The following is a 72,089-nucleotide window of genomic DNA, read 5'->3' as shown; positions in this document are numbered from 1 at the left end:
TGGAATAGGAAATGTGCTATGGAAAAAAAAAAAAAGAAATAAAACATGACAAGAGAGATCAAGAATTTTCAGTTTGAGGAGAGGGTGTCAATTATTGTTAAAAGTGGGGTAGGCAGGGTAGACATACTTGGAAAGGTCAAATTTGAACAGTCTTGGGGACTACTAAGGAATTACTAGAGAGGAGAAGAACATTCTAGGCATTCTGCCTAGCTAGAGCCAAGGTCCTGGGTACAAGCTACTTGCTTTTGATGGGGAGCAAAGTAGCCAGAGTAGGTGGACTGTAGTAAGAGAAAGAGAGGAGAGAGGGTCGGAAGGGTAATGAGAGAACATATAATGCTGGGCTTGTAGACCACTGTGAAGGTTTTATCTTTTATTTTCATAGAATGGAGAATTTCTGTAGGTTTGTCTGAAGAATGACATGATCCAATTTATATTTATTCTTGCTTCAGATATTGGGAATAATGCGTGCATGGTGGTTGGGTGGGATGAGGGAGTGGGTACTGGATGAGGTTGCAGGAAACTGTTGGATTCTTTTTAAAGGTAGAACCAAGAGGATTTTGTTGTGGCTTACATGTGGGTTGTGAGAAAGAGATAGGAGTCAAGGATGACTCTAGGAGTTTTGATCTGAGCAATCAGAAGAATGGAATTACTATCAAATGAGATACAGAAGACTCTTTGTAGAGTTGATTTTGTAGACGGGGTAAGATTAGCTCAGTACTGGACCTTTTGAGTTTGCAATGTCTATTAGCTATCCAAGTAGAGATGTTCAATAGGCATTTGGAGATAGGTGTCTGGAATTCAGAAAGGAGGTCTGGTCTGGAGATAGGCATTTGAGAATCAGTGACAACTGGGTTGTATTTAAAGTTAGATTAGAATCTAGAATCATTAGAATGTGTGAGTCACCAAGCTGGGGAGCATAACTAGAGAAGAGGAGATGACCAACGACTGACCACTGATCTCCAATTTTAAAAGCTATGGGAAAAGGGAAGATAATATGGAATGGCCAGTGAATATGAGACAGGAGGAAAACCAAGAGAGCGGGATATTCTTGTCTCCAAATGAAGAAGGTGAATCATAGGGAAAGAGTAATCAGTGGTGTTAAATGCTGCTGATGGTTCAAGCAAGATGAGGCCTGAAATTTGACGTGGGGTGCTAGGCACTGTGGCTGTGTTAGAGAACTGATGGGTGGGTATTCCGGTGGCTGAAAGGAGAATTCAAGAACAGAAGTTTAAGACAGTGCATAGAAACAACTCTCTGGAGGAGTTTTACTATTAAAGGGGAAAATAAAATAGTGCTGACATGCAAAATGCGGTCAATAAAAATTTTCACAAGTTTCAAATATAACAGCAAGTTCGTGTGCTTATAGGTACGATGCACTTAAGAGTGAAAGTGCAAATATATGGGAGAGAGAGGGCATATTGAAGCAAAGCTCTTGTGTCAGGGTGGACCATGATGTAATACACAAGTAGAGAGTTTGGTATGGATAGTTCATTTATGGTAAAAGAGCTGGAACACAGAGTATTTGGTGGTCCATGCTAGGAGGTGATGACACAGTTAAAATGGAAATTACTCTGATTGTTCCAAATGTTTCAGTGAAAATGAAATCAGAATCATCAATGGACAATAGATATAGCAGTTGGGGAAGAGGGGAAGCTGTGGAAATTAATAGAATGAATGTCCTGGGATAGTATCCTACGACTTCTGGCAATGTAAAGAGCCCAGTTGAGGTTCATGGTTAGAATTTAAAATGGGTCCAATAATGTAGTACTAGCACCAGGCAAGTACAAATTTTCCTGGGCTGTAACAGGTGAAATTGATTTCAATAATAAATCTTATGTAACAAAAACGAGTATTATTTTGACTCATAATCAACTTAAAAAATATGAAGGAGACATTTTCCGTTCTTCTTTTAGTGCTTGGTCTTTGCAATCTGCTGTATGCTTTCCACTCCCATCTCTGTTTGGACCAGCCGCATTTCAAGGGTGGACCACAGGTAGCTAATGGCTCCTGCTCTGGCAATGTGGGTCTGAGTGATTAGTACAGGAGTGACTGGCTGAGAGACACTGGAGTTCAAGGTCCTCTGGGGAGGAGGAGAGTTCAGGGAACTAAATGGCCAGGCTGTTGGTAGGATAATCGTTACATATATTGAAAATTCCAAGAACAAGGAGAACTTTTGAAGAGAATGGCAGACAATAACCAGGTAGGTAAAATCAGAGAGAAACAAGGAGGAGTCAGCAGATAGTAAAGACAGTGATGAGTAATGGAATTTCTAGGGAGAAAAGTAGAAAAGTCTGAAAACAAGTGAGTAGAATTTCTATCCCTCCTCATGTTACAAGGGCTTGAGGGAGAAGAAACAGCTATCACTGGAGAAATCTTTTTTGGGAATCAGTGTCTTCAGAGGTTTTCAGAGGTTTTCTGTTTAGCAAGAAATACCTGTTTGCTTAGGATATGAATGTGTCTTGGCTGAGGTTCAAGAATTGTGTAATAGACATTTTTGTAAATATACTTTTATTTTTCAACAGAAGTAAAGAAAGCTTGGCCTAAAATTATAATATTAAGGACAATTGGGATTCAGCCTGGGTGGCTCAGTCAGTTAAGCCTCTGTCTTCTGCTCAGATCCTGGGATTGAGCCTTGTATGGGTTCCTTGCTCAGTGAGGAGTCTGCTTCTCCCTCTCATTCTGCTCCTCCCCCCAACTCATGCTCACTCTGTCTCACTCAGTCTCCCTCTCAAAAAAAAAATAAATCAAATCTTTAAAAAAAATAAATAAAAACCATTGTTTTTCTGAATGGGAAAATTCAGGAAGCATATGATTCAAGTTAATGATTGGTTATTTCTGGGAAGTAGACCTCCAGTGAATTTTTCCTTTTTGACTTGGTGCACTTTTGTATTAATGTGTTGTTACGATACGTATATTTCTGTTTGATTAAAAAAATTCAAAGACCTATTCTCTCCGTGAGGTCTTTTAATTTGATATATCCTCTCTCCTGAAGAGAGAATGGGGTTTTCAAAAGAATTGCTAAGTGAATAAGATTGGGATGTGTGTGTGTGCATTAAATACCTAGTTAGATAAAAATACAAATAACAGGGGCGCCTGGGTGGCTCAGTGGGTTAAGTATCTACCTTTGGCCCAGTCATGATCTCAGGGTCCTGGGATTGAGCCGTGCATTGGGCTCTCTGCTTAGCCAGAAGCCTGCTTTCCCCCTGTCTGCCTGTTTCTCTGCCTACTTGTGATCTCTCTGTCAAATGAATAAATAAAATCTTTAAAAAGAATACAAAGAACAACCAAAGTGAACAAGCAGTCATTACTGAAGGAAACCAGAATATGTCACCTCAAAATACACTTCTTTGTCTTAAAAGTTATTGTAAGCTGAAGGCAATTAAGTGCAGTAAATGCAGAAAAGGTTTCCTCTTTTCTGCTTAAAGACAAGAAATAAATTCTCATTTTACTGGAAATAGACTCTTACCAGCCTTGAGAAGGCACCAGAATAATCTGCCAACAAATTGTTCAACTATCTACTAGTTATTTCACCATATATAGCCTTTGGTCCAAACCCCTTTGTCTTGTCATTTCATTCTTCCTTCCTTTCCTCCCTTTCTCCCTTCCTTCCTTCCTTCTTTTCTTCCTCAGCCTCTCTCTCTCTTTCTTTCTTTCTGAGGTATAAAAGCCTCCCATACTGGTCAGTTTCGGTCTTCATTCTCTAATGAAGGCTCCCATTTACATGTACAAATTCAATAACATTTGTGCCCTTTTCTCTCATTAATCTTCTTGTCATTTTAATTTTCAGACACGGCCAGAAACCCTAAGAGAGTGGAGGAAAACGTTTTCCTCAATTAGGATGACAATCCGAAGTATTCAGTGTATACAAAGCAAATGCCAACCTTCCCCAGGACAATGTGTTTCTCAGACTAAACACCAAGGCAGGCAGCTAAAAGAAAGCTTGTAATCACTTGGCACAAGTGTCTTTACAGAGCTGCTGAGAAATTGCTATTGATGTGTGAAATGGATTTAACAATCAATGAAATAGCCTGCAGCTGCCCCCCCCCCCACAAACAATCAGTAAGAGAGCAATGGTTCTTCTTCTGTAAATTAACACCTCCCCCGGGGCTCCTGGATGGCTCAGGTGGTTAAGCATCTGACTTTCGTTTTGCCTCAGGTCATGGTCTCAGGGTGGAGAGAGAGAGCCTGGCATTGAGCCCCACATCGGTTCGTGCTCGACATGGAGTCTGCTTAAGATACTTTCTCTCCCCAATCTCTCCATGCCCCCACTTTCTCTAATAAATAAATAAATATTTTTTAAAAATTACACCTATCTTTGGTTGGTGGCAACAGCTGTGGTTTTTAGAGCCCATGGCTCTTCTATAAAACCTTTTTAGACTGAGATGACAGGAAACTTTTGCTTGAAACAAGCCACAATTCTTTCAAGTCAAAATGATAATTTGACAAAAAAAAAGTTTAGAGCTGCCATTATTTTTGTCTGTTTTTTAAGAATTCCTTCCTCTTAACATTTTGTGATTTTCCTACTTGGTATTCTTTTTTTATTAAATTATTTTTATTAACATACAAAGTATTATTTGTCCCAGGGATACAGGTCTGTATAGGCTTACACATTTCACAGTACTCACCATAGCACATACCCTCCCCAGTGTTCATAACCCACCCAACTTATTCTTAACCCCGCACCCCCAGCAACCCATAATTTGATTTGTGAGATTAAGAATACCTTATGGTTTGTCTCCCTCCCGATCCCATCTTGTTTCATTTTTTCCTTCCCTACCACCCACAACCCCCTGCCCTACCTCTAAAATTTCTCATATCAGAGAGATAATTATCAGAAAGATAATTATCTTTCTCTAATTGACTTATTTCGTTCAGCATAATACCCTCTAGTTCCATCCATGTCATCGCAAATGGCAAGATTTCATTTCCTTTGATGGCTCCATAGTATTGCATTCTGTATATACACCACATCTTCTTTATCCATTCATCTGTTGATGGACATCTAGGTTCTTTCCATAGTTTGGCTATTGTGGACATTGCTGCTATACACATTTGGGTGCACATGCCCATTTGGATCACTGCATTTGTATCTTTAGAATAAATACCCAGTAGTGCAATTGCTGGGTCATAGGGTAGCTCTATTTTCAACTTTTTGAGAAACTTCCATGCTGTTTTCCAGAGTGGTTGCACCAGCTTGCATTCCCACCAACAGTGTAGGAGGGTTACCCTTTCTCCACATCCTTGCCAACATCTGTCATTTCCTGACTTGTTAGTTTTAGCCGTTCGGACTGGTGCGAGGTGGTATCTCATTGTGGTTTTGATTTGTATTTCCTTGATGCAAAATAATGTGGAGCAATTTTTCATGTGTCTGTTGGCCATCTGGATGTCTTCTTTGCAGAAATGTTTGTTCATGTCCTCTGCCCATTTCTTGATTGGATTATTTGTTTTTTGGGTATTGAGTTTGATAAGTGCTTTATAGATTTAGGATACTAGCCCTTCATCTAATATGTCATTTGTGAATATCTTCTCCCATTCTGTCAGTTGTCTTTTGGTTTTGTTGACTGTTTCCCTTGCTGTGCAAAAGCTTTTGATCTTTATGAAGTCCCAATCGTTCATTTTTGTCCTTGCTTCCCTTGCCTTTGACAATGTTTCTAGGAAGAAGTTGCTGTAGCTGAGGTTGAAAAGGTTGCTGCCTGTGTTCTCCCTAAGGATTTTGATGGATTCCTGTCTCATATTAAGGTCTTTCATCCATTTTGAGTCTATTTTTGTGTGTGGTGTAAGGAAGTGGTTCAGTTTCATTCTTATGCATGTGGCTGTCCAGTTTTCCCACCACCATTTGTTGAAGAGACTGTCTCTTTTCCATTGTATATTCTTTCCTGCTTTGTCGAAGATTAGTTGACCATAGAGTTGAGAGTCCATTTCTGGGGTTTCTCTTCCTCTCCATTGATCTATGGGAATGGAAATGATGGCTTCCCAGTCTCTGGCCTGGAGGAGCTGAGAGCTCAGGGCCCCACACCTCAGTGTTTCCTCAGAGAAAAGCAGTCAGTCTCTCCCATCTCCCTGGTCTCCAGCGCACTCCATGCTCAACTGGCCTATGACCAAGCATTTTTATCTCTGGTGCATGGCACTGTTTGGAGTCTCCAAACCCAGCAGATTCCTGCCATGTGCTCCCATGCTGCTCCTCCTGGAGGAGGAAGGAGTGGGGTCTCTCTGGATCTGCCACTTGTGGGGGCCCTGCTTGAAGAGCAATGGTCCAACTATGGCTTGGATCATGGTTTAAGGTAACCCCAAGCTGAGAGCTCACTCCTCAGCTCAGTCCCTGTAGTTGGCTTCTCCTCTCTGATACCTGGCAGCTCTGCCACACTGAGACACCCCCGGTCTTTCTGTGACCCTGTGGGTCCTGAGACCACACTGTCCCTGTGAGGGCTCCACCACTGCTTAGCCTCTGGAGTGACATCCCTCAGTGGATCAGACTTCTAAATGTTCTGATTTTGTGCTCTGCTGCTCTACCACTTGCAGGAAGCCGGCCCCTTCCTCCCGCAGTCTATTTTCCTGTCACTTCAGATTCACTTCTTCGCATGTCCTACCTTCCAGAAAGTGGTCGATTTTCTGTTCCTAAAATTGCTGCTCTTCTTCTCTTCAAACTTCTGTTGAGTTTTTAGGTGTTCAGAATGGTTTGATAACTATCTATCTGAACTCCTGCAACCTGATGTCATCTCAGCCTGCTCCTCCTCCACCATCTTGCTTCTTCCTACTTGCTATTATTATAGTTCATTGTAATAGCTATACTTTTCAAGCAGTTTGGATAAATATCAAGATAGATTGATTTAGGTCACAAAGGTACTTCATTATTGACAGCATAACAGAATAGAAAGGGCATAGTGTCTGGAATCGATTCTGTCTCCTCCAAATTCATATGTTGAAATCCTAACCTCCAAAGTGATGATATTGGGACTTGTGCATTTAGGAGGTGATTAGGTCAAAAGTCAGAGCCTCCTGAATGGGATGAGTGCTCTATTAAGGAGATCCAACAAAGCTCCCTATTGCCTTCTGCCATGTGTGGATCAATGAGGAAGCAGGCTCTCATCAGACACTGAAATTGCGAACTCAATGATCTTAGAATTTTTAGCTTCTAGAATTACAAGAAGTAAATGTTTATTGTTTATAAGCTACCCAGTTTATAGTGTTTTTGCTGCAGTAGCCTGAGTGGACTGAGACAGTATTTGAAATCAACCTTGAGATTTGAACACAGACTCTATCATTTGCTGACTATGCAACCATGAGTGGTCACTCAAATTTTCTATGGTATCTTTTCAGTGTCTGTATAATCAACACAGTGACATCTCACAAAGTTTTCACAAGAATTAAATGAGCTAATGTGTCTGCTACATGGTAAACTCGACACATGTTAGTGAAGATTGTTAAGGATTAGCCCATATTGTCAATTAAAAATACTGGTACCAGTTTTTGTTGTTGTTGTTTGTTTGTTAAAAGATTGACAATAATTATAATTATAAGCATATTCCTAATTTTTACATAGAAAACTATCATACCTACTTCAGTCCTCAAAGTCATTTGCAGTCTATAGTTTTTTCTTTGTCTTTTAATATCATTTAAAAAAGCCCTTCTATATACTCAAATCAATCATGTAATATCATTAAATCAAATGCACAAAACTTCATAGTCCTTGTCACAAATAAAAGTTATTGTGCTCTCTGGAGGATATAAATTCTGCTTTTTTTTTTTTAATTTATTTATCCGAGAGAGATTGAGAGGAGAGAGAGAGAGATAGAGAGAGAGAGAGAGGAAGAGAGAATGCATGAGCTTGGGGAGTGAGCGTTGGAGAGGAGACAAGCAGAGGGGCCAGAAGACTCCCTGATGGACATGGAGGAGTGGGGATGGGCCAGCTCTCCATCCCAGGATCCTGAGATCCCCATCTGAGCCAAAGTCAGACACTCAACTGACTGAGCCACCTAGGTGTCCCATAACTCCTGTTCTTAAGATGCAGAGACAGAGCAAATGTTTGTCAGATGAGTTTTATAAATAATAGACTTTCTAAAAATTATAGGAATTCCATTTCACTATAAGAAGACATCATTATAAGGGAAGGATTTCAACCAAACCTTCAAGAAATACAGAAAGCCTTGAGAGATTATCCATTTTATTTTGCACCCAAAACGTCTTGCAAAGTTGTGTTTATTACATGCTGCAGCTCTTGGGACCACACACAATGAACTCAATTTCCCTCTCTGACTAACATAAGAGACTGCTACTTCACCAGTGAAAACTCCAGCCTCACTTTTTACTCTTGCCTCCTGGATAAAACTTACCACACCCAATCACCAATCACTTGTAAAGTCACAGTGCTTCTGGTATTTCATTTATTTTACCACGTTTGACACAAGATAAAGTAAATTCACTAGCTGAGATGTCAAGATTTTGAGAAGAGGGATTAAATATTTAGGATTTTCAGTACAGAATTTTCCAAATTTTGTTCTGTAGGATACTAGGTCTTTGATAAATTTCTGGAGATTTTTAAAGCAGAATCACCTAAATTTTTGATTTACCATGCACTTAGGCAATTTTAAATGTTTTAAGAAGACTTGCCATGCATACACCTGCTTATGCACAGCCAGCATTTGACAACGGAAACCTTTATTTTTATTATTTCTGTGAAATCAATGAGAGAAGTTGATGAGTTAAACTAACAATGTACTAGTAAACCTTCTTGGGCAATTCAGTCACAACATAATCCTCAATAGAATACTACTTTTTTTAAAGATTTTATTTATTTATTTGACAGACAGAGATCACAAGTCGGCAGAGAGGCAGGCGGAGAGAGAGGAGGAAGCAGGTTCCCTGCCGAGCAGAGAGCCGGATTCCGGGGTCGATCCCAGGACCCTGGGATCATGACTTGAGCTGAAGGCAGAGGCTCTAACCCACTGAGCCACCCAGGTGCCCCTCAATAGAATACTATTGATTGAGATTAGTAACATCCATCCAAAACTTTCATTCATATTGTAGGTAATTTCCTTATAATAGAATAACAGAAATTTCCCTTTGTCTCATTACTAGGACTCTGTGAATTTCCTGAATAACTAATTTATCTTTATTGCAATAGGACTGTAAGTCAAGGACGTATATAACTTCCTTCTTTGTATTGGCTGCTAGAAAACTTAGAGCCAGATTTTGGCTTTATAATAGTCTCATTTCTGGCTTAATGGTATCTTCTTACCTTCATTTTCCTTTCGACTTGTTCTCTTTATTTGCCTAGTTTAAGCTGCATTTCTTTCCCATTCTCATTGAATGAATATTATAAATTGACTTGAAGTTTTTTTTTTTTTTTCCTTTTGGAATAAGAGGGCTATAAACAAATACATAACTTTATTTTACCAACTACCAACATTTGTTTTCCTTTGTTTTTCATTTTTTTGGTAGGAGCAGGGAAGAACACACTTCGATTTAATCAATTGTTTTAAAAACAGAGTCACATGATAATTTACCTCAAATATCTGAAGGAGAATGAGTCATTTGAACAAAACTCCAACAAATGACATCTTTGCTCTTCTTTTACCTTTTAAATTCTTCTGAAAATAGAGTATCAAAATGTTGAGGATTTATATATTGAAAATAAGTTATTTACTCCCATTAAACAGAATAGTTTTGCATTATTTACTTTCAGAATTTTAGTTGACACTCTTGCTTTTGCTCATGGCAAGAATGTTCAAGAGCAATAGGTCAGAGCTAATGAGAAGTCTGTCTTCACCCTCCCAGCCTTGAGGATGCTTTCTGTGTAGGCAGGAGGAAACTCTGGTTTTATTTCACCTATGAGAAGAAGAGCTAAGCTTTTTTTTTTTTTTTTTAATTCAAGTCATCACCCATTACCCAGTATGTTTATAACTGCCTGAGGCAAATAAGAATACTGGTGAGCTTAATAGCTATCTGACTTATCTTTTTCACGCTAAGTGAAACCTGGATGTGATCACTGTGTTCTGTTGGAACAGGTATTTCACAATTATAAGAATAGATAAGAGTGCTGGCAGAATTAAGTGTCACATGTCCCTGTCATTATAGGCAAGCAGAACTCAGAAATACCTGCATCAAAACAAGTATAAACAGTCGCCCTGTGGCCAACTTTCAGTTTTGGCTCCGGTCATGATCTCAGAGTCCTGGGATCAAGTCCTGTGTCAGGCTCCATGCTAAGTAAGGAGTCTGCTTGAAGATTCTCTCACTTTCCCTCTATTCCTCCCCAAGCTCACTCTCCCTCTCTTTAAAATAAATAAATAAATCTTAAAAAAACAAATACCTATGACACTATGAAATAAAAAATACTATGTAGAAAATACTAAGCCCTTGTTTCTACATCAAATATATGAGTCTTTGGGTATTCTACTGATATTTTATTTTATTAATTTTGGGTATGTTTTTTCCAATTTGGCTGTTTAAATAAACCCGGCCTGGAAGCCACTTTGGAACTAGTGAGACTTATTCTTTTACAGATGCCTTATTTCCTGGAGAAGCTAGTAAACTTTTCACATAGGTTGGATTCTGGATATTGCAATTTTGTTATGTCATTAAACAAAAGTTTAAATCAAAGTCAAATTAACAAATCACTACCATAAAAAAATGATTTCCTTATTGCACAAGATAATTAAAGGTATTCCTAGATTTCATAGCAATGCAAAACTTGGGACTTGATCCCTGATAAAGAGGAGAATCAGTAAAGTACACAAAAAAGAAAAACTCAGTTTTCTAGGAGTTGTGTGTCCTTTTAAACAGAACACTTTACTTTTTGGTCACCAAATGTGTGGAGGTTTTCCCCCTTCCCAGCAATTCTCTCTTTCTCTCTCTTTGCCCCTAGTTATTACAACCAGTGAAGATTTTAAAATCCCACTTGGAGGGGGGCCTGGGTGGCTCAGTGGGTTAAGGCTTCTGCCTTCTGCTCAGGTCATGATCCCAGGGTCCTGGGATGGAGCCCCTCACTGGGCTCTCCGCTCAGCGGGAAGCCTGCTTCTCCCCACTAAACCCCTCTCCCACCACTGCTCTCTGCCTGCTTCTCTGTCTACTTGTGATCTCTGTCAAATAAATAAATAAAATCTTTTAAGAAAAATTCCACTTGGAGGGACGCCTGGGTGGTTCCATTGCTTAAGCCACTTCCTTTGGCTCAGTTCATGCTCCCAAGGTCCTGGGATCCAGTCTTGGACCAGGCTCCTCGCTCAGCAGGAAGCTTGCTTCTCCTTCTGTCTGTCCTTCCCCCTGCTTGTGCTCTCTCTCATTCATTCTCTCTCTCTCTGACAAATAAATTAATAAAAGTCTTTTACAAAATCCCACTTGTACATGAGGTGAGGGGAGGACAAAAGGTGGACAGCAAACTAAACTGCAGATTGAGTAGTCAGGAGGATGTGGCCACTTATATTTCCACCAGACAATGGCTACAGGAAAGAGAAGTGGCCCTCATAGGCAGGATCTCCATCAGAGTAACAGTGTACAGAGTCCACCATGAGCTCCCAGTTAAACACATGGGAGAGACAAGAACAAAAAACATTTAAAAGGAAGGAAAAATAAAGCTGCATGCCAGCCGGATTTACTACAGTATGACTCAATTCAACACTATCTACCTGGAGATAGTGTCAGATCCAATAGGTTAAAGGCTCAGTCTCACAAAACCCCCAATTGCAAGTGGGTCTCCAGGTTACCCCACAACTTCTGTCCAATGTGGCTCCCATAGGAGGTTCCCATGATGCCCTCCTCAAGTTCAATCCATTTACTAGGGTGGCTCAAAGAAGTCAGTGTATTATTTGCTAAAGCTGACTAGTTTATTAAAGGACATGATAAAGAATACAGGTGAGCAGGCAGATAAAAAGGTACATAGGGCAAAATATTTGGGGAAGAGTGCAGAGCATCTATGCCTTCTCTGACTGTGTCACTCTTCCCACACCACCACCAGTTCACCAACCTGGAACCTCTCTTAACCTCTTACTACTAGAATTTTTACAGAGACTTTATCACATAGGCGTAATTGATCATTAACTACATTTTCAGCCCTTTTACTTTCTCAAGAGAATGAGGGGTGGGGTAAAAAATTCCAGGCTTCTAATCATAGCTTGTTCTTTCTGGGAACCATCTCTCGTTCAGGAACCACCAAGAAGTTTACCCGGAGGAGCCCCGATAGAACAAAAGACTCTCCTCTCACTCTGAAAATGACAAAAGTTTTAGGACTTGTATCAGAAACTAGGGTCAATGACCAAATATTAGAACCAAAAATGTTCCTAGTGCTCTTACCACTTAAGGAATTAAAAAAAAAAAAAAAGATATGAAGTCTAACAGTTCAGAATTACAAGGCAGCAGATGTGGGAGTGGAAGAAAGGGAAAATACTTTAGAATGAGAGTCATCTGCTTATATTTTGGCTCTGTCCATTACCGGCATCTGTGGTCTCAGTTCTCAGAGGACAGAATCCATGAACCTATGGAACAACTCTAGCATAATGCCTGGCATATAGCAGATGTCACAAAAACACAGTTCTTTCTCTTTTCTCCAACCATTTGTGATAATCATTTCACAAATATTGGCCAATTACTTGGAAGGATCAATTTAGTCTCAAACTCATGAGAATTCAAAATGCACAGAAGATCATTAACCCCACCTGAACTTTTACTGAGAAGATACTTGGGAAATTATTGACTCACTGACCTGGCTTTGTGCACAGATTAACTATTACTATACAACACATGGTACCTGAAGTTTCATGGTTTTGTTTTGTTTTCAAAATTATTTATTTGAGAGAGAGAGAGACAACAGAGAGAAACAAAGCAGTGGAGAGGAGCAGAAGGAGAGAGAGAAGCAGACTCCATGTTGAGTGCAGAGCCCAAGGTGGGACTCAATTGAAGCTTCACAATTTTTAAACAAACCTCATTGACTGGTTATCTATGTTTTACCTTCTTCTCTCCATGTTTTACCTTTTCATGTGTCTCAGTATTCTCAATAAGCTACTTCTCTGCTTGATACATGAACTTTTAAATGCATCTTGGACTCTGTGGAACAAAGGGTGATGAAAAGATGAGATTCTGTTCGTTGGGAAATAGTTGTGTCTTTATTTACCTGGCTTGAAGCAAAAGTCAAGAGGAAGAACACACAGTACTACTTGTCTTGAGGAAATACGACCTAATGAGTAAGACAGGCAGAAAACCCAAAGATAACAATGACATGGGATTAAGTCTAAGAATTTAAATACAAAGTGTTGTTGTGTCACTGAAGAGGTGGTAATTATGTTACCTAGGGTACATCATTTTTTAAAACATATATATATTTTTAAGATTTTATTTATTTATTTGACAGAGATCACGAGTAGGCAGAGAGGCAGGCAGAGAGAGAGGATGAAGCAGGCTCCCCTCTGAGCAGAAAGCCCAACTCAGGGCTTGATCCCAGGACCCTGAGATCATGCCCGGAGCTGAAGGCAGAGGCTTTAACCCACTGAACCACCCAGGTGCCCCTACCTAGGGTACATTCAAAAGAGGAAGTGATACTTAAAATGTCTTTTAAAGAATGGGTAAGAGTTCAGTAGGTGGAGGGGCAGAGAGATTACTCTAAGCAAGGAGAATTTAGAAGAGTCCAGAACTTAGTATCTATGCTTTGGATTTATTTCAAGGCATTTGGGTGGGAAGTGATAGAGAATGAAAACTGAAAATTATACAGTCTAAGATTGTGAAGTCTTGGGTTCTTTGCTAATAAATTAAGGCATTATGTATATTTTGTTGAATATTTAAAGATATAAGTTTATTGCAGTAGCATCAGAATTTGCTTCCTCTTCTTTTTCAAAGAACAGACTTGTCTATTTGAGCATTTTGCAAATTTTCCAGAATCAAAACCCCCTTTAATAGTATTTTTATGCATAGTATTAAATATTACTTTAATGATAATAAGATGAACCACATGAAATTGCTGATATCAACCATTTGGACTTAAAAAAGCAGTAATTTCTAATGATTCAAACTATATTATGGCCACTGTACTTAAGCTTTTTCATCATTTCATTGATTTTATTTGGTCAATTGATTATAAAGTATGTTCTAATGCTTTCAAAACTGATGATTATGATGATTTTATCATAGTTTGCTTCTGTACAAGTCATACTAAACAGATAATATTAAAATCATTTCTCATTTATAAATATCACATTCATCTAAAAATTATATTAAATTTGATACTGAAAAACATTACTTTATGACAAATTTAAAATGATAACGTATCTACTTTGACCTGGAGTCAAGAATAAATGTTAAAGTGTCGATTGGAGTTTTACAACACTTAACATCATCAAAGTGGACAAAAAACAGTTTTTATAACCTTGAATTTGAAGCTACTACAATTTACTGGGATGCCTGGGTGGCTCAGTTGGTTAAGCAACTGTCTTCGGCTCCGGTCATGCATGATCTTGGAATCCTGGGATGGAGTCTCCCATGGGCCTGACTGCTCAGTGGGGAATCTATTTCCCCCTCTGGCCTCCCCCTGCTCCTACCCTTTCTCTCTCTCTCTCATTCTCTCTCTCTTAAATAAATAAATAAAATCTTAAAGAAACTATTACAATTCACATTTGAAATATCAATGGAATTATTTTTTTAATGTCCACGGTTTTTAAGAAATAAGGAAAATAAGGAAATAAAATATGAGTTTATCTGTAAACATTTTCCACAAATATCACATTCCATAGTCCAGGATAATAAAAAGGTCACCTGGTGCACAGCTCTTTTCTGATACTTTTGCTTTGTGAGATACACAGTTTTCTCACGCACACAAGGCTTAAGGCCACCCTTACATAAACACATGTCTTAATGTATTCTTTTTTCCCCTTGGAAATTAGTTACCTTAAATCCACGTGAGTAAAGAAATAATCTCTTAATTGATCCAACTAACATTATGAGTACCCCTTCCATCGAAATTAGTGTCCTAATAGTTTCTTGTTTGTCTTTTCTTGGATTTGTCCTAATCATAACAAGCAAATATCACTTATGCATGGCCATACTCAAGTTTATAGGATTGACTTTGAAAAAAATTTCTATTGTATAACTAAATCCCAGTAAAGGGATTTAATTCTCTTCGGGCTGCCATCTTTGAGAATCAAACAAAACAGCATCAACAACAAATGGCTACTTTATACAACAAATGGTAACTCACTATCTCAAACAAATGAATGGCTTCTTGAATGGCTGCTATGTTCACAGAAACTTCTTAGCTGAGAAATTTAAAAATATTTTGAAAAATAAAAAAAGTAACTATTCAGTTCCTAAATGTATTAGATCTCACAGTGAATAAGAGCTGTATGTATTAGTTTGGCTTCTCCAAAGCAATGCCTGAGACAAGGACCTGGGAGACATTCCCGGGAATAATAGCGAGAGAGCAGGGAGCGCGAGACGGGAAAGGGAAGAAGAAAAACCAAAGGATTCCTTAGTGAGGTCAGTGCTGTGAATAACTGGGATTCCTCCAGGATATTTGGAAAAGAGTGCAGAGTGCCTTCACAACTATCTTCTGAAAAATAAGATGCTGGAGCATTTATCCATGAGAACTCCTTTCTTGGCTTACCTTTCTGTGTCCGCCACAACACTTAACTGTTGACTAAGAAAAATTGTTAACAGTTGGGTTATAGGGCAGGGGTGGAAGTTGCAGGAATTCTAAGCTTTGAGAGTTATGGAATAGAATAACATGTAACATTTTATAACTGGTTACATAGAGCCTTTTTTTTTTTTTTGAAACCAATACTGTGATGGTTGAAGGAATAAAGAAAATTCCTATTCACTTTGCAAATTAAGCCCAACACCTGATCCAGCTAATTCTTGTCTTTGTTTCATCTTCCAGGCTCACTTCTCTATATCCTAATCTTAAAAAAACACAAGGAAGAACCAGATATGTCTGTTTTGGTTTTAGTAGTCTTAATTTATTGTTTATATTCTTTTATGAGATAAATTTAAAAAAAAGTTTCTTTCTTGCTTTTTCTTTTTTTGGAGAGGGAGAGAGAGGTGTCATGGAGGGAAGGAGTGGGAAACAAAGATCTTAAGCAGGCTATAAAGAGCCCAGTGTAGAGCTCAATCCCACAACCCTGAGATTATGACCTGAACCAAAATCAAGGGTTGGACACTTAACTGACTGAGACACTCAGGGTGTCTCTCAGGCTTTTACTACTTTTACTTCTAAAACAGATTATGTTGTTCCTAGGCTAAGAACTGGTCATGCTGTGTGTCTTCCAAATAGGCTTTAACACGGTCCTTCTGTAATCAATGTGTACACAGAACTCAATGCATATACAGTGAGTGTAGATCTTACCACAAATGGTTGCCTTTTACCCATACATTCTCCTCTATTTAACTGCTATAAAGCCTGAGGCTCTCATACTTATATTTGATTCTTTGAGTGAGAGTGTGTTTCTAGGAGGTTTGTGTAAAATATGTGTATGCAAAATATCTTGGGGGCAGCAAATACTATATTGGTTAGATGTTTTTCATCTGATCATTAAGGAACAATTTTCTAATCTGAGGTAAAGATCAGATTGAGAAATTGGTTTCCAGGGCCCCTGGGTGGCTCAGTGGGTTAAGCCTCTGCCTTCGGCTCAGGTCATGATCTCAGGGTCCTGGGATCAAGTCCCACATCTGACTCTCTGCTCAGAGGGGAGCCTGCTTCTGCCTCTCTCTGCCTACCTCTCTGCCTACTTGTGATCTCTCTTTCTCTGTCAAATAGATAAATAAAATTGTTTAAAAAAAAAAAGAGAGAGAGAGAGAGAAACTGGTTTCCCAGTGGCAAGATTTAAGTGTTGGTGAGATGCTCACCATATATTTATATATTTATAACCAGTCATAAATCTTATAACACTTTCAAATGCAAAAACTAATGGGAATATATGTATTTGAGGGTACTCCCATTATAGTTACTGTTCCGGCTAAAGACAACAACACTTTCTTAGATTAATTTATAATTGCTCTAATGCATTAAATTTAAGCCTTTGAATAATTGGTTTCCATGTTGCTAACATGAACCGCTGAATGGACACTATTTTGAAAATCCAAGTGGAATCCTATTTCAAAAGAAGAAGAAGACGAAGAAGAACGAGAAGGAGAAGGAGGAGAAAAGGGGAGGAGGAACGTAAACTGCAGCAAACACGGTCATTTATTAAGAATTTCATACAATCAGGATGTTGGGGTGGGTCAGGATCTTTGAAATTGTGATCAGTTTAGAACACTTTCATTTCTTTGGGTGAGGTAGTTGATACTTGGAGAAGTTAAACCACTTTTCCCCAAAGCATATGATTCATCCGTGGCAGAGTAAGGTCTAGAAATAAAGTTTAGAATTTTGGTTTAGAACTGAGACCAATCAATAATGTGTTCGAGGAAAATATACTTTATCACGGACATTGTTCAGAACTGTGGGCCCTTTATTATTGTTCTTAACTTACCTCCAAAGTGCCCCAGTGTGGATGACCCCCAGGGTCCTATAATTGCTGTGCTACAGGTAAACAGTAAATGAATGATGTCCATGTAAGTTCCAATACAATATAGCAGCCCGCAGGGTGCCTGGGTTGCTCAGCAGATTAAGTATCTGCCTTCTGTTCAGGTCATGACCTGGGGTCCTGGAATCGAGTTCCCTGTCGGGCTCCCAACTCAGTGGGGAGTCTGCTTCTCCCTCTTCCTCTGCTCCTCCTCCTGCTTGTGCTTACTCTGCCTCTGTATCTCTCTGAAATGAAAAGATTAAAAAAAATTTTTTTTTTTAATACAGCAGCCCAACTGCTGCTAATTAGTTGAGATTTAGGCCAGACGAACAGTAAAAATGAGATGGAAATGGGATTTGTGCATGAACCCTGCCTCTGTCATGTTCCAGGTTAGCTGTTGGCTTAGCAGTTACAAGAATATCCCAATCTGAAACCGAGAGACTAAATATTTGTTTTTTTACAAGCTCACGATATTATATATGCTAACACTATGCCAAGTGTGTCCTTGGAATAGAGTAACTCAATGCCATTTTAAAAATTTGGCCTCCGTTGATATATTTAATGTTTGTTATTTTGGATATAAAAGCAGAACTTAGCTAGTCTGGCAGAATGCTCACTTCTTTTAGCAAACATACTGTCCCCAACACGGATCCTCTCCAAAGTTTACAGAGTTCAGCTTCTGTCCCAATTGAAACAAGAGCCTATCTAAGAGCACACAGGGAGGGCTGATTGGCTGGTTCCGAGAGAGCAGGAGAGATAAAAGGCAGCTGGAGAACATCTGGGAAGGTCAATGATATCATCGTTCCAGAGTCAAACTTCAGTGCTTCACAGACGGTGCATTTTCACCATGAGTGGGTGCCCATTTTTAGGAAACAACTTTGGGTGAGTATTTACCTCTATTTGAAGGATGGTCAGGATCTTAGAAATGCCAAGTAAGAACACTGCAATTTCTGAATTTCCAAAGCATTCAAAATTGCCATCCTTCTCTTGTTAAAAATCTCCTCCAAAATCAATTAGCGAGAGAATTTTCTTCTCTCATATTATTAGTTATTATGCTTTCTCAAGATCTCCTGTTTTTCTTCTCCCTTATTAAATCTGCAGAGGGGCTTTTAAAAAATTATCCATAGAAGGCAATGAAGAAGACAAATCACAAACCGGTGTGAATAAAGCCAGCAAAGGAGGACTTATTTATGGAAACTACCTGCACGTAAGTGGTAGAGCTTAGCTTTCACGGTTAGGTGCTAAATTCTGCGAAGTGACATTTTCATGTTTTGGATGTTTTCTTTTATTTTTCTCAATCACCAAAAAGTTTTCTGGATGTAAAGACACAGGTGTATGCTTTTCGACTTTTGTTAGCACAATTCAGGTGACTCCTATATGAAAATTCACCTCTCTGACAGAGGTCTGGTCCAAGCAGAGTGCAGAATCTTAAGCAGAAGAGCGTAAATGATAAGATAAAGTGGAGATAACTGGCAGACATTGCACAGCTTGCATAGATAGGACATGGTCTGTATATCCCAGCCTGGATAATTGCAAATGTATCCAAAAAGATGATGTTTTTAAAATCCCTTATTGGAAAGTAGAAATGTTGAAGACACATGTTTTCTTGAAATCATTAGTAAATGCAAGAAGAATATTACAAATGCAGTATTTGGAGATCATAAATGTGGCCTGTTTGTCTTCTATATTTTTTAAAAAGTTAAATGTTTGGAGCCTTTGGTGCTTTCATTGATGGGTTTCTAAGGATGAGCTGATAAAGAATGTTAAAATCTTCTTAGAATAGGTTCTTTGGGGTATAAAACAGTAGAAGATTAAACAGTGAGTTAAGTAAGTTACCAAGCTTTTATCATATTCATTTCAAGAGATAAAAGGGTTATGATTTCTCGTTGAGTACAGTTGTATTTGTTACATAGAATCCTACCCAATACAAGTTGTTCTGAAAAGAATAAAAATCATAAATTTAACTCATTCTTTATGATTAAAACTCATGAATTGTTTAAAAGATAGCTTCTAGAGAATTTGGGAATTTGGAGATTTTTTTTTCGATATTGTATTCTACTTCTTATTAAAATTGATTAAAAATAAGATTTACAATTTCAAAATTAATTTTTCTTTTTTAAAAAATTTTTCAGCTTTATTGAGATATAATGGATGTATAACATTGTGTAAACTTAAGGTATATAACATGTTCATTTGACACACTTATATATGGCAAAATGATTATCAACATAACATTAGCTAACATCTGCATTGTATCACATAATTACCATTTCTTTTTTGTAGTGAAGACGTTTAAGACCTACTCTCTTAGCAAGTTTCAAGAATATAATAAAGTTTATTAACTATAATCACTGTGCTGTACATTAGATCCCTATAACATGTCCATCCTATAACTGGAAGTTTATACAAAATTAGTCTGTCTTTTTTTGTTGTTTGTTTTGTTTAAAGTTAGAAAAGGTTTTGAATGCACAGGAACTTCAAAGTGAAATAAAAGGAAATAAAATCCATGATGAACATCTTTTTATCATAACTCATCAAGGTAAGTTGCACAAAAGATTAGATGGTAACTATTCCACAGGCATTTCCCCACGATAATGAGGAAAGCATGCTGAAAGATCAAGGAATCACTTCCCTTAGAAACGCTTCAGAATATTTTGCTGCCGGGTAAATTCTCATAAGGCATCCCTCTAGAATTTGTAACAATCTTCTTTATGTTACTTCGCTGCTAATTGGATCAGGTAGAACTTTAGCTCTTAAATCCAAGGGAACTTTCTATCTCTTGGAATTCACAAGGAATTTGCAAGATAAGATGGTACTGTTTTTCAGCTTGGAACTTTAAATCAAAGAGTGTGTGGGTGGCTCAGTTGGTTGAGTGACCAACTCTCAGACTCCTGATTTCAGCTTAGATCATGATCTCAGGGTTGTGGGAGGGAGCCCCACATCAGGCTACTTGCTGGGTGGAGAGTCTGCTGGAGATTCTCTCTCTACTCCTTTCTCTGCCCCACCCCCTCCCCAAAAATAAATAAACTATTTTCAAGAATTAGACATTCAAATTTATTGTGACTTTACATAATTATATATAGATCTAGTACTAAACAAAAATATAAAATTTGTCTAAAGTGTGCATTTATTCTCTCCAGTCTTCTTACCTCTGGGCAGTGGTTTTTAATGTAACAATCCATGATTTCAGGAGTTTGGAAAGTACCTGACTCATTGAAATTGTGTGCAGAATTTCATGAATATGTGTCTTAAAGAGGTCTGTGACCCCAGCATATTAAGCTTTACTCTAAGATTGTTGGAGGCATAATAGTGTCCTCTGTCTGACCAGGTCCAAGGATTCATACTAGTCAGTGCTCCATTTCGAGACCTGTTTTCTTTCCCTACCTGTTCTTTGTGTCTTTTCCTCAAATGGTTGCTTGCTTCACTGACTGGTTAAAATGATCAGCCCCTTGGGAGTAAAAAGATGAAGGTGGAAAATAATTGAGTTGATGTATCACCTCTCCTGTTTTCATGTTAACATTTTGATTGGTGATTTAGACTAAGACAAAAATCAATGGAAGAGGACTCATGGCAGGGTAGCACATATTTGGAATCAGAAAATTGTTTAGACTCCTCTCTCTACCACTGTAAATTTATGTGGCCTTGGTCAGGTTTCTTGAGCAATAATTCTTTCTCCATCTGTAAAATGGAGACAATTATTTTATCTTCTTATTCATAGAGTTTTGTGAAGATAAAATGAGCTCATGTGCATTGAGCACTTAGCCCAAGGAGTCTTGCACAAGATAAGCATACAACAAATGGGAGGGCGCCTGGGTGGCTCAGTGGGTTAAGCCGCTGCCTTCGGCTCAGGTCATGATCTCAGGGTCCTGGGATCGAGTCCCGCATCGGGCTCTCTGCTCAGCAGGGAGCCTGCTTCCTCCTCTCTCTCTCTCTGCCTACTTGTGACCTCTCTCTGTCAAATAAATAAATAAAATCTTTAAAAAAAAAAAAAAAAAAAAAAAAAAAAACAAATGGGAACTACCATGATTTGATAAGGAGACTGTCCTCTCACCCTTCAGTTATGGCTCATGGTCAGTGGGTCATGGAACTAGGCACACAAAGTTAAACCTGAATAAAAAGATACAGAAACCGATGAATAAATATTTGATTTTCTCTTGGTCCAGATATGAAAATTAGATTCCTGGAAGACTTCTTAAATATAATTTAAAATTATGATCTGATTCCTCCACTTAGCCATAGCCTTTACCCGTACAATAGCACCAAATAGAATGCACCAGATATCTCTAAGATTTTTGATGTTCTATGCTCATCTAATGACTACACTGGCTATTTAGTTCATTTATTCATAAAATGATCACCCAATGTTTATCTTATGCAAGCACTGTGCTAGGTACTCAGAGTGTTAGATAAATACAATGAAGTTTTAGACTATTCACAAGCTTGTCCTCTCCATAATATTCTAAGCATCCAGAAAACAAAGTTTTGTCATATTCTTCAGGTTAGTGATTATTAATATCTCAGTATGGAATGGAGATGAGTGTCACTTCTGCTTTCCCATAAACCTCCAGCTTCCACACAAGAAATTGGAATTAGATTATGTGCTATATCTTAAAAGACATAGATAATTTATTTGTTGAAAGAAGTCAAAATAATAATAATGAATATGAAGCATATAGAAAACATGGTTGGCATAGTAAAACATTCAATGAAAGAAGACTATCATAACATTAACAGTAGTATTTGTTTTTAGTATAAATATAATATTATATTAGCATTTATTATTTTAAAATTACATTTATTTCTTTTTTGATGTGTTGACTTTGTCTTTTATATAATTATGGTAAAATGCTACCATAACTTTCAACTTGACAATGGTTTTTCTCATTGCAGCTTATGAACTCTGGTTTAAGCAAATCCTCTGGGAATTAGATTCTGTTCGAGAGATCTTTCAGAATGGCCATGTGAGTTCTCATGTTACAATGTTGGATTTATACTTTTTGGGGGGGGGAATGTAGAATACTGTTAATTAGTAAAACTTATGACTAAATGATGGAATGATTACTTAATGGAAACATTTAAAAAACCTTTCTGAGTGGACAAGTGTGTAGTCATACTTTTTCAGTGCCTATTACCCTAGAGCTACACATTGCTTTAAGATTCAAATTTCAGTTTCAGTCCTCTTGTTTAGAACTCGATTTTTTTTTTTTTGGCCCTTAAAGAAAGTTGTTATATATGATGGTAGATTGCCAAAATAGCTAATATAGATCCTTTAAATAATAGGTACCAGAATTATATTTCGTGTGTGTGTGTGTGTGTGTGTGTGTGTGTGACTGTGTGTGTGTGTTTCTTTCAAGATGTTATTTCTAACAAATACTTGCTATGGGGAGATAGGAACAATGATGAGGAAGGTGAAACAAAAAGAAGAAGAGAGTGGTAGAAGAAAGAAAAAGAGGACACCTGAGTGGCACAGTCAGATAAGGGTCTGCTCTCTGCTCAGGTCATGATCCCAGAGTCTTGGGATGGAGCGCTCTCCCCACTTATGTTAATGGCCACTTTGAGGCTCTTGGTAAAAAGCAGGTTTATCCAGGTGTTGTTGGGTCCGTTATCAAAGGAGCGAGACTGACATGAAGTTAAGGTTTAACAAGAGTTTTATTTTATGCCAGGCATCAGGAACCAGACTGACCGGCCAGGGCCGCCTCTGAAGAGAGTGACGACCCCTTGGTCTTACAGGCTAGTTTTATAGGGTACATCCTCAGACCTTTACATATGTGGCTTTGGCTGATTGGATGTTTCCACCTGTCTGGCCTTGTTTTAGGTGTTGTGTTTTAGTAACAGTTGCCTTGTTTTAGGTGTTGTGTTTTAGTAACAGTTACCTTGTTTTAGGTGCTGTGTTTTAGTAACAGTTACCAAGAGCAGTAACTGCTGAGGCTTTATTAAACAACAAAATGTCTACCCAGGCAACATGGAGTCACTACAGCTAAGTAGGTCTAGGCAGGCCCTAGGGGTTTAACAGGTTTTAACGTGGAATCGGCCCCAACAGTGTTGCTTAATCTTCACCCAGAAGTTGTCATGTTTCCTCCACCTTTATTCCTCAAAGCCAACTAAGAGAGAGATTTACTTTGACATCAGTGGCTGTTGTGTTCCAAAATTGGCCTCTCATTTGCTTCCATATAATTTTCTCTTTTTAAAGAAATAGAAATGACTCCTCTTTTGCAGACAATCTTCACACACAACTCAAAGTGGCTATTAATTCCATATATGTTTATGGAAATTTTTTTTCTATTTTTTTAATTAAATTTATTTATTTTCAGCATAACAGTATTCATTTTTTTTCACCACACCCAGTGCTCCATGCAATCCGTGCCCTCTATAATACCCACCACCTGGTACCCCAACCTCCCACCCCCCGGCCACTTCAAACCCCTCAGATTGTTTTTCAGAGTCCATAGTCTCTCATGATTCACCTCCACTTCCAATTTTTCCCAACTCCCTTCTCCTCTCTAACTCAATTTTTAATTCCCATGTTTCTCTTTAAAATAGAGAACTTTAAAAGTTTGGGGTGTCTGGGTGGTTCAGTGGGTTAAGCCTCTGCCTTTTGCTTGGTCGTGATCTCAGGATCCTGGAATCTAGCCTCACATCAGGCTCTCTACTCAGCAGGGAGCCTGATTCCTCCTCTCTGTCTCTGTCTTCCTCTCTGCATACTTGTGATCTCTGTCAAATAAATAAATTAAATTAAATTAAAATAGAGAAAGTTCATAGAGGTACACTGTTGTTGATAGTCTATTGTATCTCCCAGAAAACAGGATTGATTACTTGATGTTTCATTTCTTAACCATCAGGTCAGGGACGAAAGGAACATGCTGAAGGTTGTTACTCGGATGCACCGGGTGGCAGTGATCCTGAAACTACTAGTACAGCAGTTTTCTGTCCTGGAAACCATGACGCCCTTGGACTTCAACGACTTCAGGTGTGGACTGGTGGCTTTGTAAGAAGGGTGATGGACATTGAGAAGGGCACATGTTGTGATGTGCACTGGGTGTTACATTGAACACTACATCAAAAACTAATGACATTCTAGGGGTGCCTGGGTGGCTCAGTGAGTTAAGCCTCTGCCTTCGGCTCAGATCATGATCTCAGGGTCCTGGGATGGAGCCCTACATGGGGCTCTCTGCTCAGCACGGAGCCTGCTTCCCCCTCTTTGTCTGCCTGCCTCTCTGCCTCCTTATGATTTCTCTCTCTGTCAAATAAATAAATAAAATCTTTAAAGAAAGAACAGAAACTAATGACATTCTATATAGAGACTAACTGAACATAATAAAAAAAAGGCGGCAGTGGCGTTTACCCTTTCATTCCTATGGGGTAAAAGAGGAACATGTGTTCTGTGTAAAAAGCCTGTCCCACTGACACTGTGCCACTACAAACATGAAGGAGACTTAATCACAAAGTATTTGAGTTAATAAAAGTTAATAAAAATATTCCTTCACTCACTTTTACATATGAACATAATATGATCGATTAATTTCAATTCATTGTTGTGTGCCCTGTTTTTATCTAAAAAGGATTTTACGCTTGATCTTACTCAAAGGTTGAAAAGCCATTAAAAAGAATTTTAGATAACTTATCAAAATGGCAACATCACTGACACAAAACATCTAACTAAATTTTTAAAAATTTCAAACTAAAAATAAAAGAGAAACAGAGTTGACAGGAAACCGGTCAGCAAAAGTGTCAGTTTAAGTTATGGATTGAACTATAAATGTTAGCACTGCATTTCCAGGTAGCCAAAGCCATATATATATATTTTTTTTTTTAAGTTTTTTTGTACCAAAATCATAGAAGAGCTTTTCTTAAGAACATTGGGTCCATTTAATCATGTAATAGGCAGTGTCTCAAACATGTGTGATAGTCAAGTAGAAATGTAGTAAAATTCCTTCATAGTGGTTTTAAAAAATTGAAGTCTTAAAACCAATTAGATGAAGGAACCTTAGAAGGATATAAGAATCTGGGTGACTGTGGAGTGGAAGTAATAACATTTTTTGATTGCTTATTTTGTGTGAGGCAATATATCATTTGTTTTACTGATAATATCTCATTGTGTTCATAATGACGCTAGATAGTGAGATCAATGATGATATCCAAGAATATAACTTTTAGGAGGGATTGAATCTGTAAAGAATCTTTTAGTACTATAGAATAGGAAATATTGCACAATGTCCACGTGTCTTTATCTCAGGAAAAAATTAGTACACAAACACATAAACATATATGTGTATATATATATGTGTGTGTTTATGTATATACATATGCACATGCATATATGACATTTCTCACACTGTGTACACACGCCATCTTTAAATTGATTAATTGACAGCAATAATGATGTTTAGGAGGCCCAATTTTCTTTCTTCAGTAAGATCAAATCGCAGGTCCAACTCTAGGCAGTGGTGTCCCTGTTCCTGGTGATACCTAAAAGAATAGAACTGATGACCTCTCAATAGAAGAAAGCATAACAATGATTTACAATGTCAACCCTCCTCTTCTTTTCTCTTGCCTTCCTCCATTTATCCAGAGAGTACTTATCTCCAGCATCAGGCTTCCAGAGTTTGCAATTCCGACTCTTAGAAAACAAGATAGGTGTCCTTCAGAGTTTGAGGGTCCCTTACAACAGAAGACATTATCGTGATAACTTCAAAGGAGAAGATAATGAACTGCTACTTAAGTCGGAGCAAGAGAAAACACTACTGCAGCTAGTGGAGGTACATACTCAAATATTATCTTTGAAATCTTACTCCCCGTGTCTTGTTAATTTAGTTTCTGTTAGATCAAAATTTTAAAACTGAAGTGTTTTGTCACATTCATTGTAAATTAAAGCAGAAGAACTTATAAAAATACTTAAACTCAACTAATTAAAATATTTAAAATATAAAGAACTCTCCTGAGAGTTTCAGAAATATTTATATAATCAGCTGTGTTAATATTTAATAACTTCATCTTATAAAAAATAATTCTTTTAAGCAAGCCTACTAAACCACATTTAATTAGCTGATTTTTAAGTTGAGTGTAGTTAATTATTAAATGAGGTTTACTTCTTTAAAATATTCCATTATTGAACAGTTCTACATGTTGCGTATTTTTCTCAATTAACTTAAATTACGAAGAGTATAGTCTTCAGAATTTGTTCTCTTCATAACTTAATTCCCTATGGGTCTATAAAAGGTCTTAAAGGATTACTGTTTCTTCAGAAGTAAATTATTAAATAAAGATTATATGGTCCTAATTTCTTTCACAAGAGGTTTTTTTTGGTTTGGTTTTGTTTTTTGTTTTTTTGTTTTTTACCTTTGCAAATTAACATTTTCTTTTAGGGACTTCTACTCTGCACACTAATCCCCTCAGAATTGTAAATGTGGATTTAGGTCAATACATTGTATCTAATGCCAGAACAACTCATAAAGATAGAAGAAGAAAGAATCACAAAGCTAATTTCAAAATGAAAAATAGGTTAAATAGGAATCCACAGAGATGCATGAATTTTGTTTCATTTTTACATTAAAAAAATCTTGTATATGTTCACTCTCCTGAAATTAAAGTACCTTTTTAAAATAAGTCTTATGGACTCTTAAAATAATTAAGTTATTAATTGATTTCAAAGTTGCTAAGTATACCATGTTCCTACATCCTTCAGCTCCTAAGCCATAAGGTATTTTGAGAATAAACCAGAAGACTTCATTCAAACAACATTTAGATATGTTCATAGATTTATAGAACAATGTTAGGATTTCTGTAATAATCTATTTCTTAACAAATAAAGAGAAAATACTTATCGATATGATTGCTTTAAAGATTAAGAAGTGAAATATAAATTGCTATTCTTTAAATGAAATAGAAGGGAAACATAATATTTACATACAAAAAACATGTGACAAATGTTTCTCAAAATTAAGAAAATTTCCTGTTTCAAGTTCGTAGATGTTAGGCACAATGTATTTTACATATTTTAAATTTTATAATTTATTTACTTAAAAAATACTTCAGGCATGGCTGGAAAGAACACCAGGATTAGAACCACATGGATTTAACTTCTGGGGAAAGTTTGAAAACAACATTGTGAAGGGCCTGGAGGAAGAATTCACAAGAATTCAGGTATTTATGATGCCATAACTAAATATAAGTTTATAACAGATGAAATATCGAGAATTTAACAAATCTCCAATTTTCTCTTAAACTTCTATTTTCCTTATATTCTTTTCCTTTCATAAATGTATCTGTAAGAAATAAATTACATAATAAATTTTATTTTATTTACATATCATAAAAACTAAATTAAGAAGTTCATTATAGATAAGATTTTGTTTTTGATAAATTTATCAGATTAATAGACCTTTTAACTTGTATTGAAAATTTCATATTGTGACCAATTCTAGACAGAAGTAGGCTCACAAAAGACCAGTCAACCAAATATATTTAACCATATAGTTTTCCCAGGACCCGTACATATTTGCAGGGCCCTTCCTACTGGCTCTCAGTTCAAATTTCTTTCATCTTAAGAATGTTATTGTTGATTCTTCATTTCTCATCTTCTCTTCATGACTACATTTCTTGAAAGAATTGTTCCAATTCTATATCTGGAGAGGCTGCATCAGGTAGTACTTAAAGCTGGAACTTTTAAGTCAGTCACCCTGCATAGGTTCAAGTTCCAGCTTCACATCTTAACGACTGACATGGAACTTCTGTTAATTAAACTCTCTTCGCTTCACTTTCACCAATAGGAAAATAGGAAGTAAGAGTATCTTCCTTGTAGGACTATTATGAGCATTAAGTTAGGTGAATATCTGTTGGGTATTTAGAACATGGTTAGTGTAGGTATTTCTTTATCATCTAATCCTCAGCCCAATCCAGTCTGTCTTCTTGTCCCCTCATTGACAGATGGCCTCCAGGTATATAAATCCGATGGCCATTTTCGTTTTACCTCATCTCCTAGTGGCATTCAATAATGACTACTTATTCTTTCTTGGATATTTTCTTTCCCCTTGGTTTGGCATGTCATTGTCTTCCTTTAATTCTCTGGCCCTTATTGTCTTGATTTGTCCCCTTTACTGACTCAATTTTCTTCTCCGACTGATATATGATGGGATTTCCCAATGCATTGGCTTAGACACTTTTTCTTCTCTCTCTGTACTCTCACTACATGAACTCATTCATACCCACTGTTTTAATATCTGCTTCTAAACCATAACTCTCAAACATTCATCTCCAGCATAGATAGCTCTTTAAATTTCAAATTACATATTTCACACCCTACTTTATAATCTCCTCCTGGTCCTCTCAAAAACATAACCATAAAACCACACTTAAAAAATTCTCTCCTCCTTCCATGCTCCTATCAACTCAGTCTTCTACAAATTGAAGAAATTTTTCCCTTACAAACCACCTAATCTGTCAAGTCTGCAATGTATAATTGATCACTGGCACCTCCCTCTTCCTCAATCACTTCTTCAACTTATCACCAAATCCTACAAATTTCACCTTCTGAATAGCTCTCAGGTACCTCCATTTTATCTATCACTCTTAATCAAATCCAAACTGCTCTTGTTTTTCACCTGGTCTCGTAATTTCTCTAAACTATCCTTTACTTCTCCCCAGTAGGACTCCATTCCAATTTATTTTACATACCAGTTTGACCAGTCTTCTCAAAATGCATATCTGATCACGTTCTGCTTTTGCATGAAATGTGTTTGTTCCTCCTTATGGTTTTTTTAACAGTAGGTATTTTATTTTTTAATTTTTAAAAATTTTTAAAATTATTATTAACATATAATGCATTATTTGTCCCAGGGGTACAGGTGTGCGAATCATCACGCTTACACATTTCACAGCATTTCCTTCTTATTGTTTTTAAAATAAAGATAAAAACTTTAACATAGCCTTTCTTCAAAGTGATTGATGATCTCATGTGGCCCAACCATATTGAATTTCTTTAAGATGAATTTAGTTCGTTAATTTATCACCACAGAATCTTTTTCATGTTATTCTCTGGGCTTGAAATATTCTTCCCCAGATAATTCGTTCCATTCTTCAAGTTCAAGGAGAACTTCTTCAGAAAGATCTCCCCCTGGGGCGTCTAGGTTGTGCAGTCTGTTGAGAATCCAACTCTTGATTTTGGCTCAGGTCTTGGTCTCAGAGTCCTGGGATCAGGCTTTTTGCTCAGCAGGCAGTCTGCTTGAGATTCTTTCTCTCTCCCCCATCCCCGGCCCTCTCCTTGCACTCTCTCTCTCTCTTTCTTTCTCTTAAATAAATATATCTTTACAAAAATGATCTCCCTTGACCTCGTGACTACTGTAAGTCATCATGGCATTATATGGCTCCTGCTTTTTACTGTCCACACTTGCAATGTAATGACTAGGTGATTATTTGTTCAATGTCTTATTCCCACCAGATGATGTACTGCATGAGATCAGGGAACTCAATTTTTGCTCACGATTTTATCTCTATTACCTTAGCATGACATTTACTAAATAAATGAGTAATTAATTGATAATAATGTGCTTACAAGTTCTCACCACATGAGTGATTGTTCAAACTAAAAATAATTGACTTAACTGATTTTTGCTTCAGCTGAATTGAGTTGTAAGTAAAAGATATGTAGTAGGCAGAACTATAAGAATTTCTTTAAATCAATCAATAGATAGCAAATGAAAAAATATCTGAGGGTGGAAAAAGTCTAAAAAATCATACTTACAATATATAATACTGAATATAGAATTTTAATTGGATAGTTTTTTTTTTGACTAGAAAGTCTTATTTTTTCCTAAGTGAAATTACTTTACTTTCTGTTTTAAAAAATAGCTGTCTAAAATTAGAACATTGTCAGTCACTTGTAGTTATCTGCAGTTTTGCCCATCTGAATCCATTTCTCATGATATTTATGAAAATAATATTTGAGATTAACAAGTTATATAAATGAATAGAAGGATAGAACCAGTAGGAAAAAACCCATCTCATAAGTTACAGTTTCCAAGTTGTATTAGATGATGTGGTAAATATTCCAAGTGCACCTTTTCTGCTCCTGGTGCGTCTATTTCTCAGAAGACATGTTTTCCGAAATAAGAATCTATGAAATAAGAATCCCCTTTTTGGGGATATTAATGTGATATCTTCCTCCAAGGCTAAGGAAGAGTCAGAAGAAAAAGAGGAACAAATGGCTGAGTTTCAGAAACAAAAAGAGGTGTTACTCTCCTTATTTGATGAGAAACGTCATGAACATCTCTATAGTAAGGGTGAGTATTTTATTCTAAGCATCCTTTCCCCAGGATGTATGACTATGAGATCAAAATATCAAATCTTACATGCGGGAAATAAAATGAAAATTTATATTACACTCATAGAATCAAGAACTGATTTAATTTTATCTGTTATAACCTTAAGTGGTAAGTTTACATGCCCAATCTATTTCAAAGATGTAGTCAGAAGATTTCATAATATGTGTCAGACATTCAGGATACCAGGAGAAATCAGATATGATTTTGCAATTTAGTTCACAATGTAATAGGCATGGAAATGAAGAAAAGCAGTGTAATTGTAAACAGTACAGTAGTACAGAGCAGAGGAATAAGTATTATGAGGGCAAGGGTGGCTTTGCAGAGAAAATCAGTTTCCCAAGGAGACCAGAGAGAGCACATATTTAGACTTTCCAACATAATTAATGTAAGGCTATTATTTTCTGAAGTTCATTGATCAGTGTTATCAATGCCTTCATATCTACACATTTCACAGCATTTCCTTCTTATTGTTTTTAAAATAAAGATAAAAACTTTAACATAGCCTTTCTTCAAAGTGATTGATGATCTCATGTGGCCCAACAATATTGAATTTCTTTAAGATGAATTTAGTTCTTTAATTTATTTAATAGTTGTACTCCTTGAAGCCAAGTAGTTTATATATATACATGCATATATAGATATACATATTAGTTTTATTTTTGAATTTAAGGAATAAAAAATTTAACCTGAAACATTGTTTTCTAAAAAAATATAAAACTTAATTATTTAAGGTGATGATACAAAATTAATATGACTTCCCTAAATTCCTCATTAAATTGAAACTCACTATGTATCCTATAGGTGAAAGACGACTATCATACAGAGCACTTCAGGGGGCCTTGATGATCTATTTTTACAGGTAAAAGCAAAATAGAAGAGTATAACAGAAGCTGAGGAGTGGGTACAGATAATGTATCAGGTATAAAGCTTATAAACTGCAATCATAGTTGTAAAAAGTCATTAAGTTTTGGAGGGAAGCTTAGAAAATAATTGTGAAGATTCATTAGTTTTTGTCTTTTAGATATTAACAGTATAATTTTATCCCTATAGTGGATAGAAATATACATATATACACCCACTAATTAATTAAATATCTTTTTTATTAAATTCTACAGTATATTATATGACATTAAGTGTCCTAAACTGCCAAAGTTTAATCAACCTCAGAAACTTTCACAGAATATCTTCCATCGTTAAATGATGTTGTAGTCATTTTTGTTTTATGAAATTTAAAAAAGTAGATAAAGTGAAAACAACTTTATAAATTGTTATCTTCTTTATTTTGCAACTTCAAGTAAAATTGTCCTCACTGTCTAAAGTGCATGAGGTGTCCTTTAAATGTCCATTTACTCACATTCCATGTGTATGAAGGCCTCATCTTCATGCTTCATAAATTAAATGTGTCAGAACAATGGAGAGCACACTAGCAAACATTAAAAACAAAACCAAAACAAAACCTCTGTTTATTGGACCTCTTGTATTTATTTGAGTTTTTAATCTTCCCAAATTCCGGGGCGCCTGGGTGGCTCAGTTGGTTAAGCATCTGCCTTTGGTTCAGCTATGATCTCAGGGTCCTGGGACCGAGGTCTGAGTCAGGTTCCCTCCTCAGCACGGAGTCTGCTTCTCCCTCTACCCCTCCCCATAGCTCATGTCCTCTCTCTCTCAAATAAATAAAATCTTTAGAGAAAACTTCTCAAATTCATTTCTTCAGAAACATCCAGAAAACATTTTTGACTCTTTTCCTAAAATCCTGCTCAGTTATGCCTCTCAAGTTTATGTATCTGAAGCAGAAAATGTACTGTGAGTATTGAATAAATGGATGAAGAAAGAAAAAAAATATGTATTAGAGGAAATTAAAAGCAATTTTTGTTTTTGAGTTTTTCCTAGAAGAAGCTGTATTTTTATTTGAGAGACAGAGTGAGAGAGCATGCACAAGTTGAGGGGAGGCGCACAAGGAGAGGGAGAATATCAAGCAGACTCTGTGCTCAGCATGCAGCCAGGTGCAAGGTTGATCTCAGGACTCTGAGATCATGACCTGAGTTGAAACCAAGAATTGGAGGCCTAGCCAACTGAGCCACCCAGGCACCCCCATGTCTACCTTTTAACGAGAATCAATGTTGGGTGTGATTCTGCCCGGTCACTTCACATATATTACATGGAATATTCTAGACCCTTTAAACAAATGCTCTAAGTTGAGTAATAGTATCCTCATTTTTGAGATGAAGAAACTAAGTTTGAGAATAATTCAGGGCTGCTCTAGGTCTCAAGAGGCAAAGTTGACATTTGTTTCCAGAACCAACAGATTATAAAACTCACGGCCTCTGAACACATTGGGTTTGCTTCAGTAGATTTCTTTTCATGATTATTTCTTCTTTAGGGAAGAGCCTAGATTCCAGGTGCCCTTTCAGCTGCTGACTTCTCTCATGGACATAGACACACTCATGACTAAGTGGAGATGTAAGTCTCTCCACCCCTTCCAGCACTACCACCTCAACCCCAGTAATCCTTCCCTCCCATCTTGTTCCTTTATTCCTTTTCTTCATCTGTCTGCTCTCCTTCCCGCTATCTTTTCTTTCCCCCTTTGTGGGTGAATGGGTTTGTTTTTTTGTGTTCTGTCTTTTTTAAATCAACCCAACATTTATTCTCTCCCAGGGCCATTTACCCATTATACACAACGAGCATAGTGCCTAAGGCCCAGACTCTCTGTGGAAGCCCAGGAAAATGTTTTATTTAATAATCAGAAGAAAAAATTAAATTTGGGTTAAGTAGAATGTCTTCATATATAATCATAACTTATTCATCTTTATGCCAATGCAATTTTAAAATATTCATATATATATATGTGTGTGTGTGTATATACGCATATATATGTATTTTTTCCTTTAAATGGAGGAAGGGACCCCTGAAGGCAAAGGCAGTGAGGGCTTGTGAAAGTCATAATATTGCCCTTCTCTTCCCCTGTTGTGTCCACAGGCTGGTCCATCATTATGTTGGATGGAGTCACATGCATATAGCCTGAACCAAGTCGGGTGCCAGGCAACCTACTGGTCTCATCTGGCTCTCACATGCAAACCTTCCATATGGCTAAGTGATAAGGGCTGAAGGTTTTCTCAGAAGCAATAATCATTACCAACCCCTTGTTTTTAAAAAATTGTAGAACTAATGGCAGAAAAATATCCATGGAGTTAATCTGTGTGTTTGCCTAGATAACCATGTGTGCATGGTCCACAGAATGCTGGGTAGCAAAGCTGGCACTGGTGGGTCTTCTGGCTATCAGTACCTGCGTTCAACAGTGAGGTAAGATGGGGGAAATTCACCTGTTTTTCTTGCCAGAATTGCTGATTTTTGGTTTCTCTACCTACATTATCTAAGAAATGTGATTTATACTTGCTTCCATCTAAACTCTTGACAACACATTTATACTGGTTATATTAAGGTATTCATATTGGAGAGGTCATTTAAAAAATCCTTAGTTTTGGAACTTCATAATTCTGATCCTGAGATGAAAAGGGGCATGGTACCTGTGGTCGCACGACTTGTGAAGATATGAGAGAGTTCATCCAGGGAGGAACATTTCCAAAAGTTCAGATTAGATTCAAACAGTTATCATTCATTCCACTAAAGTCCTCTTGCCTGGTGGATGACACAGCTGAAAAATAGTTTCTTGATTTCTGGTATGACTCTATTTTATAAAAACTACTTCCATTTACTCCAGAGAGTTCCCAGAGGGTGTTTACAAAGAAACAGGTTGAGATTTATTTAGCACTTAAAACACATTAGAGAGATTTATGGGACATTTATATTGTTAATTTATTTACTGTTCCCAACATTATAGATGGAGATAGAGATAGTTGCATACATATGGAAATCAGGAAACTTACAAGGCCCCTCGGAAAGGGAGAATCAGCTCAAGAACAAATTAGATATTCACACTTAGTCTCCAAAATTCATGTTGCACATGGTTTTCATTCCTAATGTTTCTATAAGATTGACAGTTATAAGACATGCAGGTTCAATTTTTCATCCTTTTTATACATTTTCATTTTCCCTAGGGACAAACTCAAGACTAAACAACTTATAAAATTCATTGGTTTGAATTTTCACGATCATTCCCTATTTTCTCTTTCCCTGGGGATAAATTCTGTAAGCATGAAACAGTAAATGATTGTACCACATGGACCTATATATACACCAGTGGATGGTGGGAATAATGAGCACTTGCAACATTTCTAGTGTTCCATTGTCTCATGAAGTCTTCACAAAGGTCTGATCAGAAGAAGGGGTTGTAGTTTTTATTTTATAGGGTCTGGAACCAAGACACTGAGATTTAGACAACTTGTTCAAGGTCACATGGGTTTGCAAGTTACAGAGCAGAATTTGAGCTCTCATTCGACCTCAAAGGCAAATGCTCTTTCTCTATAAAACTGCAACAGTTAAAACAGTTGACTAACACACACAAGAGTGATTGTAAATGTTAAAACCACATTTGTAGATATTTATTAGGAATCTAAGTTGGCATTTCAATTTATTAATCCATTCATGTCAGTTACTTGACAGCTACTTTTCAGGTGGGAAATATTTTCTAAGGAACAACTAGGAATTTTGTATGCTTAAATGTTTTTGAAATTTTGCATATCATCCTTTCAAAGTCAGAAATAAGAACATACCCTTATCTTTATGAAGGTAGTATGACAATCATAAGACTATGGGTTTTAGTCTGAACCAGCCTGGTCAGGATCAATGAAACACATAATATTGTTTTATGGGCATGAACTTTGGATGTAGAATGAAAAGGAAGTGATTTTAATGTTAATATTCCTTGACTCCTTAATATTACATGTATAATATGCACAAAATATAATACATAATGTATAATGAAGCATAATATTAAATACTAAATCATTATCTGAGAAATTTTAAATATTTCATGTCAATAAATCTGCACCCTCTGTATATTTGTGTTTTTCCAGTGACAGATACAAGGTATTTGTAGATTTATTTAATCTTTCAACATATCTGGTTCCCCGACACTGGATCCCGAAGATGAACCCAAGTATTCATAAGTTCCTTTACACGGCTGAATATTGTGACAGCTCTTACTTCAGCAGTGATGAATCGGATTAAAATAATCTGCAAAAATCTATGAAGACATCGATTTCTCAGCCTGTCTTTTTAAAAATTTTCTATGAATTTTCATGATACACAAAGAGTCCTACTGTAATATATGTATATATATAGGTAAGCACTGTGGTGCTCTGACTTAATCCTGTAAATAATTTTATTAACTCATTTTTGTGATAGTATAAGACTAAACATTAAGATAAGAAGTGAATTCAATTGAAAGGTAACATTGTACATAGAAGATTTTCCTATTGAAACTCAGTGTCCCCTTATACCTTAGTATAGCCACTTAACACAATCATTATCTCATTTCATAATTTAATGGGCTTGTAAACTTCAGCTATTTCAAGTATTTTATGGAGTAAAATGTATCATTGTGTACAAAGACTTACACACAAAAAATTTGAGAAATAATAAGAATCAGTCTCTTTTCCATATATTGTTTTGGAAACGTTGCTTGTATTTACTGGGACTCTTGATGACCAAGGGCAGAAATCTACCTGAAGTTTGCCTATATGGGACTTGCTGGACAATTCCACTAGCTTGAACAACTGGGAGGAGCCTGGGGATGGAGCCAGTTCCTGGAATACTATATTCCTGGAACACTTGGAGGAGACTTTCTGTCTCCTTTCTTCTTTTCTCTAAGAGACTTTATGTCTCATCTCTTCTTTTCTCTTCTTGGCTTTATTCTTCCTTGCTGTAGGCCAGCTCCTTCCTCAAGCAAGGTCCCAGCTCCCAGCACCTCTGGACCAGAAAGTCAAAGGTGCTCTTCCCAGCCCTAGGAAACAGTTAAGTAGCAGGACTGAAGTTGGGAAAGAGTGATATTTCCTTTAATTGAAGAATGTTGTTTCCAGAAGAGAGAAGAGAAAACACACTAAATAGTGATTTAGTTCATTTCTAGTAACAAGTACAAGATTAAGAGTTTAGATCAGACAGGAATTTTATTCTTTTTCTAGATTGGCCTGGATATTGGTAATACTTAGCTGAATTTCTTTTACAAAGGAAGTGCAAAATTTTATCAAAGGAATCCAAATGTATATCAACCTTGACCTGGGGTGATTATAAGCAAGCAGCAAATTCTTGATGGAATTGAACTATTCTTTGGTCTCAATTATAAGTTTCTTCTTATGAGGATCACGTCATCTAGTTTGTCTCTGGATAAACAATTTCATATAATTGCTTTTACCTATAACGCCCTGTGCATGTGTGTGATTGTGTGTGTCTGTGCATGTGCACATGTACAGAGTGCCTGAGAGTGTCTAAGCTGAAAAATACAGAGACAAGTAACATGGTGGCTAAAGACAACGGCTTCAAAATCAGTGAGCATGGCAACAAATTCTGGCACTGCTATTTATTAACTATCCATTCTAGTACAAATTCCAGTTTAAGCCCCAGGATCGATCTATATGATGGGGATAAAAATATTTATCTCGAAGGGCATTTGGGTGGCTCAGTTGGTTAAATGTCTGACTTTGGCTCAGGTCATGATCTCAGGGTCCTGGGATGGAGCCCCATGCCCAGCTCCCTGCTCAGCGGTGAGTCTGCTCGTCCTTTTCCTTCTGCTTCTGCCCCTTCCCCAGCTTGTGCTTTTCTCTGCCTCTCTCTCTCAAATAAATAAATAACATCTTTAAAAAAAATACTTACCTCAATCTTTACTCATCTCATGAAGTAATAAAAAAAATATGCTAATAGATGCTCTGTCACCAAGATGTCTTGGAATCTTAGAATAAATGCTATTTGTCAAGGTTTATTCTAACAGACTAAATGATTTAACTTAACTCTTTTTTTATTTCTTGGTGTGACTAAACTAGATAGTTGTAAGAGTTTTTTTTTTCCACCCCCCCAAGGGATATATCAGTAATTCTTAATGGGGCGCCTGGGTGGCTCAGTGGGTTAAGCCGCTGCCTTCGGCTCAGGTCATGATCTCAGAGTCCTGGGATTGAGTCCCGCATCGGGCTCTCTGCTCAGCAGAGAGCCTGCTTCCCTCTCTCTCTGCCTGCCTCTCCATCTACTTGTGATTTCTCTCTGTCAAATAAATAAATAAAATCTTTAAAAAAAAAAAAAAGTAATTCTTAATGTAAAAGTCAAAACCATTTATAATGCCAGTTACTACCCTTGCCCCACTCAAACTTGCTTCTAGTGCTAACGATCCACTTTAAGTTATAATTTTTAAATAAGTCACAAAGTCTGTGTAAGGTTGCCTAATTTAGTATTCACTTTGAGATCTTTGTGAAATAACATCCAGGAACATCTTGACGATTTTCATTATGACTCCTAACTATTATGTGAAAATCTCGCTGCTTTCCCTTTAGCCCCACTGGGGGAATTTCAAGTAGCTTACTATGGTTGGAGCACAGCATATGTCCTCATAGAACAGCAGAGATTGAGGCAAATAGGTAGAAAGGGGCTTCTCTATGAAAGGTCATTCAAAAGAGTTGGCATGTTATCTTTTAGGCATTGGGGAACTCCTGAATGGTTTAAAGCAGGGAAACAACATAATATCTTACAGAAATGCAAATCCAGGGACACATAGTAAATGGATTATAATAGCATCCATCAGAATCACCTGGAGCACTTATAAAAATAAAGTGTCTTGGGGTACCTGGGTGGCTCAGTCTGTTGAGTGACTGACTCTTGGTTTCGGTTCAGATTATGAGCTCATGAGTCCTGGGATGGAGCTCTGCATTAGGCTCCACAGTCAGCAGGGAGTGCTGTTTCTCTCTCAAATAAATAAATAAAGTGTTTTATCAGTTCTCATGTGGCTTCGAGTCTTGGGACTATACTTTGAGAACCTCTGTGTTAGGAGACGTAAGGTTTGGTGACTACTGACTAGTAGAGTTGAGACATAAAGAAAGAACATGCATCTAGGAAAGGAGGGTAGAAACAGAGGGAAGGTAGGTGATTAAGTGGTGGGTTACTAAAGTGTAGTTGGCCTGATTCAGTAACATTTCCCTCACTTCTACTGACTGGGTGATTATATAATATTGATGCTGTTAACCAAAATAGAGACTCTAGAAGGTGTGTAAGTTTTTTCCTTTTCCTTTTTCTTTCTTTTTTTTTTTTTTTCTGCTTTTTTTAGAAGGGGGGAAGCAAAGGGGTTAATTTTATAGACATTGAGGTTCAGGTGTCTATAGAGACAACCAAAAATTGAATATATGGATTTGGAACTGAGAAAAGCTTATGGGAATTAAGCACATTAACACTGTTCACAAAATGTAGGTCACGCTCTTATCAAGAGTCTACTTCAATCAAAGTCAAATATAGGTTGTTTTATTATAAATGTCATCAAAATCCAGAACAGCTAAGAGGTATTAATCATTTTGTAATTTAAAAAGTCTTTAACATTTGAAAAAGAGTATCAGGAAAGCACTTACAGTGTATAAAAATCAGTAAATAAATACAAGCTAAAACAACCAGCACAAAGTCCCCTTCTGACATATTTGGATAATTAAAATATTAATCAGAATATCAATATTTTTCTTCCTGGAACATTTCTAAATTTGAGTCAACAGTATTTTTTTTGAGATTGCTTCTGGTTGGTGTAAAACAAAGAAAGATAGTGTTTTGTTTTTGATTTTCACTTTCTAATAAAGGGGATAGATAAAGCTCAAAAGTGAGAGGAAAAATGGGAGGGCTTCAATTTTTTTAGTGGTTGCCATTACATTTAAAATTTTGTTTTCATTAAGATAGTCTACATTAGAAAGCAACCATAAGTTTCAGAGAAGAAATGTTTACATATGCAGTATTTGATATGATTTTCTTACATGAATCCATTGAATATTGAATAAGTACTTATTGTACTTATATTTAGTCAGAAGATCAGCTCTTCTGCTCTGAGGTTCTTACACTGCCACACACCCACACATGATGACTTCTGCTAAAGAAAACATTGGCATCGAGAACCGGAACCACGTAGAAGCCAAAAGGATACACAAAAACGTGGTTAGTATGGGAGTCTGAGAAAAGTAAGCAGAAAAGTGGGAACACAGACAGATTGGGAAAGTCAGCTTGACTGATAGCCCAGATTGCTAGGCTTGGGCTTTGAAAGGGGTGGTGCCTAGGAATGAGGGGAGGAACAGATAAGTAAGATCCTGATTTGATAAAGGCTTAGAGGCAAATGGAGCCAAGTAAATGATTATAAAATAGAAATGGAAAGTGATAAATGAGACTTCTCTAGCCAGGGAAGCCGAACCACCTGGAGCATTACAGTAAAGAACAAGAAAAAAGAGTGGGAGGCATCCCCTCAATACAGGGAGGACAAAGGAAGAAATAACACCCTCCTGGAAGCCTATTGACAACAAAATTTTCCAAATAGTAATTTGTCTCTCAAGCAATGCTCCTGGAATTTTTCCTACCACACAGTCACCATATTGGTCCTTTAATTTCAATCAATTTCTCTTAAAAAGTGGTTTTTGTCCTTTTGTTACTTTCTATATGACCTTTCGACTGTTTCAAGGGTAAGCATCTTTTGTGGAGGTAAAGCAATTGGCCTTTCAATTAAGAAATTCCGTCTCCGAGGGCTGTGATGATAACTGTGAGAGCACACCTTATTCTAGGCTGACCAATTTTGTATATCAATGTGAGCTATGGCTGGGGATGATATTGGACAGAGGAAAAGAAATTCTTATCCCCTCTAATCCTACTGGAAGTATATCATTAAAGACAAACAAAAACAACAATCAAGCCAGATAAAATCCTCTTCAAATCGAAGAGATTCCTAAAGTGTCCTTCATCCCAGGGTCTAGAAACTGTTCCACAGAGTCCTCCTAGGCCATGGAGCCAGTGGCCTGAAGGCGAACAGCGCTGGGAATATAGTTCTTTGCCACATCTCATTATGAACCTTCATTTTTATTGCTGTCCCTTGATCTTCCCAACATATCACACAAATACAGCAGCGACAGAATCTGCAATACCTAGAGAAAAAGAAAGTATTAGTGCTAGTCTATTTCCTTCAAAATAAAAAAAAATAGTAATGCATGTAGCTGACAGTATAAACATGGTAACTTCAAAGACAGACTAACATTTTTGTTTCAAGAAACTACAGGGGCACCGGTGTGGCTTAATCAGTTAAGCAACCGAATCTTGGTTTGGCTCAGGTCATGATTTCAGGGTTGTGAGGTTGAGCCCCATATATGGCTCTATGCTCAGTGCGGAGTCAGCTTGTCCTTCTCCTTTCCTTCTAGCCCCTCCCCACACTCATGTACTCTTTCCCTCTCTGTCTTTGCAAAATTAATAAATAAAATATTTTTTTAAAGAAACTGCAAAAAAAAAAAAACCCACAAAAACCCAAAGACTTATTATCTAAATAGATTAATGTATCTGAAATCTTTAGATTAATGTATCTGAAATACACTCATAGGTATTGCTTAGAGGAATACAATAATTTATAGGATTGTTTTAAATAAAATTTGAAACTTCAAACTCTAAGATCTGAACTTTAGCAAAATTTAAATAAATCACAAATATGCTAGGCTTTCTTAGCACCTAAGACCATAGATCTCAACATCATGGTAAAAGCAATAAATAGTCCATTTGAAGACTGGATTTCACTGTAATTAGCTATGTCTTTAAAATCTCTTGGAGCCATAGAATACTATCTGTGTTGTTCATAAGAGAAATGTGATCATCATCAGGTATTAACTTTCAGGAAATATCCATTTTCTGGAATGATTTGGATCCCTGCTTAATTACTAATCAGGCAGGCACATAGAGGATCCCACTGGAACACGAGTAGAGAGGAGCGATTATTCCAGCTCACCCTAGTAGCTGGAGGCTGAAGAAGAGGTGGTGGGGGTAGGATACGGAGTCATAACGGAGGCAAGTATGAACGAGCATCTGAATTATGTTCTTGCAACTCTCTTGCCAGAGCCTTGAAAAAAACAACCTTCATCCAGATCCAAGTATCACCACTTTGACAGTTTGAGATAATTTGGGTTTAGCAGCAGAGGCTCAATGAACGGCAGCGGTAATGCATCTGCAAGTTCCAACAATGGAAAAGCCCCCATGATGCTAAAAAGTAGAGGCCTGACTGGTTTGCTAGCCCTCTGGCTAGAAGATTTCTGTAATGTTGACTCTCCTTCATAAGTAATTTCAGAAAAATATTTTATTGGGGTGATAGGCCAGACCGCTGATTAACTCTCATGGATTCTACTTTATGATACCTTTGGCCAGTGTTCACTAGCTTGAATCAAAATATAAACTCTTAAATTTTTCTTTCTCTCTTTTTTTTAAAAGATTTTATTTATTTATTTGTCAGAGAGTGAGCACAAGCAGGGAAAGGAGTGGAAGGAGAGGGAGAAACAGAGTCCCTGCTGAACAGGGAGCCCAATGCAGGACTCAGTCCCAGGATTCCGAGATCATGACCTGAGCTGAAGGCAGACACTTAACCGACTGAGCTACCCAGGCATCCCAGCTCTCGAACTTTTCTATAACTCTCTATTCTCAGTCTCACTCTCCGGAGGGTTCTACAACTTTTAAAAAAGTTGTATGTACGTTAGGAATCATTGTAATAAGAAATTAAATGATTGCTTTCATATGCAATATAGTTTAGGTCAAACTTGATTAATAAACTGTGCTGATTTCCTAGATTAAAATTTTTAGAACATATGTTTACACATAGGTTTTAGAATAAAGTTAAAAATACTTGACTAGCTATTTTAATTTGGTTTGTGGTTAACCAGAAACAAAGTTGTTATTCAGCAAAAAAGCATATTTGGTATTTGTTTCAGCCCCTCAATTCCGGTGTGTGTTATGCTTGAGTCTGTAGGTAACAAGGGGCATATTAAATCAGAAACAAGCCTAATGCTCAGATTTTCATATATTTTGACACAAAGAAAAAGCAATTCTTGATATTCTTGAGCAGGTATTGTGGTGCACAAATTAGGAAAATTGATTCAGTTATAAAAAATAAATAAGGGAGGTGCACGGCTGTCTCAGTCAGTGGAGTGTGAAACTTTTGATCTTGGCATTGTTAGTTCAGGTCTCAAGCTGGGTGTGAAGCGTACTTAGAAAAAAATGAAGGAAATAAATTTTGGAGATGTTTTCAGAGCATCTCAGCCTCCTGGTAAATTAGTACTCTATCTTATTAGTAGTGTGTCTTATTATATTTTGCACGTTATACTTGTTATCACTACAAGCTCTCTTCCTTTTAAAATGTGAACATGTGCAATGTGTCTCCTCAAGGAACACTATTTTATTTTTATCAGTTGGCTAGAGAATGAAAATTATTACTGTAAAAATGGTCTGAGTCCATTGGAAGCTGACTATGGACTTAAATTACAAGCATACAGGTTTGTAATTTTAATATGTTCCAAGTGTCTGCCTGGACATTTAGCCTAAAGTTTTAAACATGAATTCATGACTCACCACAAATATTGCCTCCCATTTTAACATGGGCATAGCCATCTACTCCCCATGAACTTCCCCATGAGTTCCGCACAATCCAATATGGAGTATTTCCTACAAAACATAAGATGGTAACAAACCATGAAAAGTTAAAATTTTGTTGTGAAGCATATTAATTTAAAGAGTTAGTTCTTGATAGGTATAGCAGCTCTGAGCAAGAGATTAAAAATTTAATGTGATTCTGGCTAAGCAAACTTGAGCTGCACTTAGTGTCACACTCCAGGTAATGGAAAAATATATATTTGAATCAGATAGCATGAAATTAAAACATACACACAATTCCTGGGAATTAGGAAAAGGAAAAAAAAAAGAATTTTTAGAAAAATACAATTAAAATAACAAACACTTCTTTTCCCCCAACAATTATTCTAAACATTCCAGGTGGAGAATGCACATTATTTAAATCAAGAATTATTGTTATTTTAACAAGGTTGTCCTCAAAATTGATAGGGAGGACCATGACAGGGTATTTAACCTGGAAGTCTACTGAAAAGTTGTTAAGGTCTTAGGACGACTTAGACATGGAAGGACCAAATTTCAACATTTTAAAGGATGGTGATCATTTGTAAGTCAGAGTTCAAGCTGCAAAGCAACCAATCAAGTCTTATCAGACTTACCTATTTTATCAAATCCAGTTATGAGAACTGCATGATTTGCTTCTCCACTAGAGCAATGGTGTTGTATTATTCCTCCCAAATAATCTTGCCAGCTTACTGCATCTACTACCACTACCAAGGGGCCAAAGGTAAGAAGTGCTTTTGCCATTTCATCTTCTTGGTCACTACCAGAAGAGAAAATCCAAGGTTAAGGGGTTGTTTTTAAGGTAGAGCTAGTTTATAAAAAAATAATCTATTTAATCCATGTATGGTTAGAAGTAGGTTCGATTGCAATTACAGAAGACCTAAAGATGGAAACTAGAGGTCTGAGAGATTGGGTAGGCGAGGACTTCTGTGGGGCTCCAAGGTATCAGGAAGCCAGAATCTTTCTGTATTCTGCTCTACCATGGGAGGTTTCCATTGTCAAGGTCAATTAATGGTCTAAGGTTGCTGCTGGAGCTCTTGCCATTTAACATATATTCCAGACAGCACAAAGAAGAAAGAAGTACAATATTCCTATTGAGAAGACTTTCCAAAAGTAAAACACGTACTCTGCGTATGTCTATATAGATAATACACACGCTCTGCATAGGTCTATATAGATCTCATTGGCTAGTACTCAGTTAACTTTAGCTCCAAGGAAAATAGGAAATGGAGTTTTGTAGCTAGCTGGCAAAGTATCAAGCTATAATAGGGGGATTCTGTTAATAAGGGAAGTGAGAAGACTAAATGCGTGAGATAACTGTGCCATACCATGTGAGAATCAAGAGACTGACCAACTTATGTGAATGAACGCCAAATGCAGAAATCAGAGGGGAACATTACACAAAAGTGGCAAATGTCGTTATACGACAGAAGCAAGGATGTACTATGCAGTGGCTAACAGAACATAATTTAAAAAAAATAAAAATAAAAAAGATCTAGAAAAATCTGAAGCGATACCAGTCAACTTATTTATATGTCTCAGTTTGGGGAAAATAATATCTTTTTCATAAAAGTGTGTTACAGGTTGCCATGTAATGGGTTTATTGCTATTATTTTAAAATAAAGCTATAAATGCAGAATTAAAAAAAAAAAAAAAGATGCCAAGAGAACCAGGGCTAGATTGCGAAGTCTGTGAAAGACCCCGCTATTGCTCTCACACGTAGACACCTACTGATAAAGTCTGTTACATAACAGTTGGTCATCATCGATCTTGGAAGTATGTCATTAAACCATTATTTACCCTTTTAAAGGTCAGCCTGATGAGTGAAGGACACTGAAACCAAATTACTGATATTTCAAACCATTAAGATAGCATTTGGTATTTTATTGCTGCAGCAAGCCATGAGTAGATTAGTAGCGCCAAAGAGTAAATAACCTATTATCATAACCTGCAGGGGATCAGTTTCTACCAAGGGGACGTTTTACCCACAGATGGGAAAAAGAATTGAGTGCATAAGAGAATTTACTGAGATAGAAACTGCATGCACATTCATTCTAAACGTTTATTCATATTGACCTGTTAATGTGAAGATCTTTTTCTGGAGATCTATAGGCAGTCAATTCTAATTTTCACTGCTGTAATAATAACCTGTATCCATTAAGATTATCCTAAGACAGGCAAAATTACAAAATTCCTACAAGGCATCATGGTAGGGTATAGGTGTTGAAGTTCTGCATAGCTGGGTTCAAATTACAGCTATAGACTGGAGTCATTCCAGTGACACTGGAGTCAGTGACTCTAGCAGGTGACTGAAGTCACCTCTGTCACAAAAACAATCTAAGGAGAAAATTGCAGGTATAAACTTATAGCGTGCCTAACATAAATTACACTCTGAATTTAAAAGAAAGCGCTCCCTTTCCTCATTTCTAATTACCTGCTAAACCAGTTTTGTTCAGCATATGTTTTAATGTATATTTTATTATATTCAAATTTTTGAACATTTTGTTATCCAAATATGACAAATAGGATTATCTCCGTTAAAGAGTATACAAGCATCTCTACCTTTGTAAGATGACAAAAGATAAACTGTAAATACATGACATCAAAGCTCCAGGGACAGGGAGAGCATGATGGAAAGAGAAAGATCAAGAAGGAAAAATATTTTTTTAGAATGTAGAGGATAATTAACATGGTAAAATCAAAGCAACTGAGTAGTAGTCTCTGCTTTGAGGCAGAACTAAAAAAAGAGATCAAAAATATGAAACAGGATATGACATAGTCCAGAAATATTCTATTTAGTCCCAGAAATGACTAGCATTGTTATCTCTTGCGTTTCAGAAAGATGTTGGCAAGTTAAAATATACTCCTAACAGCGCTTTAATTTCCACTATTAGCCCAATAACCACTGAACTGGGGGTTAGGGTTGCTGAACCCCTACACAGTCAAAAACCCACAATTAACTTTGGACTTCCCCAAAACTTAATAGTCCACTGCTGACCAAAAGATTGACTGATGACATAAGCCATCAATTAACCCATCTTTTGTATATTATATGTACTTAACACTGTATTTCTACAATGAAGTCATAGAAAAAGCTATTATGAAAATCACAAGGAAAATACTGTACCAAACTGTACTTTTGAGGGAAAAAAAATCACTTAGAGGTAGAATGTACAATTCAAAGTCATGTTGTTTGGAGGCCAAATGTACTATCAAAATCCATATTGTTGATAATGGATATACTATCAAACCTTTTTCCATATGCTTAATGTGGCCCTATAGTTACCTTACTAGTTCTGTGACCCTCCCTGAGTCTCAGGAACCTCAGATGTGTCAGGGGCCTGGTCCGGGGCCTTACTACAGCAGTTGTTCTTAAAATCTTCCCACATCCTCTGGCCCTAACCATGGTGGTATAATTGGCCAGGTTTCCAACAAGGAGGCCTGAAGCTCTTTTCCCGAGGTCCTTCTCTCTTAAAGAGCCAGGAAATCAAGCTCACCCCACATCTCTTCCTTAGCAGCACCCTCAACTGACATGGAAGGGAGTAAACATCAATCTGGGTGAGATAACTCTGAACTGTCTACTTAACCTTGGCCCCAAGAGCTCCCCAGTAGGATCAGTAAGTGCCCGCAGTACTAATTTGTTTGGTAAGGAAACCCTGCTTTCCTGTTACTCTCATTTCTCGATTTCCCTACAGTATTTCTAGGGATCACGGCTTGAGGTCGATATTCCTTCCTGAACTTGTTCCTGTCTCAGACTTTCATGTCTCAAGTAAGAGTTTATTCCATTCTTTCAGTTGTTCAGGCCAAAAAGCCTAGATTCATCATCCTTAACTATCTTTTCTCTCATTCCCTCTATAAAATCCATCAATATATTCTGTGGGGCTTCATATTCTATGAGGGGTAATAACCTATGATGTCTCAGGTCTAAGACCATTTTTCTTTTTTTTTTAAATTTATTATTATTATTATTATTTTTAAAGATTTTATTTATTTATTTGACAGAGAGAAATCACAAGTAGGCAGAGAGGCAGGCAGAGAGAGAGAGAGAGGGAAGCAGGCTCCCTGCCGAGCAGAGAGCCCGATGCGGGACTTGATCCCAGGACCCTGAGATCATGACCTGAGCTGAAGGCAGCGGCTTAACCCACTGAGCCACCCAGGCGCCCCTAAGACCATTTTTCTAACACTGCTCCAAGGGTATTACCCGATAACCTTTATTGCCTCATCTGCGACTAGTCTTGTCCATCTACAGTCCCATTGGCTTCCTCATTTTTCTTTAAATATGCCACACATGTTTCCGTCCCTTTGCACTTACGGCTCCTTATGCTTGGAACAGTTGTTCCTCAGAAGTCTAGATGGTTAGGTTCCCTCACTTCTCCAGGTCTTTGCCCAAAAGTCATCTTCTCAAGGAGCCCCTCCTGGTCATTCTTTTTAAGACTGTATACCCCCTGATGTTTCCTCTTCCTCCCACTGTTTTACTTAGTTCTCTGTAGAAATAATTACATCTAGCACTCAGTACATATTTTTGTTTTATTGTCTGTCCCTATCACTAAAATGCAGTCAGGGTTTTTTTGTCTGTTTTGTTCACTGCTGAATCCCCAGAACTTGAAACAATGTTCAATACATATTCAAATGAATGAGTAAATCAATGAAAGATCTTCATGCAGAGTCTAATACCATTAGCACTCTATTACCAGAATGTTTATGTCCAGTGTAAACAATTTTTTCTTTTTCTTTCTTTTTTTTTTTTTTTTTTAATTGGGACCTCTTTCTTCTTAACCAAAGGGTTAGACAAATCATGTTTCAGGTCCAATGCCTGTGACTTTTACATTCTCTCTCTCCAAATCTCTCTAATTCAGACTCATGCTTATTCTTCTTCTATATGTCTCCCTATTTTTTTTTTTATTATTATTTTGCTACTCATGATCAGGGATTCCCTCAAGTTTTTAAGTGACATTTTTTATAACCTTTTAAGTGATATTTTGAAAATCTATTTACTTCTTGTGCGCATGCTTCACTTACACTCTAAAGGAATGGACAGCTTATAGAGACACACTTCCTCATTTTTGAGAGTGTGTTTCCCTCAAAAAAGATGTAGGACAATGTATTTGGTGACTCTGGACATTTTATTACAGACTCTTTGTAACCTGCCATCTGTGGAATTGGGACTCTCTGGTGTGTGGTTCCTAGGGTCACCCCAAGAGCCCTTGTTGTAAATGGGAGCTGTGCTGACAATCTGTCAGGCCTCTGGTACATGTATGCTTACTTAGACGGGTTCCATTTTGTTCAATGATCCAATTTCACCCTTGATTTCCTTCAGATCTCATGGGTTGGCACCATCTGGATCAAGAGATTCTTTTATATTCTGTATTGGTATGTTTGGGGGTAGTCTGTCACCTCAGCTGAATATAATTTACTTTCTGCTTTCTCTGTTTCAAAGGACTGTGCTAAGATTCCTTTAGATATATTTTTTAAATGAAAAAAGAAGCTATTTGAATTTCCTTTGTTCTATTATCCCTGAACCCCTTTTCTGTACTGTATCAAAGGGTCACAATGATTTTCTAGCTGGATTTCAGTGTTTCATGCACTTTTAAAGCCTTTTGTAATGACTCTTCGCCCCTGAACCTATTCAAGTCATCACGCCATTCAACTTTCCACACTAGTCCCTTTCCTCTGCCTGTCCTCATCTACCCTGCACGCCCATCGTGCCCGTAGTGTGTGCCCCATAATCTACCTCCAGTAATATAGTCTCACTTGCTTCTAATAAGAATGTTTCAGTTCATGCTTTTCTTACGGTTGATGCCTTAAAAAAATGCAAGCATGTTCAAAAGGATACTTCTTGGTAAGGAGACTGCTTGATACTCACTGGGGAGTCTATACAAAGCAATTTTGGATCACTTCAACAGTGAGACTGAAATATACAAATGATAATCACGGCAACTCCGTTTGTTAAAGCAAGGTGGTAAGGATAACTTATATCTTACACGGATTTAAATGTGTTAATTCTATTATAAACACAAATGGAAAAATAAGATCATATTTAAGAAACAACATCTCTAGACAGCCCTCCATTAGTCTCTCTAGCAAAAAGTTAGGTCTTAAAACTATGACTTGTATTCAATAATGCCATCAATCCAGTTATTGATTCCAAATGGTCAATAGATCAGAGACTATGAAATGCAGACAGAGACACAACAGAATAAGACAATTACCTGAAGTCATATGCAGAATAACCTTTGATCGAAAATCCAGACTGTGAATCAGAAAAGTAATGGCACAGGCCATTCTGTGCTTTAAATGGGTACTCTGAATCTCTCACCAGTCTTACTTGCGTCTAAAAGAAAATAATCATCCAAAGGGTTCTCTATTTAAAACACAGTTGTTTTAGAAATCAAACAGCAATTACTATGATGTGTCCAAATAAGATTCAAGTTGGCCACATCCTCGTCATGTGGCTATTTTTAGGTTATCTTAATAACCTAAATTCATAAATAACCTAAATTCTTTTTTTTTTTTAAAGATTTTATTTATTTATTTGACAGAGAGAAATCACAAGTAGATGGAGAGGCAGAGAGAGAGGGAAGCAGGCTCCCCGCTGAGCAGAGAGCCCGATATGGGACTCGATCCCAGGACCCTGGGATCTTGACCTGAGCCGAAGGCAGCGGCTTAACCCACTGAGCCACCCAGGCACCCCCATAAATAACCTAAATTCTTAAATTCAACCTTTAGGTGTTTGTTATGGACATACTAAGTTAACTCAGTATCTTTCTCTTCTACTCTTGTTTTTCCTCTAACTTCCTTCCTTAGAGCCTCCTTACATTTAATAATAGTCTTACCATTTTTTTTTCTCCTGAGGTTGCAACAGGGCAACTCATTTTCCTTCCAGAGCTTCTGGTTCCATCAGCAAGTCTCTGAGACTCACCCAGCCCAGGCAATGGCCAGATCAAGCATTCTTTCCACCTACATCTCTCTATGCCATACATCTAGCCTATGTCACAGATTTTTTAGCTGTTGGTAGACAATCCTCCTTTTCTGATTCTGGGCTTATAGAAGCCAGGGGACACACAATTCCTTGTTGTCCCTGATGTGTACAGAGAAGCTTCCAGCATGTAGTAACTCAAAATACAGCAAGCGAACAAGGAAAGAATATCCCAATTTGGGAAATTCCAGCTTGATGACTTTTACAAACCATAACAACATCCTCATGGTTTGGCTTCATGCAGTTGGCCCTGGATACAGGACAATGTCAGAGTGTCTCCCAAGAAATGGAGGACACTCTGGAGTATTGGATAAAGCCCTCCATTGAGATAGAAGACTTAAGACACAGTTATGGCTCAGCTACTGATTTGGCAACATGATCTCACCTCTCAGGTCTCATTTCTTCACCTACATAAAGAGTGGTTAAATTTGCTGATTTCTATTGTCCCTTATAATTGCAATATTCCAAGATTCTATAGAAATAAGTAATCATAGGTTCTCATCTTTCTGGGACATTAGGTGATCTATAACTATGAAAGAAAGTATTCACCTACTGAAAAATGCTGAGAAAAAACACATATTTTTCTGAAAACAAATGAAGGCAAGATTTTCCACACTTCGATCGCTGAGTAGCTGACTTGCCTGAAAGCAATTCATTTTCAAATCTTCTGAGGGATTCAGACTTTGGCCATCAAAATTTCTGAATTTAAAAACATTCTTTAGGGGTGCCTGGGTGGTTCAGTTGGTTAAGCATCTGCCTTTGGCGTGGATCATGATCTCAGGGTCCTGGGATGAAGCCCCTCCATCGGGCTCCCTGCTCATCTGGGAGCCTGCTTCTCCCTCTTCCACTCAGCTCGTGCTCTCTGTCTCTCTCTCAAATAAATACATTAAATCTTCAAAAAAATAAAAATAAAAACATTCTTTGGTATATCTGAGAGTAAACTGATTTAATTTTGAAGGCATGTTAACTAAACCGAAGAGGAAACGAAGAGTTTAGAAGGCTGAGAAACTAGTCACCTTATTCAGCCAGTTCAAAGCACTGAGAGTGGAGCCTCCCTGGCAGCCATAGTTATTATAGGAACAGTCGATGACCTGCTGTACACTCAGGTCCTCCAAAGGCTTGCCTTTTATTGCATATGCTGATTCCACAGCACCCACCACGCTGAAGGCCCAGCATCCTCCACACTGTTGAAAAAGAGAAACAGCATTGTATTTATTACCAAATAATGTTCAAACCAAGTTCACCCACATCGTTAATTATCACGAGTTAACAAGTCAAGTAAAGTGGGCAGAATCTGGAGGCCTACAAAATAGTAATGCGCAGCCTATAGATTTTCAAATAGATGAAAGAAAAGAAAAACCAAAATTCTCACTTCAGCCCTAAAATGTAACTTTTAAAGATAAATGGGCAACCACCCAGGTCAACGAGACAATGCAAGATGAAAGTGAGATTCAGAGAGTGAGAGAACACCTGGACAGTCTATTTTTTTTAATTAAAAAAAAATTTTTTTTTAATTTTTTATTTATTTATTTTACAGAGATCACAAGTAGTCAGAGAGGCAGGCAGAGAGAGGGGGGGAAGCAGGCTCCCTGCTGAGCAGAGAGCCAGATGTGGGACTCCATCCCAGGACCCTGAGATCATGACCTGAGTCGAAGGAAGAGGCTTAACCACTGAGCCACCCAGGCACCCCCTGGATGGTCTTTTAAAGACTCATCAGTTCACTGGACATGACTTCTGTTTCTAGGAAGTGTGCCAACTCCCACCCACTCTTCAATCCCTCTTGTTTCTCCCCTGACCTTCTGCCTCTATGGCATCCACCATCTCCATCCTAAAGGGTAGAGGCAGTGATGAGGTGACATGGGGTGAGGATATATACATCATCCAAGCTGTGCTCATTATTTGATTGACTCAGGAGCTGAATGAATTACTTTCTAGGCTGCCAAAGTGCCAGCATGGGCATATCACAGATATGCATAAAACATCATAAAAATCAAAACCCATACTGGCCATTCCTCATTGAAATGTCAGCTGACAATCTTCCTCATTCTGGATCTAATAACTTGATTTTATTGGACTAACTGGAATGAAAGAATGAAAGGGTTCGTCCTGAAAAAATAGGGAGAAAATGGAGGAAATGAAATCAAGTTTCATGCACAAGGAAGAAGGATCCATGGAAAAGGCAGAGGTAACAGTAAGATTTGAAGTTGGGCAGAACTGACTTCATCCCAGGACATGGGCTACACAGTGAGGCAAAGAAAGGAAGAACAGTTGATTATCTTTGTGGGGTTGTGTTGAGCCATGTCTTATTATGTCTTTATGCCCAGTGCCTATGGCATAGGAAAATAGGCACTAAGGAACTCTATGTCCGGGTCTCCACCCTTTGAGAAAAGTGAGTACAGGTTGCTGACACCATACCTAGAGCTAGCTTATCTCCCAATAGCTGACCCAGGAGGGCAGCTTCTGCTCAAAAATATCTCTACAGTATATTTCTTTAACTCAAGATTACTAACGAAATTGTATTCCTTTAATACAAAGTAGACACTTCCTGGAAGGATTCTGTTTCTGACTAATTCACTCTTCTTTATGAATTCAATAATAAAGCAAATTATTCGGTGGTAAAACTTAAATCATAATAATACATATATTTGTAAAAAAGCGATAGATTTATATTCCGAGGAGAAAAGAATCATCCTAACTAGATGGTGACTGAGAAACTGCTTGGTCTAAAACACCTTAAATGGGAAGGCTGAATGACATGGTAAGGTTTCCACTCAGATAAACTGAGACTATATCGCTGTAGTTATGGGGTCGATTTTCCCTGGTCAGCTGTCATTCCCTATGCCAATGGGGTGTAGAGGAGTAGGTTTATCTTTAAAATAAAAATCGGCCTCGGGGCGCCTGGGTGGCTCAGTGCATTAAGCCTCTGCCTTCTGCTCAGGTCATGATCTCAGGGTCCTGGAATCGAGCCCCGCATCAGGGTCTCTGCTCAGCAGGGAGCCTGATTCTTCCTCCCCCTGCTCCTGTGCTCTCGATTGCATGCTCTCTCTCTCTTTCCCTCTCAAATAAATAAAATCTTTGAAAAAAAAAAAAAAAAGAACCTGCTTTGACATCTGCCTCTCATTTCATCAGAGATTCTCCATTCATTGTCATTTCTGGGTATTTGGAGTGTGGATTTACCCAGAGATATGGCTTCTGCTACAAGTTTGATTGAACTGGACTTCAAAGATGACTTCCCATGCATGCTAAGATGATTTAAAAAAGACAAAAAAAAAAAAAAAAAAAAAGAAAGAAAGAAAAAGAAAACCCCTAAAACTCACAGTTTGTTGGTTCCTCACTTGGGTTACAACATGTTTGTCCCGCCAGTCAAATCTTGATGGTAAAGATACATTGGGTATGGATGTTTGCACCTCTGTTCTGTATCTGGGCAATCTGGAAGACTTGCTTCTTAAATAAATAGCTGAAGAGAAAAAGGAAATGAAAATACAGCCAACATACGCCATAAGGAGGGCCTCCTGGGATTCTTTTTGGAGGCATTTTTCAAACACAAACAGAAGTTTTCTAGTATAGCCTGCTACTAGGTTTGTGGTTTTCCTTTATACTTTTTCATAACTCAAAATGTACTCACTGAAAACTAAGGAATTCCTACAACAGGACTGGAGTTGCCACATAAAATGACTTGTCTGATAGAACTCAGTCAGTAATAAAAATGAGTATAATTGATATCATTAGCTTTATCGTAACCCATGGAATTATGGATGTCTAGGATAGAAATAGCACTAAAAAATGCAGAAGGGGGCTCCTGGGTGGCTCGGTCATTAAGTGTCTGCCCTCAGCTCAGGTCATGATCCCAGTGTCCTGGGATCGAGCCCCAAATCGGGCTCTCTGCTCAGCAGGGAGCCTACTTCCTCTTCTCTTTCTGCCTGCTTCTCTGTCTGCTTTTGATCTCCATCTGTCAAATAAATAAATAAAAATCTTAAAAAACAATGCAGAATGGGGGCTCTTTGGTGGCTCAGTCGTTAAGCATCTGTCTTCGGCTCAGGTCAGGATCTCAGGGTCCTGGGATTGAGCCCGTGTTGGGCTCCCTGTTCTGCGGGGTTTCCTCTCTTGTGTTCCTGCTTGTGTTCCCTCTCTCACTGTTTCTCTCCCTCTGTCAAATCAATAAGTAACATCTTAAAAAAAATGCAGAAGGGGTGAAACATTGGCCCTTACAGCTACATGGAAAAATCTATAACATTTAGATCTTAATTAGAAGATAATCCGAAGACAGTAGCCAGGTATTTACATGCTTGACATTTAGTATTTAACAAATGTTAATTATCACTCAATTTACTAGATTCACAATTAAATGATTCCTCAACAATTAAGAAAACAAATCAAAATCAGGAAACCAAACAACTAGTAGCACAATATCACAGTACCTTTAAACTCTTCCGGAAACAAATAAGAAAATTGATTTATTCCATAGATGGCACTAGAGTTGTCATGAGGGAATACAGAATTCAAGTATTGATGTCTATTAAGGCTTTCCTAAAAGAAGAAAAAAATTAATTCACATCACCTATGTTCACTTTTCAGAGCAATATATGTGTAACTAACTTGGACATATTTTTGAGGTATTAGAAGCAAAGCTTGATTTATTTCCTACTGATCACAGTGAAAGATTGCATAGGACCTCTAGATCAGATTTACAAACATTTGTATGAAAACTATTATCTGGTTTCAGGTATATTTTTGAGGCTGGGAAAGGTATGTCTTATCCATTTATAATTCCTCTTTACCAGCATGTTGAAAGCACTAAATACGTTTATTGCAAATAAACACTAGATCCTAGTAGAAACTGTCACAAAGAGATACTCATTAGGTTAAAAAATTATGAATTTGGAGTGCATGTATCTTTGAATTTCCCAGCATTATGTAACAAAGCACAAAAAAATCAGTAAATAATAAATATGATTCTATTCCAGCTTAATAGCTCTCTCCAGCTCATTACAGGTAAAAAGGCTTTGTGATAGCAATGCAGCTGCAGATGTTCCCAGAAGATAGATTAACTTGTGTATCTGGAGGGAAAACATGACCATTATTTACAGATTCCTCAGCTCCGAATTTTGTAATAATTTATCTTAAGCTTGTCTTTTGTGAGAACATGCCTCAATTTCCTGATGCTAACCAACTGTGTAGGATAAATACAACTTCAGGAGACTACCATTAGGTAAGTTTCCAACTCTAGCTCATATGTATTTGTTTATGGATCTACGTGTTTATTGTGTGTCTGTCTCACAAACCTCTAAGTAAAATGAGGGCGAGACCTGTCTGTCTTGTTCATCAGTGCACTCCCCACCCTGAGCACAAGCCTGGCACACAATGGATGCTTAATTAACATTTTTTGTTGAATAAATACACCAATGACATTTTATATACATCATGCCCGTAACAGCTTTAAGCTATTTACTTTGAAGCAAGTTATTATTGGAACTTATCATCTTCTTACTACATCCTTATTGACCGTGCCTGGAAGGACTGTTAATGAAATAATAAAGAGTTACTAAATGAATTTTACGTACTTAAGAATAATCTTGATAAAGCAGAGTTCTGAATATAATTTAGAAAGCAGATGCATGAATACAAAAATAGAACAGAAATAACAAAGCACGTATCTATATTCCATGTGACAAACATGAGCCAGAGACTGCTAGTTGCTAAGGAATTTAAAATTCATTCATTTTCTAAGTATTGGTTGAACATCTTTGTGGGCTAGACTAAGCAGGGCATTGAGAATGTAGGACACTAAAAATGCATAGGAAAGCAAATGGTAGCCGTGAGAATGGGCCTCACAGACTTCCATCTATGGGGGGTTGTGTGCTGTGTGCTAAATTACCACAAGAGAGGCCACAGTTCCCACAAGCTGCCGCTAGCCAATGACTGAGCCCTGAGGGTCTCTCTGACCCTTCCTTTGGCTGCACAGCCATCTAAAGCACTTCCCCCAATCTATCTTCCCTCCCTCCTTCACTCTAGATCAGAGTTGCGCTGCCATCAGGTAGCTCTCCCAACCTCTCCCCATTTCTCTCAGCCATTGGTCTTGTGATAGGAAATGAAAAAAGAAAGGATAAAACACAGATGATCAACATCAAGAACGAGGAAGGGGCTGTCACTATGGATGCTTCAGTCATTAGAAGAACAGTATTTTGAAAACGGTAAACCAGGAAGTTTTATGAATGTGTGCATGAAATGGACACACTCCTCAGACACCACCAATTGCAAAACTGAATGTATGAGAAATAGAAAACTCTAAGCCCAGATGTCTTGTTTGGTGAACTCTACACAATTAAAAAAGAAATAATATCAATCTTATACACATCCTTGGAGAAAATAAAAAAGAAGCGAATGCTTTGCAACTTATTTTAATTAATTAATTAATTAATTTACTTACTTACTTACTTATTTGAGTTAGAGAGAGTCAGTGAGAAAGAGAGCATATGGGGGAGAAAAAGGGAGAGAGGGAGAAGCAGACTCCCTGCTGAGCAGGGAACCCCATGCAGGGCTCCATCACAGGACTCTGGGATCATGACGGGAGCAGAGGCAGACACTTAAATGACTAAGACACCTAGGCATCCCTGCAACTTATTTTACAAGGTCAGTATTACACTGATTACAAAACCAGGCGAAAACATCTCAAGAAAATAGACCGATGCACCAATAGCCCTCATGGCTATTGATGTGGAATCCTTAAGAAAGTATTAGCAAATCAAATCCAACAATATATAAAAAGGACAATGCTTTATGACCAAGTGAGGTTCATTAAAAAAATACTACATTGGTTTAACTTTTGAAAACCAATCAGCATAATATACCATATTAATGGCATTTTTAAAAAGCAAGGAAAATCATATTTTCAGTCGATGCAGAAAATGCCCTTGACAAAATTCAAAATCTTTTCGTGACAAAAATCCTCACCAAACAGTACTTGAGAGCAAATTTCTGAGTCGTGATTGAGGGAATCTACGAAACCCCTGTATCAAATAGAGGCCAACTTCTAAAAGAATCCCATTTGTGGATTTTGTATGTCATTCCAGTGCACTGATTCCTGTCATTTCATGGCTGTCCACAGCCCACGCTAAGGATATCTGATATTTACAACGTGACTTCTTGCAAAAACCAAAGACCTCTAAACCCCAAAGTGCTCCGTTTTGCCTTCTCCCCACCACTAATCCTCATCCCCCCTTTTCTGAATTTGCAAGACCACCAATAACATTAAAAGTACTTCCCATGAGAATTCTGAACACAACATAATTCTCTACATTTATATGCACACACAGTAAATTTCTCTAATTTCTTCTCAGTTTTGTAACAAATGTCTTAACCACATTGTCAAGCAATATTTGGGTATCTACTTAGCCTCTTGGGTCTTTATTTTTTTCATTGACAAATGGGGTAATTCCGACCTGACAGAATGTGAGAATTAAATAAGATAATGTTTGGAAAATGCAAATTACAGAAAAAATGTTAAATTCAATACTCCTGTGCTGTATCTTCTTTCACCCCTTAAACACAGAATATTTCTCCCCCTTTAAACACAGAACATTTGGACATAGAAAATGTCCTTCAAAGATCATGTTTTCAGGTTTTCTTAGATTAATATGGAGCTAATCTTTGTCATGCAATTAGAAATGACCAGTTATCGATCAAAAGAAACAGATTTCACAGTAAAATGATATTATCAGTATATCCAAGAATATTTATTCTCCTATTTGCTAGAACAGTAAGACATAAATCAAGTCCCCCTAACAGGGTTTCAAATCACGTAAATTTTAAAAAGCCCTGTATTTCATTTCTGGAATTGACTACTCTTCCAAGTGACTTTTCTGGTCCATTTCGATTCCTTCTGTGAGAGCAGATTTCGCAGAAGCATCACAAACTGTGAGTCTATGGAGCTCCTCATGTTAACTCGCTCTGTCATAGAATCAGTCCTAGGTAAAGGACCAATTACCACATGATCTTAACATAAGACCATGGAAGAGACCATAATGGTATTATAGTATGGTGACTATACCTACAGTCGAGTCAATGTGCCTAAAACCATATAAAATATTAAAATGAAAGACCTGAGCCTTAAGGTCACTTAGGAAAGAAGACAGTCAAGTTCTGAGGAGTATATAGCACACGGCATTACTAGTTTTGAAACGTGCAGATGTGTGAAAAACAGACGGGTCGTAGGATGGTGATCTATTTTGTACTTTCTCTGTGGTGTGTGCTCCCTTAATGAGTTCATTTCATGCTTTGCTGGGATAAGCTGTACACTGACGTTACTGCAGAAGCCACAGGTGCTTTGTAAGGTGACTTTTCCTTTAGGGCTCTAAACTCATTCCCACTTCTGTTTTTTAGCTTTTCCCTCAACAGCCCTCACTTGGAGGTTCTGAGGTTTGGTATAGGACAAATCATACATTTCACAGATGGATTTAAAACGTTCTCCTTGCTGGTGCTTTCGTTTCTGGAAGTTGCAGTAAGTCTGGGGATGGCCCGAGAGGCAGAATGTTTATATGCGGTGTGGGAGCATCGCTGAGAATTTCTCTTAAGACTTGAGAGTTGTAAATCTTTGATCAGTGAATCTCAGCTGAGGGAAACTCCCTCCTTCCTCCTCTTCCCTCCCAAGGATTTTTGGCAGTGTCTGCAGACAATTTTGATAGACACTACTGGCACCTAGTGGGTAAAAGCCAAGGACACTGCTAATCACACTGCAAGGCACAGGACAGCTCCCCACAGCCAATAATTATTGGTTCCACAATGTCGACAGTGCAGCTGTTGGGAAGGCCTCTACTAGAACAATAAAAATATATACTTTAATAAATTCCTGCTTTACAGAAGTCACCAGCACAAAGGATTTTGTATATGTTGTGCTGACATCTGTATAAAAATAATATGCATGTATGTTTATCATGCAGAGTAAAATAAAAAGAAATATGTTGTCATTTAGTATTTGCTTGTACATGCACATAAAGACTGAATTAAAGTGATACTCCTTTGAGAATTGATTGAAGGAATAATTTTTCTAGTGTATTACTCTTTACATTTTTCTGTTTGTTCACTGAAAAATGGATTCTAGTACAATGTTCAAGTATACAATATCCATTTGTTAGGCTATAATTCTTAGAAGTTGGCACATGTCTTATTCCCCCACTGAATCAGAAAACCCAGATCAGCTCCTTTCACATAGTGAATATGAAAATATTGGATAGATGAATGGACAGATGGACAAACGTTGATATCCAGGATCTATAATTAACTCCTCAAACTCAACACACACGAAACAGGCAAACATATCAAAAAATGGACAAATGAATGAATAAACTCTGATCCAAGATTTTAAGGTCCTCATATATTTTCATTTTGGCAATGCAGGCATTAAGTTAGAATCATTGAAAATGCCCACTTGAACAACAGTACCTTACATCAAATTCAGCTATCTATGCTAGGTAGAAAATGTGCTTTAAATCATTCTTGCCCAGAGTTCATTTGGAGGAGACAATCCAGATTTCAAGGGGCTGATTATGGCAAGTATCTGTGACTTATTAGTTAGGATTATTTATTGTAAAATTTTCTATTTATACATAAACTACTATTTTATATTTATGCATAAACAACATGCCTAACAATTATATATAATTTTAACAATGTAACATATATCATTTTATGCCAGTAATTTTAAAGTGAAGATTCTAAAATTTTATGCACAAATCACATTTGTATTGGCACATAAACATCACTCTGAAGTGAGTGCATATGACTTTTATAGTTCCACTATTGGGTCTGTAACTTCTCAAAGGCATAAGAATATGAACTTTTCTGTGGTGAAATAATGAGCATCGGTAAATTATCAGTGCACACCTGGGTTTCAGCACAAAGAGGAGCAGGCTGAATCCTCCATTCTGATTTTCCTCGGCATTAAAAGTTTCTAAAGCAGTGGAAGAGCACAGATTGGGGATGCTATCCGTTTTCCCTCCATCAGTTATCCTGAGAAGCATACCATAACAAACCATAGAGTGGCCCAGTCTTCAACCAACAATAACGTGGTGATAGTTTGTCAACAAGTGTCATAGATGCCATCTAACTTCCATTTAAGAAATAGTCCTAGGAATTTATGAAAATACATATGGCAGGGATGACAAGACTCTTTCACCATTCTCTGAACCCAACACCATCAAAGACATTATTAATCAATTAGACATTTTCTCCAACTGTCTCCAACAGCAATTCTCTGAATACTTTCCAATGCCATATTTCAGGCAGCTACTATTAATCAATCCATTTGCAAACATGATGAGACCTATTTGCTATCCCTAAATAAGAAACAAAGATCCAGAGATTACAGCTCTTGGTCCTCAGGATTTGTCTACCTTTTAGGGCATCTATAGATTCTGGCCCAACACAGAGTGTTTTACGATTCTATTTTAATTTTTAAACTTTTTTTTAAAAAAGATTTATTCATTTGAGAGAGAGAGAATGCGAGATAGCGCTTGGATGAAAGAGTGGTGGAGGGGCAGAGCGAGAGGGAGACAATCTCCAGCAGACTCCCCACGAGCACAGATATCCCCACGAGGGGCTGGATCCCATGACCCCGAGATCATGATCTGAGCTGAAACTAAGAGTCAGAAGCTCAACCAACTGAGCCACCCATGGGTGTCCCAATTTTTTTTCCTCTAAACTTTAACTTCACTGTGAAACAAGGGCATTTTCTAGATTCTGCACATAATTTACCAGATGGTTAAACAGTGGGGAATCTCTGCCAATTCATAACTTGACATGATCTTAAAGGAGTAAAGCGTTGTAGAGTTGTAGTTATGAGTTTTGGTTATCACATACTTTAATCTCTCCTGCCTGGCCAGAAGAATTCTTCCAAATGCTCATGGGTACCATGGAAGCAAGGCCTTTTCTATCTTTGCCTGTGTCCAGCCCTCTACTCCAGGTCTGGACAACTAGAATCTAACACCACGAGGTGCTCCACTTTCCAGTGATGTGTTTTAAAGTCTAAACACTTTCATTCCTGGGTATCCATTTTGTGAAGTAAACTCCCACTAGAAGCAATTGGTTTGAAAACTTTCCCAGGCTTTTTCAACTCAAGATTTTTAAATGTACTAAAAGTCTTCATAACTGACCTCCTCCACTTAAATGTTCCATTTCCTGTTACGGATCCTTGTATTTTTCCTGAGAAGAGTTGAATTTGCAGACCTTTGTCTCCTGGGTGCAACCACTTCACAGGACCAATATGAGTAACTATATAAGTCAATAGATATATATTACATATATTTTTTAAAATTTTGTTTAATTTTTTGTCACTGTTCCAAAATTCATTGTTTATGCATATATTTAAAAATATATTTATTACTCTGGCCTCCTTGTGCCTCCAATCCTCCAACATGATTTTCTTGAGGAGAACAGCAGTGTGTTTATTTATTCAGCCAATGAATAAATTATCAGTATAGATAAGATTGACTTTTTTCCCCTAAAGGGTCTGGGTCACCACCATAGGCAGCCAAGCCCAGGACAGGGGCCGAATACAGGGGCACAAAGTTTGTTTTCCAGCAATTGTGCCAGTGCCTCTGGTTTCAAAAGCTATAATGTAACTCAAAAGCAATAAAGCAGAGACAAGCGTACACATCTTGGTTTGGGCAAAAAACAAGAGCGGGCACAATCAGGCAAGGCTGCGACTTCCTAAACACTGGAATATTCTAGGGGAGACAGGAGGAGCAGAAAAGAGTACAGCTACAGAACTCCAGGAGAAATCCCAAGACTATACCAGCAAAAAACTAAATATCATTCCAACAAACAATACTACTAAATTTTTACCTTTGAGTCAGAATGAATCAATTTTCTTTTATAATAAAATGATGACGTCTTTCATGATTTAAAAAGTTGTTAAGTGGTCTCAGATATATAGAACACAATGAGGCAAGCTTTAAATCGGTATCTCTAGGTTACAGGAAAAACCTATTGATACTCTGCTACCTCGGGCCATTCCCGAGGTTTAACGCTGGGCTAAAATCTAAGCATTCTTATGAGGACTTTTGAAAATAATGTGAAAAGGAAATGAAATGCTTCCCTTTTTTCCAAATCCGTCTCCAGCAAGTCAAGACGAATTTGAAGGTTGCTGCACAAGTTTGAGGAGCCCCAGCTCAGGAAAATCACACAGAGGCAGGGCTCTGAGCTTTTCCAACGCGGGCTCTTTGTTTAGAACAAGCCGATCACAGGCGGGCACCAGCGCCCCCCTGCGGAAGGAGAACACCCGTCCGGCCGCTTCCGCTTTTAATCCGGTTCCAGAGACTCTGGATAGGACCCGCTTTGGAAGGCCATGAGGACGGTCCAGGGCACTGCCCAAAGGGGTGCTTCTTCCGATCGCGAATACGGTGAACACATCCATTGATGACTCTGGGCTCATCCCACAGGCCCACGGTGACAGATCTAACCTGCAACATCCCCTCTTTCGGAGAGCCCAGATAGGGGAGGGCTGGCACGTGCGGAACGGAGGGGGAAGTTGGCCTGCGGACTTCTCCGGGAGCCCAAACCCGTCACCGAAGTGCGGGCAGGGTGACCCCCTGGAGTGGCGGCTCTCAGCGACACCCCGCCACCCCCCAACCCGCTGCCCCAAGCCCAGAGCCCGGGCAGCAGGGGCGACTAGGAAACAGAGAGCGGCGCGCGCTCGGTACCCGGAAGGCGGCTGCCTGTCGCTCGCGGCTCCGCGGCTCCGTCGCCGTGAGGGTGGCGCGGGGGTCCGCGGGGAGGCCGCGGCCGCGGCAGCAGCAGCAGCAGCAGCAGCAAAGCAGCCAGAACCGCCGCAGCGCCCGCAGCTCCATCCCCGCGCCCCGCGCCCGGCGGCCGCCGGTGCCCCCGCCTCCCCCGGGTTTCTCTTTCGATTCCTCGGCTCCTCCCCTCCTGGGTGTGCGGGGCGGGAGCGGCGGAGCCGGGTGCACGGCGCTGGGCGCTCGGCCGCTCCCTGAGTCCCCAGGGCCCCGGGCCTGGGGATGCGATGAGCGGGGAACTGTGGCGGTTTCGCGGATGTTTGTGGCATCTTCACCTCCCAGCTGTTCGAGGAGAGCTGGAGAGTCATTCCCCAGGCGCTGCGCGAGAACGCAGACGGGTGTCACCTGCTTCGAGAACGAAGTTCTCTATTCTTCCTTTTATCTCAAAACTGAAAGATTCGGGCAGTATTTGAATTTTTCTTGGCCTTGTTCCTGCTGCGGAGGTCTCTAACGTTTAGGACCTAATTCCAAAATGTGAGCGAATTGACACAAAGGCATTCATTCGTTCAGCAGATGTTTATAAATACGTTAACAGGAATTTGCAGTTATGAAAGTCAGGCACAATTTCTTTACCTGTTACATGATGGCCATTTCAAAACCTCTCAAGCCCGTTTTTCCATTTGCAAAGGTAGGTAGGGGTAGAACGTGCTTCTGAGGTTTGTGGTGAAATTTAAATATAATAACCCACCTTAAACACTTTGCAAGATGGCTGGCATATTTTAAGTTGTTCAGTTTTAGCTATTACCTGTTTAAGGTAGCTTCCCCCCGCCCTTCATTTTATTATCGTAATTGCTTTCCGCCATCTCAGCTTAGTTCGTAATAACTCATTCTTCATGCTCTTCTTTTATTTTTTTCACACCACATCACTTCATATTAACACAATCCTACAGAATGGACTACAGAGGGAACAAAAGTAATGTTCAAATCAGTTAGCATCCCAATCTGGCAACTTCTCAGATAAGAGATCTTCCAGTGGAAGGGGGGGGGGGGGAGTCCCCTTGAAGGAAAAAAAAAACCCAAAAAAACAAAAAACAAAAAAACAAACAAAAAAACCCCACCTCTTTAGAATTTCCATTATTGTGGGTGTCCTGGATTACTCTTGGTTACTCTTGGAACAGTACAGGTCAGTCTCTCAAATTTGGAGTGTACAGAAAATGTAAATTCTAGCCCAGTATGTCTGGAGTGGATAGATAGATATATATATATATATATATATATATATATATATACCACCCTCCCACTCCCCACCCCCAGCCCCAGGCTGCTGCTGGCACAGGCCCTAATTTCAGTAGCAAGCTTTATCCCACAAAGGCTTTTTTTTTTCCCAGTTCTCAAGGGAAGGGGCCTGTGGGGGAGGGGAAGAGGACTGGGGTATGTAGCTCAGAAATTTCTTTATGCTTTTCTTGTCATTCCACCTCTGTTTCTCTCCTTGGGCAATGAGTAGTAACTGAGTAATATTGTCTTCTTTGGGCCTCAGAACCAGCTGTGTAATTTGTAGCACCCTGTGTAAAATGAAAACGAAGGGTCCTTATTCATAAATTATTAAGAACTCCAAGAGAGCAACAGCAGAGCATTAAACCAAGTAATGGGCCCTTCTAAGTACAAGGTCCTGTGTGACTGCACAGGCCACACATCCATAAAGGCAGCGTTAATGGGCCTTTATATGAGAATCTTTTCTAAGCAAGCCTTCCAGAAGTCTTCAAAATTGATGTCATAGCCCTTTTAAACTTTTTAGAATCACCATTTGATTTATGTCTTTAGGTTTGTCTAGGTAAAGGGAGTAATACTATTCTTTGATGCAAACTTGGTAATGAAAGTAATATACATCTGTTTTGATTATTGAGAGATATGAAAGTCTTTTTATATGCACATATGATGAGATATATTGCCCTTAGAATGTGTCATGATACAGATTTAATTTAGATAATAAATTCACAGATTAATCCCCATCTCAGTCTCTTTAGTTCTTCTGTACCTGGTCCTTTCTGTGAGTCACTCAAGCTAACAATTCTTATTTTTAAATGGAGCTTTGCTTTTAGATCATAGCTACTGTTTATGAACAACCTACTGAGTCAGAAAATTTTAGTACAGTAGTAATTCTTAACCCAGGGTAGTTGGTACTATAAAAAAGCTATTTGAAGTAAATTTACTCATGCCAACCAATATTTATTGAGCACCTATTAAGTGCCAGGAATTTTTTGTAGGTAATGAGGACATGTCAGTACAGTACACGACTAAAAAGACAAATCCCTATCCCATAGAGCTGGCACTTGGTGAGGGGAGATACACAGTAAATTAATAGAAGTGTTATGGAGCAATAACTTGGGATAAGGAAAGTCAGACATGAGAAGAAAAGGGGTTGCAATTTTAAGTAAGGCACTTGGGATAGATCTCAGGGTGGAGGAGACATTGATTAAAGACAGGAGGTAAAGTGAGGTATTCAGGTATTTGGGGGAAGAGAAGGTAAGATAGAAGGGATAGTCCATGCAAAGGCCTTAAAGCGGAAGTATGCCCAGCATATTCCAGAAACAGAAATAAGAACTGAGTGTGGATAAAGCAGAAAGAAAGAGGGGAAAAAATAGAAAGAGATGAGAAGCATACATACATACTGGTCTTTGCCAGCTAGTTGAAGGGAAATCAAAATGACCTATTAAAAATGGGAAAAAAGAAAAAAAGCAATTTGAAAGATTTAGATCTTGAAAAGTGAAGGTCACAAGTATTTGCCTATTTTAAAATAAACATTATAAATAGCACCTATATGGGAGGTGTAAACGTTTTTATTAAATTTGCAAAATAGCACATAGGGTTTCCTTCACCTGCATAGTGGTATCTGTTGCTGCATAACAGTAGCTCCCAAAATTAGCCTCTCAAAAACACTGATATTTTTTATTCCACGTGGTTTCCCTGGGGCCAGAATCTGGAAACAGCTGAGCTAAGTGTTCTGGTTCAGGCTCTCTCCCGGGGTTGCCAACAAGCAGTCCAAGGGGCTGTAGTCATCTGAAGGAAGACTTAATTTCAAGTTCAAATGGCTTCTGGCAGGAGTGCTTAGTTCTCCCGCTTTTGAACAAAGTCCTTAGATCCTTCCCTCCTGGGATCTTCAGAGGGCTGCTTGTGGCATGACAGCAGTCTGCTTCCAAGTGAGTGGCTGGAGAGAGACAGAACGAGCCAGGGAGTGATGGGGTTGGAAGGAGCAAGATCTTCCACGGCATAACCTTGAGAGTGGAACGCTGTTCCTTCCCCTCCTGTTTTCTCAGGTGAAGCCTGGTGCATTGTGGGAGCTGGGGATTGCCCTGGGTGGGGACACCAGAAGGTGGGCCTCCTTGGGGTTATCTTGAAGATCACCTATCCAAACCTCATCTTTCTTTGATTTTAGCAGCCCAGTGACAAAACGTGATCTTTTGGGGTTTTGTTTGTTGTTTATTTGTTTGTTTATGAAAACAATCCAGGACCTCTTCCGTTTTCACAAATGCTTCTTAACTTCTAGGATATTCCAATTATTATTTATTGTTTCCTACCTGTCAAGAACCTTCTGGGTTTTCTCCAGTTTTTAATCATTCTACTTCATTTTAAAATAGCTTTGTTATGGAGTTATTTTGTTTGTTTTTATTCTCACTTAATAAACCCTCATGTGTTTCTTATGACTGACCAAGCATGTACTAAGCACTTTACTTCATTTTATCCTCATAACATATACTTCCAATAGATAGTGTGATCATTTCTATTTTATTGATGGGGAAACTGAGACACAGAAAGGTTAAGATGTTTGCTGAAGCCTATACATCTAGTAACCGGTGTATCTAGCATCTGAGTCTGTGCTGTCTGGCACTGGTCTATGCTGTGCAACCTCTCCTGTTCATCATCATCGTATCTATAGAACTACGTGAAATCCTATACCTTCTCAGATAAGCATTATAAATCTGTTATCAGCGATCACTGTAATTGCATGAGATATCATAATTCAAGTAATCAGCTTAAGATTGTCAAATAATTTGAAACATAAGCTGAGAAAGATGTTAGCATTAAATTGGGGGAAATGATTGAATGGATATTAATTTTACAACAGATTAGTTCTTCAGTGAACGTTTTCATGATACGGGGAAGTTTGTGTCCCCGCAGACCTCACAGCTGCAGAGTTTCAGATAATGAATGCAATGATAAGGAAGTTTGTCCCTTGCCTCTAATACTTAACAACCCGGCAAGGTAGGAATTATCTTCACTTCACAATGAGGAAATGGACTTGTATAGCAATTAAAGAACTTATTCAAGATCCTATGCGGTAAGTAGATGCAGTAAGATGTGAGTTGAACTGGGAGATTTCAGAGCTCACTCGTGGTTTTTCAGCTACCACAGGCTGCCCTCGGTTACTCCAAGGCATATTACATGGTTGTTTCTTCTTCTTCTTCTTCTTCTTTTTTTTTTTTTTTTTTTTTTGATTTTGTGTTGGCTTTTCCTTATTAATCCGACCTTTCACAGTACCCTATGAGCTTTCTACATTCTAATATAAATTATAGAAAAACATGGTATCCGATAATGTACTTGAGTCGTTGTATTACTGCCATGTTGAAAGGTTGGCTTTTTCTTTTTAATTTTCCTCCCTATGTTGTGGGAAGGGATATTATTCCTCCAGGCAGCTAATTAACTAGTATATGGATTGCAAGATTTGATTATCTTCAGTCTTGGGCTTACAGTGAAAATCTTACTAATGCCATGAAATCTCACAAACACACCTGCCCCCTTTTTTTGTTGTTGTTTGTAGTCATTGCTATTGTCCTTAACCTCTTGGATTGGCAACAGGTTGGAGGGATTTCATATAAATTTTGCCTAAGAAAAGGTGTTACGTAAATTTCCAGATTCGAGACTTTCAAATATCCTCTCTGGCCAAAAGAGAAGAAATGGTGTCTGAACAGCTACTGCTAATGGGCTCTATTTCTCGGGCTTTAGAAGTAGCTCATTCTAGTTTCTCCGCTGGAGGGGAAAGGCTGGCACAGGGGCTGCCAAAAATGTGGTAAAACAAAGGAGAATGTGGAAACTCCGCCGACTAGCTTCTAACGAGGAGGGGAAAATACCATTAATGAAAAGCCATAATGCATACCTTCTTTCTCCAAACAGTTAATGGAACAAAATGCCTTGAGAAACACCTGAAATCACAAGTGGTTTCTATAGAAACCTCAATCCATTTCTATTTTGCTGACATTTGAATAAATGTGAACAGAGCAATGCTTTAGCTCTTCTACATTGCTGCACTGTGGAGACAGAGCTAATGGGTTATCTTAGAACCATGATTAACTACCAGAGCCAAATAGCATCTGTTCTCTGCATTGGTTGACTATTCCGTAATCTTAACTATTTCAGAAAAATCTGGGATTCACAGGTAAAAACAATGCATTTTGCACAACAATAATATTTTGCTGGAGCCTAAAACTCCCTATTTTTTTCCTCATATAATCATTTCAAATAGAAACTTGTCATTTTCATGATATAACAATTCTGGTATCCTTTATTCCGAGTAGGTCATTAATACTAATGTACATTCTGTTTTATTAGCTCTCCATTCCCCTTAAGCAAGATGGATTCTGTGAGAAATAACATATATTTTGGCTTCTATTGCCTATGCAAAAATCACATTGTTCCAAAGATGAGTGTAAGAAAACAGGAGGACTCGCAGGGAGGGGACAAGTGTAGAGAAAACCGGGCTTGAAGTGAAAATTGTATAGTTGAGGGTGACTCATCCTCACTGGAAATTTAGCTTCACACTTAGCAATGATAGAGAACTGTCACTCAGGCAGCATGTGAAAAAGACAGCTACTTACATTCTAACTACAGACACAGATGCAGAATGATTTAATTGTATTGCTTTGAAGGATTATCTGGTTTCAATAATTTTTAATTTATGTAAATTATTGCTTACAAATTAATAAACTGTTTTTTAAGAGCAGTTTTAGGTTTGGAGCTAAATTGAACAGGAAATATAGAGTTCCCATATACTACTTGTCCCCACACATGAACAACCTTCCCCAGGATCAGCATTCTCCATTATAGGGGTACATTTATTACAATTGAAGACCTACATTGACATAGCATTATTCCCCATTGGGGTTTACTCTTGCTGTTGAACATTCTACAGGTTTTGACAAATGTGCAGTAACATGTATTTATTGTTATAGAATCATACAGGATAGTATTACTGTCATAAAAATCTTCTGTGCTCCTCTTCATCCCTCCCCCCATTGACCCTTAGTAACCAACAATCTTTTTACTGTTCACAGTTTTACCTTTTCCAGAATGTCATACAGTTGGAATCAGACAGTATGCAGCCTTTTCAAATTGGCTTCAATTTCCCTTAATAACATGCATTTAGTTCCCTCCATATCTTTTCATGGCTTGATATCTCATTTTTTAGTGCTGAATAATATTCCACTGTTCAGATATCCACAATTTATTTATCCTTCGCTTCCCTGCTGAAGGATATCTCGGTAGCTTCCAAGTTACCAAGTTTCAGAGCTCATGCATGGTTTTTCAGCTACCCCAGTTTTGTCAAATTCTAAAGCTTCTATAAACATGTGTGTGCAAGTTTTGTGTGCACATATGTTTTCAATTCCATTTAAGTAAATACTAAGGAGTACAATTGCTGTAGGTATATATATGATAAAAGTATATTTAGTTCTGTAAGAATTGTCAGCTGTCTTTACCATTTTGCATTCCTACCATTAGTGAATGAAAGTTGGTCTTGCTCCACATCCTTAGACATAGTATTACATCACATCACATTTAATGATGTCAGTATTTTGGATTTTAGCTATTTTAATGTGTGTGTATAATAGTATTTCATTGTTGTTTTGATTTGTAATTCATAAATGACATATGATATTGAACATTTTTTGAATGCTTACTTTCTATTTGTGTATCTTCTTTAGTAAAGTGCCTTTAAGGTCTCTGGCTCATATTTAAATGGCGTTGCCCATTTTCTTATTGGTGAGTTCTAAGAGTTTGTTTATATATTTTGAGTAACATCCCTTTATCAGATGTGTGCTTTGCAAATATTTTCTCCCAATCTGTGTCTTATCTCTCATTCTCCTGACATTGTTTTTCACAGAGCAGAACTTTTTAATTTTAATAGAATTTACCTTAGGATTTGTTTCTTTCATAGATTGTGCCTTTGGAGTTGTATTTAAAAATCTCATCACTATACCCAAGGTCAGCTAGGATTTCTCTTATGTTACCTTCTGGGAGTTTTGTAATTTTGCTTTTTATATTCAGGTCTATGATCTGTTTTGAGTTAATTCTTGTGAAATGTATAACATCTATGTCTAGGTTTGCTTACTTGTGCGTGGATGTTTAGTTGTTCTAGCACCACTGGTGTAGAGGCCAGTTGTATTGCTTTTGCTCTTTTGTCAAATATCAGTGGATTATATTTATACGGGTCTATTTCTGGGGTTTCTATTCCATTCTGTTGAGCTATTTCACCAATAGTACACTGTATTGATTAGTGTACCTTCTGTAAGTCCTCAAGTTGGTTAGCGTCAAGTTGGTTACTTTGCTCTTCTGTTTCAATATCAAGATGGCTCTTCTGAATCTTTTGCCTCTCCTTATAAACTTTAGGAACAGTTTGTTGATATCCACAAAATAACTTGCTGGGATTTTGATTGGGATTGTATTAAATTCACAGATTAAATTAGAAAGACCTAATATCTTGACAATATTGAGTTTTCCTCATGAACATGGAATATCTTCCTTCTATTTAGTTTTTTTGATATCTTTCATTAGAGTTTTGTAGTTTTCCTCATATAGATTTTGTATGTGTTCTATTTTTAAGAGTGCTAATATAAACGATATTGTGTTTTTAATTTCAAAGCTCACTTGTTCATTGCTAGTATTTAGGAAAGAGATTGACTTTAGTATATTAACATATTTTGCAACCTTGCTACGAACCCTTACTAGTTCCAGGTTTTCTTTGGTTAAAGCTATTAGATTTTTTACATTGACAAATCTGTCACTGTGAGCAAAGACAGTTTATTTTCTCCCTCCCAATCCATATAGCTTTTATTTCCTTTTCTTGTCTTATTGTATTAGCTAGGATTTTGAGTATGATGTTAAAAAGCTGTGCTGAGAAGGAACTTCTTTGCTTTGTTCCTGATTATTACCATATTTATACCACATTTGTGCATCACAAAGTCTTCAAAGTAATCATTGGGCATAGACCTTGGTGGGTGGCATAATATAGTGGACAAACCATAGTCTTGAATTTGGAAAAACATGGGTTCTTGTATTTGTTTGTGTGCTGTCTGTGTGACCTTAAAAAATCATTTATCCTTCTTGAGACTTGAAATCATTATAGACACACAGGAAGTAATTTCTAGTTCTGGTATTGTTATGAGAATTAGAGGTAGCAGATAAAGAGTTCTTGGGTCAGAGAAGATGATTCATAATAGCTGTAACTATTTCGCTGTAATGTTTTCTTTTTAGACAAGATTAGGACCAATTAGTACACTTGTAGACTTTTTATTCTCTTCACTGTTAAGTCAAAAATATTTTCATATTTGAAGATTGTAGCTCTTCCTTGTTCTTTCTGCATCTTAGTGATCTTTCCTGGTGCCAACACTGTATTCATATTCATATAGTTTAATAGCTAGCTATCACTTTTTTTTTTTTCAGAGAAATAAGGAAATTTCCTAATGGCTCTAACTTTTTAGGTTTTATAAAGACAGCCATAATCTCCTCGTAGAAGATCTCCTAGACCCAGAAAACTTGGAGAATTTTTGCTTAAGTTTGTGTTTATTTAGAGATATTTAAGGAAATAGGGTCCTTGGAGTTTGGAATAGAAAAGAGAGGTAACATGATAGCAGAGCATGCTTTTTGCATGGAATTTGGGGAGAGAGAATATTATATGAAATTGAATCGCTAGTTCTCTGTGTCTGGGTGGTGCATTGAAAGAATCTGATGGCATGCACTATCTTGAAGATACTAGAGGCAGAGATAAGACCATTAACCTCAA

The 72,089-nt window shown here is 37.8% G+C and overlaps 2 protein-coding genes across 3 annotated transcripts; one reads left to right on the top strand and one right to left on the bottom strand.

The window, feature by feature from the left end:
* Nucleotides 1-18,243: 18,243 nt before the first annotated feature.
* Nucleotides 18,244-36,345, top strand: TDO2 (tryptophan 2,3-dioxygenase). 2 transcript variants are annotated; one of them, XM_059374717.1, is made up of 12 exons: nucleotides 18,244-18,353; nucleotides 18,573-18,678; nucleotides 19,920-20,010; nucleotides 22,362-22,432; nucleotides 24,311-24,438; nucleotides 26,041-26,227; nucleotides 27,504-27,611; nucleotides 30,634-30,745; nucleotides 31,589-31,646; nucleotides 33,165-33,244; nucleotides 33,994-34,084; nucleotides 35,758-36,345. In XM_059374717.1, the coding sequence occupies exons 1-12, from the start codon at nucleotides 18,262-18,264 to the stop codon at nucleotides 35,909-35,911; spliced, it is 1,278 nt and encodes a 425-aa protein (XP_059230700.1). In that variant the 5' UTR covers nucleotides 18,244-18,261; the 3' UTR covers nucleotides 35,912-36,345. The 2 variants fall into 2 exon arrangements, with proteins under 2 accessions (XP_059230700.1, XP_059230694.1); XM_059374711.1 differs by having other exon boundaries at nucleotides 19,887-20,010.
* A 2,811-nt stretch (nucleotides 36,346-39,156) lies between these two features.
* CTSO (cathepsin O) lies at nucleotides 39,157-63,180 on the bottom strand. Its single transcript, XM_059374731.1, has 8 exons — nucleotides 63,005-63,180; nucleotides 54,728-54,836; nucleotides 53,627-53,766; nucleotides 51,326-51,493; nucleotides 49,543-49,664; nucleotides 43,930-44,093; nucleotides 43,274-43,366; nucleotides 39,157-40,821 (listed from the first exon to the last, which is right to left on the bottom strand). The coding sequence occupies exons 1-8, from the start codon at nucleotides 63,149-63,151 to the stop codon at nucleotides 40,787-40,789; spliced, it is 978 nt and encodes a 325-aa protein (XP_059230714.1). The 5' UTR covers nucleotides 63,152-63,180; the 3' UTR covers nucleotides 39,157-40,786.
* Between the last annotated feature and the right edge of the window lie 8,909 nt (nucleotides 63,181-72,089).

The sequence above is a fragment of the Mustela nigripes genome, chromosome 1 (assembly GCF_022355385.1).
Source record: "Mustela nigripes isolate SB6536 chromosome 1, MUSNIG.SB6536, whole genome shotgun sequence".
NCBI classification, from domain to species: Eukaryota; Metazoa; Chordata; class Mammalia; order Carnivora; family Mustelidae; genus Mustela; species Mustela nigripes.
Note: the sequence above shows the minus strand (reverse complement) of the source record. Positions and strands in the feature narration are given on the sequence as shown.

Coding starts and splice junctions, on each gene's coding strand:
- TDO2 (XM_059374711.1), top strand. CDS start 18,262: ATGATATCATCGTTCCAGAGTCAAACTTCAGTGCTTCACAGACGGTGC. Junction 18,354..18,572: donor TTTTTAGGAAACAACTTTGG/GTGAGTATTTAC, acceptor TTAAATCTGCAG/AGGGGCTTTTAAAAAATTAT. Junction 20,011..22,361: donor TTTTATCATAACTCATCAAG/GTAAGTTGCACA, acceptor TTCTCATTGCAG/CTTATGAACTCTGGTTTAAG.
- CTSO (XM_059374731.1), bottom strand. CDS start 63,151: ATGGAGCTGCGGGCGCTGCGGCGGTTCTGGCTGCTTTGCTGCTGCTGC. Junction 51,494..53,626: donor AAGTGAGGAACCAACAAACT/GTGAGTTTTAGG, acceptor CTTTTTCAACAG/TGTGGAGGATGCTGGGCCTT. Junction 44,094..49,542: donor TATTCTGCATATGACTTCAG/GTAATTGTCTTA, acceptor CTCTTCTGGTAG/TGACCAAGAAGATGAAATGG.